General features: G+C 38.2%; 3 protein-coding genes and 4 pseudogenes across 5 annotated transcripts; 5 read left to right on the forward strand and 2 right to left on the reverse strand.

Moving 5' to 3' along the window:
- Nucleotides 1–308: 308 nt before the first annotated feature.
- On the forward strand, nucleotides 309–12,739 carry LOC110692765 (flavonoid 3'-monooxygenase-like). 3 transcript variants are annotated; one of them, XM_021869828.1, is made up of 6 exons: nucleotides 309–518; nucleotides 2,101–2,490; nucleotides 3,018–3,110; nucleotides 3,268–3,529; nucleotides 9,529–11,515; nucleotides 11,984–12,739. In XM_021869828.1, the coding sequence occupies exons 5-6, from the start codon at nucleotides 10,595–10,597 to the stop codon at nucleotides 12,605–12,607; spliced, it is 1,545 nt and encodes a 514-aa protein (XP_021725520.1). In that variant the 5' UTR covers nucleotides 309–518; nucleotides 2,101–2,490; nucleotides 3,018–3,110; nucleotides 3,268–3,529; nucleotides 9,529–10,594; the 3' UTR covers nucleotides 12,608–12,739. The 3 variants fall into 3 exon arrangements, with proteins under 3 accessions (XP_021725520.1, XP_021725521.1, XP_021725522.1); XM_021869829.1 differs by having other exon boundaries at nucleotides 2,415–2,490; XM_021869830.1 differs by lacking the exon at nucleotides 2,101–2,490.
- Nucleotides 12,740–12,876: 137 nt separating this feature from the next.
- On the forward strand, nucleotides 12,877–15,610 carry LOC110692762 (flavonoid 3'-monooxygenase-like). The gene is made up of 2 exons (XM_021869826.1): nucleotides 12,877–14,526; nucleotides 14,743–15,610. Exons 1-2 carry the CDS (start codon nucleotides 13,585–13,587, stop codon nucleotides 15,388–15,390), a joined length of 1,590 nt encoding a protein of 529 aa, XP_021725518.1. The 5' UTR covers nucleotides 12,877–13,584; the 3' UTR covers nucleotides 15,391–15,610.
- Nucleotides 15,611–15,944: 334 nt separating this feature from the next.
- Nucleotides 15,945–19,060, forward strand: LOC110692761 (annotated as a pseudogene).
- A 113-nt stretch (nucleotides 19,061–19,173) lies between these two features.
- Nucleotides 19,174–21,820, forward strand: LOC110692764 (annotated as a pseudogene).
- A 58-nt stretch (nucleotides 21,821–21,878) lies between these two features.
- LOC110692763 lies at nucleotides 21,879–24,203 on the forward strand (annotated as a pseudogene).
- Nucleotides 24,204–25,002: 799 nt separating this feature from the next.
- LOC110692766 lies at nucleotides 25,003–35,436 on the reverse strand (annotated as a pseudogene).
- A 943-nt stretch (nucleotides 35,437–36,379) lies between these two features.
- On the reverse strand, nucleotides 36,380–53,213 carry LOC110692767 (frataxin, mitochondrial-like). Its single transcript, XM_021869831.1, has 5 exons — nucleotides 52,836–53,213; nucleotides 52,375–52,447; nucleotides 38,830–38,877; nucleotides 38,639–38,733; nucleotides 36,380–36,646 (listed from the first exon to the last, which is right to left on the reverse strand). Exons 1-5 carry the CDS (start codon nucleotides 53,090–53,092, stop codon nucleotides 36,517–36,519), a joined length of 603 nt encoding a protein of 200 aa, XP_021725523.1. The 5' UTR covers nucleotides 53,093–53,213; the 3' UTR covers nucleotides 36,380–36,516.
- Nucleotides 53,214–60,455: the final 7,242 nt, after the last annotated feature.

The following is a 60,455-nucleotide window of genomic DNA, read 5'->3' on the forward strand; positions in this document are numbered from 1 at the left end:
GCTAAATTAAAGAGAGTTTGCAAAGTGCCAGAATGCCATTGTGCCAGGAAGGAAGATTATTGCAAAGTGCTTAACTAAAGTACTTGCCATTATTATTATTAGTTTCTATATTTTTCATAATCATGTTTATACACTTCATGTGGACCTCTAATTTCTATCCTAACTCAATGGCCTTAGAATTTGGCCATCTGTGCTACAACTCATACAAAAAAAAAAAAAAAAAAAACTACGTGTTTTGACAACCAAAAATGTAAAGCTATATGCCAATTTAGTATGCAATTAGTTCGTGGTGGGTTTTAAGTCAAATAGCAAAAAGGCATTTCCGTTTCTGGCGGCAGCTAATGTACTTATGTACGTTTTTTTTTTATGTGTGTTGATTTTTGACACTATTTATACAGTTTTTACAGTACGGAGTAATTTTTTATTTCCTGGTTTGTCTGACTTTTGCAAATCGCCGACCAAATATCACGACAAGTCTAACCACCGCGAAACCCTAATTTTCCGGCGATCTCCATCATGTAATCTTCTTCCTCTTTCTTTCTCCTAATTTTACGCCTAGGTTTTTCAATTATTTGTTGATAAGTCGAATTAATTCATGTATAACATATAAGCTGCGTTTTCGTTTTGATTTAAGGAATTGATGTTGGTTACTGGCTGAAATTCATCCAATATGTTTGTGATTTTCTCAAGTTTTATTTGTGAAAATTGTATATGTCAAAATTTATAAAAAATTAGGGCTTTTTGAGGTATTATATGTTTTTTTTTTGGTGAACACGAGGGGCAAGTCCCAAAAGTTGAGGTATTATATGTGAAAATTGGCAATTGTATGTTTGTATGATTTTGCTTTTTAAAAAGTTGTATTGCGCGCTTAATTTATTATTGGTATAGAGAGAGTCGTAAAAGGTGACTAATATAACGGGATTTGCTTTTGGTGTTTGATATCACTCTACTTTATTCAAATATACTAGTTGACATCCACATTGCGCCGTCTATTTAATTGGCATACATTGTATGATAATATATGATAAATTAGTAAGAGTTTGTACTTGTCAAAGAGTGGAAAACTATGAAATTGTTAGGTTTGGCGAAATTTGTAAGAAGTTGGGAAATTCTACTTTTGGACCATGAGACACATTAGTTGCTCTAAGTTGCTCAATTTGTCTTAAGTTGGGAATTGATTGTGGAATACAACAACAATGTCAAAGCCTTAGTAGTTAGTACCACCAAAGGTTCTATCTTCCATGTAAGATCCTCTTCTTTCATTTATTGGGAGTGGAATAAGTACAATAAGGAGAGAGAGGGGGGGGGGGTAGTGTTGAACTGTTGACAACTTGATAGAGGTTTATGAGTAAGTATTTTTTCTAGGGACAATGTAGGTTAAACTATATGATCATTGTTCCAAATCATGGATTACATTTGACTTGAGCTGTCGTAGTTAAAACTGTGTTGATTACTTTGTCCAAGTGTGTATAATTTATATCATTGCCATTTCTTTACAAAGGTCTTTATAATAGTACGTCTTTTTGTTGTTTATATGATGATATACTGATTGAATGTAGTTGTCAAAACTGAAAAGGTTTGGCCTTGAAAGCTAAATGTCTTGTTATTTTGAATACTTGGAGTATATGCTTGATTTGTCTTTTTGTGTTCTGTTATTCGTCAATGTTACTCGTGAAAACTCATTTGTATAGGATTGTGGGTTGTTTACTTACTTCATTGCTATTAGCGTCTTGTTAATCCCATTTAGGCTTCAAAGGGGTTTTGAAGTACCAGCTTGTGGTGGTTTAGAGCAGTACCAGTACATATTTATTTGTTGTACTTGAGATGTGAACATTTTTGGAGCCATAAAACTGCCCTTTTCTACTATCAATTGTAGCAAAGGGTTGTTGCCCTGCAATCCTTTCCTTAAATTTGTTTTATGATTCCGAATCTCTTCGCAAGGTCAAATTTCAGATTTTGTTGTCTCAGTTTAGAGCATTCCAATTTTTAATGTATATCTTACTTCAATTCTCATTTCTGTTATAAGATAGGAAGTGTTCTGGTGAGGAAAATTGATCAACTATAGAGATTTTATTTACTTATCTTATAATTGAATTTCAGCTTAAACTTCTTGGAAGCTTAGCTTTTACCATTTATACATAAATCATAAATGGTTTGTGAGAAGCCTGCTTTTTGGGAACCTTGTTCCTGTGAGACTATGACAAAGCAGAAGGTTAGGGCAGTTACAGTCAATGTTCAGTGTAGGAATCTGCTGAATAAAGTTTCTTTTGATCAAGATAAAAACAAAAGATTTATCCCCCCTGCAAATATGTATCTGATGGTGTTAGGGCATGATATAACATTATTCTCCCCAAAGAATCAGAAATCTTTTATGAATCCCAAAGTAGCTGAAGTAGTCTATGCCCATTATGCAGCAGAGTAGCTCATCTGCTAGTATGGTGCTCCTTCAAATGCTTCCTCCAGGCTCTAGTCAGATGTATGGTAGCACTGGTACGTCTCAATAGTTGCTATATTTTTTTATCCATTAGTCTTCATCTAGAGGATAATGCCCATAAGAAAATGTTGCATGATCTTAAATTGCTGACTAAAAGGTTGCAGCATTCCTTCTTCACATTTTAATTTCTTTTAGTCCTTTCAAATAACCTAAATCTTTGTTTTATTAGTAAATGCTGAGCGCAATCAATCAATTATAGTTTGTAGGGTAGATTATAGAGCTCCAAGTTATGAGGATCATTGAACTTCACATCTGGAAAGAACAAAAGGTCAAATCTATGACTGTTTAGTGAAATTTAGGGATGATTAAAGACAGGTTTGTCCAAGGTACTCTTGTTATTAACATTTGTATCTTTATTGTCTTACACACACTGTGAATCAAGTTTAAATGATGGAAATATTTATTAGTTGTCTGATTGCTATTTTGTACAATATGTTTTCTTTTTTGAATATTTGATTTTGTGCAAGCTGAGGTCGCTGCCCAAGTGGTTTGATGTAATCTAATTCGTCTTTTTCACCCACAGAATGAGCAAAAGAACTCTTTGGATCTTCAGTTCTTCTTCAAATATGGCTAAAGGTTATGTCAAACAAGCTTTGCTGCAAAATATCTCTTTTGGGTAAAATTTTTTACACTTGTTCTATTGATGATGTCTTAATAGCATTATGTGGCATGTAATAAAATTGTCTGTTTGGTCTATATGATTGTATATTTGACTGAGATTAGTTATATATGGGGTAGTAGAAGATTAACTTTGACATTTGAATTTAATTCAGGTGATCATGTTAATGGTGCACCAATGTGTCTCTGAAGCTGCAAATTTAAACGCTCTTCATATTTCAGGAGGCAAGGCTACAAGTCTTTGACTTCAAAAATATGTTGCTCAGGAAAGGTTCTATGGATTGAATTCATCTTGCTTCAATGCTTATAAAGAAGCTGGGCTGTGCTAAGCTTTTTTTGGATGTCCTTTTCTTCAAGGATAGAAGGCTTACAAATTAAGAGGTTGTTCTACCTCAGAGATTTATGGAGCTCGTTGATGTAAGCTTCTTACTTCCTAATATTTTTTTCGCTCCAAGGTTCGTTGTTACGGTGCATTTTTAAATTCAATTTTTTGTGTTCAGCCTCTGTAGAATGTCAATACATACAATTGAAGAAGTTTAAGTTGTGACATGTCTGTTATTGTGTATTTGACCATAAACCAATTTAAGATGGGATAGAGGCCATAGGGCCAACGAGTATGGATGATTTACATACCCTTACCTGTATAATTTCAAAGAAATGTTTATACATGATCCTTAAGTGACCTACTTCTATTACACCAATGTATCTGAAAGCTGTTTAAACTTGAGCTGAGCTAAGCTGTACAGTACAATCAAGCTCCAAACATTCGTTATTCATCAATTTAAAAAATCAATAACCTTCCTGCAACCTAATCAATCCAAATTAAAGCACCAAACATTCGTAACCTATCTATGTCAAAAATCAGTAATTTTCTTGCAACCTGTAAGTTGTTAGGCACATATTTGGTAGGAATCACAGGACATGTGATTTGGTTGTCAGCTTACTATTGCAGATTTGCAGTGTATGAAATTAAATTAATATCATTGCTTTTTTTGGAATGATTAGCTGCTGCATCTAATTTAACCATTGCAGAGGAAATCTCCATGATTTCAGAAATTTGGGTTCCTACACTATTGATCCTCCTCATTGTGTTATTGTTGATATTCTTCCCCACCAGCAAATAAAACCATAGACAACCACCTCCTCTCAGTAGATCCAGAACTCCAAAACTACTTAACCACCTTGGCCCAAACCTACTATATTCTCTCTCCGGCTTAGAATGAAGCTTTGTGTGGTAATCTCCTTGTCGGCTCTAGCTAAGGAGGTTCTTAAAGACCATGACACCATATTCACCAACCATGATGTGTGCATTGCTGTTAGAGTGGCCACGTACAGAGGCCAAAGCATCGTGTCGTCTCCCTATGGTTGCATGGCGGCTGTTGTGGAAGGTTTGTGTGAGAGATGCTCAGTGCCACTGCACTTGATGCCATTTGTCACAGTCACGCAAGAGCTTCGACCAACCCGCATAGGCACGCAAGACCTACGAGATCTCACTTGCATACACTCGCTTTAAGGGAAACGAGCCAAGTGACGATAAAAGCAACTCACACTCATGTTTAAAGCTTGTGAAGTTATAAGGAATAACCCCATGTGCTTAGACCTTAGTGTTAGCGAGTGCTTAGCCAACTAGGCCTTGGGCTTGTCGCTAGCACGCAAGCGCGCGCTAAAAGAACCTTTGAGTATTTTGATGGGCAAAACTCCATAACTATCTATCGTATTGATTGATGGGACTTATTAGGACCCTAATGGATCATACATGGCCTAAGGGCCAAGGTTTAAGTGAAAGGGTTGGGTCCGAGAGCCCATTATTGTGTTACTGTCAGCTGGTGGCTAACCTAAGGGTGGCCCTATGGCTAGGAGGCTTGGGCATAGTCTTGGACATAGGATGGTCTATGGGGACTATAGCACATGAGGATGGCTTAGTTGAACACTTAATAGGACAAACTGACTCGGTGGTCTTAACCAAGGCGTATGTGGGTGGACCAACCTAGCCTATGGCTAAATACGATGCATGCTAGCCTAACAAAGCGTGGCTTGATATGGGAATGTGCTTGGGATCATGTCAGGAAGTCTATACAGTCTATACTATGGTGGAGACTACAAAGGCTTCCCCATGGAGGAGCAAGCTCGACCTAGCCAACGATGACTATGGTTCCTATGGTGGAACCATGGACTTATGTGGCCATGGGTTAGTCACTAAGGAAGAGCTTTGGCAAAATGTTGTGGTCTTACCACAGATACCTTTAGTGGACCATAATAGTAGGGATTCCTTGATGGTTAACTTAATCATTGTGGATAGCATATGGTTGCCTTGATTCAAGGGTGGGTTGTGTTATGGAGATAGTGGGCGGTTATGGTCATCACCCACACTTCACCACTCTCCCTAAAATTTCAAGACGGTTATGCTGAGGTGGCACGTGACAAATTATAGCTCCTAAAATATAGGTCCATGTCGTTAGTTGGTTGACTAACCGTTACGTTACCTTGACTAGAATCTTGTCCAAAGTCAGTTTGGAACATGGTTAACCCATTTGCTACAACAATTCCTATAAAATTGGAGCACCAAAGTAGTGGAGCGTTGCCTAGAACGTGGGCAACTATTCGGAGGGAAGAATGGCACGTCATAAGGTAGTTACGCCACTTACTTAGTGCCCCTAGAAAATAGAAGCACTAAGGGAAAATGGGTATGCCATATAAGCATAATTGATGCATGCCTTCTAAAATGTAGGAGCATGACATAGTAGGACGGTTATGGGATCATGCATGACAAGTTCAGATGCATCTAAGTAACCATGCAAGTAGTGGGCAGATACTAGATCATTGGGTGTAGTGGGTAGTTATCCTAACTGATTAGGATGTAGTCAGTGCCTATAAATAGGTTAAGGCATTCATCTGCAGAATTCTTGGAGCTCTAAAGAGAGATTCCAGAGACAACATGAGTGACAGCATGAGTTGGACACAGTAGTTGGCAGAGATAGCATAGTGAAGGAGCATCACATCTATAACTACCTTACCTACAAGTTGTCATGAAAGAAGCACTTTGTTTGAACCCTGTACTACCCTGTTGTCGAAGGCTACACCATCCCCAAGGGTTCCCAAGTCTTCATCAATGCATGAGCTATTCATTGAGATCCTTCAATATGGCCTAACTCATTAAACTTTGACCCAAAAAGGTTTGTGAATGCTAAGTTTGACTTTGGGAATGACTACAATTACTTTCCCTTTAGCTGAGGCATACAGATTAAGATGGTCATATTTTCACTAGCCTCTCTGTTACATTCCTTTGATTTGAAGTTGTTGGAGGGGGAACAGTTAAATCTTCTGGCAAAGTTCGGGATAGTCTTGAGTAAGAGAAAGCATCTCATGGTGATCCCTAAGCTTATCTAGTCCATCTCTATATGAATAAGTAAGCTCTGTGCATTATTCTCAGTTGTGAGATTTTATCATATAATTTTATATACAAAAAAAGTGTTTTGTTAATGCATAACATTTTGAGTAAATAAGAGGAATGGTTTATTACAATTAACGGTATATTGTAGTTTTATCATTTTTATCAACTTATAGTTTTACAAATATGACAAGGTGTCACGAGAGGTGCTTTGGTGGGTAATGTTGAAAAAAGGTATCCCATGAAGGTACTGTGACCAGTTTAAGGTTATGTATCGGGATGTGTCAACAAATGTGAGGACATGTGAAGGGTTGACAAAAGATTTTCCTATTACACTTGGATTGCATTAAGGGTCTGCATTAACCCCTTTCCTTTTTGCAATGGTTCTAGATGAAGTAACTAGACCAATTCAAGATGAATTACCATGGTGTATGCTGTTTGCGAATGATATCGTTTTGATGGATGTAACTAAAGATGAAGTTAATGCCAAGTTGGAGCAATGGAGGCAAAGATTGGAATCTAGAGGGTTTAACCGAAGTCGGAGTAAGACTGAATATTTGGTATGTATGGAAGGGCTTGACCATGAGTGAATGCTTTAAATATCTTGGGTCAATCATCCAGAAAAATGGTGACATTAATTAAGACGTGACCCACGGGATTAAGTCGGGGTGGCTTAAGTGGAGAGTGGCCACGTGAGTGTTATGTGACCGAAGTATTCCCTTACAGTTGAAGGGAAAATTCTACAGGACTGCCACAAGACAAGTGTTGCTCTATGGTCCAGAATATTGGGCTTCTAAGAAGGAGCACATTAAAAAGATGGAGGTTACAGAAATGCGAATGTTAAGGTGGATGTGCGGGAACACTCTAAGAGATAGAATCATAAATGAGGTTATCCGCAAGAAGGTAGGAGTGGCAGGCATTGCAGACAAATTAAGGGAATACCGTCTGCATTGGTTTGGGCATGTAAGACGAAGACCCGAGGGTGCACCGGTATGAAGAGTGGAAGGGTGGGACCATGGAGGGGTTAAACGAAGGAGAGGGAGACCGAAAATGACTTGGTTGGAAGGAGTTAGTATATGAAGTTTTTGGATTTGCATGAGGATGAGGCATTGGATTGTAAGGGATGGAGGAGGAGGATCTTTGTCGATGATTACATGGAATAATCAAGTTTGGTTCATGTAGGCGACCCTAGTTATGGGATTAAGGCTTTGATTGATTGATGTTTCTACGTCTTCTTTAACGATCTTTGTATCAAGCTATTTTGGAAAATTTGGCAACTGATGAGAGGTTAGTTCAGCTTCTGCTGTTCAGATTGACCAAGCACTAAACGTTTGTTATTTATGCATATCATTATATCATAGTTCAATAAGTTTCTTGCAACCTGGTTAATCCGCCAAAATCTATTTTTATTTATAGTGTGATACTAGTTTTGTTTATGCAGGGAGTCTTTTGATAGCAAAGTAAACTTATCTATTTTGGTCTCCTTGTAAGTTAAGAATATATCAGATTATCAGTAAACTATGTTGGGTTGAAATTGTACAGGAATGCAGAACATTACAGCTTTCATAACTTATGAATTATGGACTCTTGCTGCCATGAAATAGTTTACAGTGGCAGGATATTGGTGAGAGTCGTGAAACAGAAGATTACTGGAGTAGTGACTTGTGACTGTAGGATAAGAGAAGGATAATATTAGGAGAGTTCATTTAGGAACTTCTGCATTTACTATTTTAATCAGTGTGCTTCTATGAGTGTGACTGTTGATTAGTTCTGTTTCTCTAGTTTACAGTGGCAGGATATTGGTGAGACAGAAGATTACTGGTGTAGTGACTGTGACTGTAGGATAAGAGAAGGATAATTTTAGGAGAGTTCATCTAGGAACTTCTGTATTTACTATTTTAATCTGTGTGCTTTTATGAGTGTGACTGTTGATTAGTTGTCCATTCTTTCTGTTTCTCTGAGTTCTTCATTTCAATTTTCAGGAAGAATTCGATCAGTTTTTTTAGTTGGTAAACTTGGGTAATGCATCTTGAAGGAATGTAGCTGTGATGGCATGAATTTAAAGTTTCCAGTGTTTTAAACTAGCAATTGATGTTGTGGACCTTATGACAGACTGATATTCATCAATTCCTTACATTGATTTCATGGAGTTAATTTTGATATTTGTATTAACTTTGCAAATGTACTGAATTATTAATAATCAGTGATTAAGCATGAATAGAAAGTTTTTATGATGGGAATATATGTTAGTCTTTTGTGCATATGTGAGTTTTAGCATGCTGCCCAAGTTTGTTGATTTGAAGGTTTTCCTTTTTCACCAACAAAATGAAGCAAAAAAAACTCTCAGGAATGGGATCACTACCAAAGAGATTGCAGAAGATATGTAGAACAAGCTTATATCTTCTTTATCTTGTTCTATTGTTGATGTCTCAATGGATAACGTGGCATGTGGAAATTGTTTATATTTTAATTGGTCTGGCTGACTGTAAATTTGATTCAGATCAGCTAAGTAGCAAGGATTTAGAAGCAACTTTGCTGTAGATATGAATTTTACTCAGATGATCAAGTAAATGGTGCATGAAAGGTTGCAAAATATAATGCTTTAATGAAAATCATTCTCTTGGTATAAGTAGTAAGTCTACAAATCTTTGATTGCGTGCCTAATAAGCTTTGAATTGGAACTGTGATTGTGTTCACCCATTGCTGATATGCTTTCTAAGAAGCAAGACTGTCTTTTTTTCCTGGATGCAACATGCAAGGCTTACATTTTGAAGAGCTGGTATTACCTAGGTTTATGGATTTCTGAACATTGTTGATGCAAGCATCTTATTGTCCAATTCTTTTTTTCCAACCTTTTTGTTACGTTTTTTTTCAAGGTTAAATTTATGTGCAATTTCAGATGTGAAGTTTTATCAAAGTCCAGGGGCATTTTGTGACATATTTGCTATAGGTTTAAAGCATGTTGATGAACATTACTTTTGTATGTGTTTTTAGAGTTAACATCAATATGATTGGTTGTGTGAACCAGATGATGAAAGTTATGCCAATGACTTTTCTTCACTCATTCAAAACCATGCATGGTTTATGATTTCGGATGCGTAAGATGTGAAGCAGCAACTACCACATACGTATATGGAACTTTCTGTTGGGGGTTTCAGCAAGTATATATTTGCCGCTTACCTAGCTGTGGCTAGTTGAGTCCTTGGGAGGTAATTTTAAACTTTTTGTCTTCTTTTTTTCTTGATAAACCATAAACCCACTGAGAATCATTATTGCAAAACCCTTAATAAATAGCAATGCATAAAATTGCTGAAGCATACGCTTTGACTTGAATCACTTGTTGTACATTTGACCATAATCCAACTTAAGTTTATTGGATAGAGCCAACGAGGGTGACCAAGTTTATGTATTAATTACAAGTTTACGAGCCAACTAGTTGAAGTCTTATAGGTAAATTATAAATACCACTACAGTAACAAAGAGGTAGTTTCTATGTGACCATTGATTGACCTAAGCCTACTACTGAATAATTTGACAGCAGATTTTAGAGGTTATTTCAGAATCAGCAGGCACCAAACATTTTTTATCAGAGAATTTTGTTTGTTTTATATTTTCTGCAATTTAGTTTGAGGTCCAATTTGCTTGACATTTTGGCAAAGGCTTTAAATTTATCCACTCAACTCCCAAGACGTCATGTACAGATTTGGCTGTCAGCTACTGCACTTAATGCGATGTGCACCAGAATATTTAATTAGATACTCTCTGTTTCTGTTTATTTATACATTTATTTTATGTTTTTATGTATCCATTAATAATTTTTTAACTATTTATTTACCCGTCATTGATTTAATCTATTTTTCAAACACGCTTCTTTTGTCCCACAATATTTACACATTTTTACTCAGTTCCACTTTCACCTATATGTTTCTTACATCCACTTAATTTTTCCCGAAACAAAAGTCTACATAAATAAAAGTGGACAGAGTAATATATTTATTTATTCAGACTGATTAGCTGCTTATTTTATTTTATTGTACTATTATTGATCCAACCATTTTAGAGGTTGCCTCAAAAAAAGAAAGAAAAAAGCCACCATGATTTCAGAAACCTGGATAATTCTACTACTGACCCTCCTCACTGTGTTTTTGGCTATAATCTTCTTCACCAGAAAACAGAACCACCACCAACCACCACTCCCCCCAGGCCCATTGGGCCTTCCCATACTAGGGAACCTCCTCTCACTAGACCCAGAACTCCACACTTACTTTGCTTCATTGGCCCAAACCCACGGCCCAATTTTCTCTCTCCGGCTTGGGACGAAGCTCGGTATTGTCATCTCCTCTCCTGCTCTGGCTAAGGAGGTGCTTAAAGATCATGACGTCATCTTTTCCAACCGTGATGTACCCATTGCTGGAAAATTGGCCACGTATGGCGGCCACAACATAGTTTGGTCTCCCTACGGCCCCACGTGGCGGCTGCTGCGTAAAGTCACTGTGAGAGAGATGCTTGGTGCTTCTACACTTGATGCTCTGTATGGCATCCGTCGGCAGGAAACCCGGCAGATGATCCGGGGATTGTCGGAGAAAGCGGGGACGAAAACGGCGGTTAATCTAGGAGAGGAGGTGTTCTTGGTGGTGATCAGGGTGGTGACAGGGATGTTGTGGGGTGGTGCCATGGGGATTGAAGAGAGAGAAAAGGTTGAGTCGGAGTTTAGAGTGGCGGTGACCGAGTTTGTAAGGTTGTTGGGTGCACCGAATATATCAGACTTTTTTCCGAGTTTGGCATTGTTCGATTTGCAGGGTATAGAGAAAAGTATGAGGAAGTGTGCTAAGTGGTTGGATGAAATTTTTGAGAATGTGATTGATCAACGGCTGAGAAATAATAGGGAGGGAGATGGCGGGAGGAAGAAAGAGAAGGATTTTCTGGAGGTTTTGTTGCAATTAAAGGATGATTATGAGGGTGAAGGCAATGATAAGGTGTCATTTTCCATGACCCATCTTAAATCTTTGCTCATGGTATGCTTCTTTACTGTAATACTCTTAATTACAGTTGAAAATTATAACTGATAATTTTGCATATTTACTGCATCAAGATATGATTTTGCCTTGTGATTGACACTCTTAGTAGGACCATACTGATTGAACTTTGGTTTGGGTACATGAATTAGACTGAACTTAATCTGAAGCTTGTGTAGGCCTCAGTTATCTTAAGCTTATTATGTAATCGCTGTAGATTTGGGTATTAGTGAAGTTAAACCTGATTATGGTTGACTCTGAAAGTTGTAGGCTACTATATTTTAAAACACAACAATGTTTCCGTAATTGAAATTTGAAGACAAGTAATTGTGATGGAAATATAGGTCCTCCCCTGTTTAGAGTCTTGCTCATCTCCAGTGTCTGTTCTTTATTGTTCCACCATTATAAAACAATACATTTCATTCTGTTTATATATATATATTAATTATTATGTATTTTTATGAGCAGGATATGGTGGTGGGAGGAACTGACACAACTTCAAACACAGTTGAACTTGCAATGGCAGAAATAATGAACAAACCAGAGGTGCTGAAAAAGATCCAGCAAGAGCTGGACACAGTGGTTGGAACAGACAGCATGGTGGAGGAGCATCACATCTATAAACTACCTTACCTGCAAGCTGTCATGAAAGAAGTACTCCGTTTGCATCCTGTACTTCCCTTGCTAGTTCCTCATTCCCCGAGTGAGTCCTGCATTGTTGGAGGCTATACGATCCCCAAGGGTTCCCGAGTTTTCATCAATATATGGGCTATCCATCGAGACCCTACAATATGGACTGACCCATCAAAATTTGACCCAGAAAGGTTCTTAAGTGCTAAAGTTGACTTCCGTGGAAGTGATGACTTCAATTTCTTACCTTTTAGCTCAGGCAGAAGGATTTGCGCTGGGATAGGAATGGCTGAGAAGATGGTGCTGTTTTCACTGGCCTCACTGCTACATTCTTTTAACTGGAAACTGCCCGAGGGAGAACAACTGAATATTCAGGAGAAATTTGGGATCGTCATGTCCCTGAGAAAGCCTCTCATAGCAATCCCTGAGTGTAGATTATCTAGTCCATCTCTGTATGAATAAGTAAGCTCTATGCATTATTCTGCTCTTCTGTATGTTGCTTTGCATTTCAGGTTATATTTTAATCATGTAATTGTTGATGCACAGTAAAAAAATATTCTTAATGCATATAATTTCGTGTTTATAAGCTTTTAACATTGCATTCCTATATATTACCTACAGCATTGTGTTTCATTAGCTTATATAAATTATTTCCTCCCTATGATTATCCAAGATGTTTGCCTTTTCCATTATGACAATTTTTGTAAGGCAGTTATAATAAGCATTTATAAGCGTTTTTGTTACATTGATGAATGACTAATACTCACATCAGATTCTATAGCTTTTGTCAACCAAAAAAAAAAAAAAAAAAAAAAAAAAAAAAAAACCTTGCCATTTTAGAAATTTGACTGCCTTTATATTCAAGTACCAAATATTAAGTACATAATCAAATTTCATCCATGAATTATCTCTAAATCTGTTTCTTGAAAGCAAGTGATATTATCATTTACTTTGTAGCAAATCAGCACTATACATGTACTTTTAATTTTGATGCTAGAATTAGTGTTTAATTTTATCTGCAAATCATGGTAATTGAGCAAGAAAGAAAGTAATTATCAGCTTAATGTTATTTTTTCATACCTGAACATAATTCAATCATTCACCACCACATATGAAATGCAGGTGGACCCTTGTTGAGCTTACAGTGGATGATATTTTGACATTTGTCTTGATACTGGATATATCATCTGCACCTTATTTGTTATTTGACTAATTTCTACCTATTGCATCAGTACCATGTATCTGTGATACTACCTTTTATTTGCAACTTTTGAATATTTTATACCTCACAAATAATACTCAAATGTTGCAAATTATTAACTGAGATAGTCTTATTTTGCCGCCTATTTATTGTAAACTATACATGTACTGTCATCATTAAATATCAGTTAGGCCTAACCACTTCAATCTTTTCTCTTCATCTTCTCACAAAAACTAGCATGTTGTTGCCTGAAGCAACCAGTGTGTGGTCATGGTGGTGGAGTTCTAGCAATAAGGAAGGCGAAACTTTGCGAAACATCTTGACCATCCTTGCTCCCTTGTTCATTATTTTCTGGTTCATTTTCGCTGCCAGGAAGCAAAACAAGGAGAATCCTCCTTTGCCTCCTGGACCGCGTGGCCTGCCTTTAGTTGGATACCTCCCTTTTCTGGATTCCAATCTCCATCATTGCTTTCACAAGTTAGCCAGTTTATATGGTCCAATATTCAGATTCCGGCTTGGAAGTAATGAATGCATTGTGGTCTCCTCACCGTCTCTAGTCAAGGAGGTGGTTAGGGACCATGATGTCGTGTTTGCTAACCGAGCACCCCTTATTGCTGCTAAAAGTCTTTTGTTTGGGTCGATGGATATTGCCTTTTCCGATTATGGTGTTGAATGGAGAAAGATGAGAAGAATATTTGCCACTGAGATGCTTAGTAATGCTCGTCTTGATGCCAGTTATTATCTAAGGAAACAGCATGTGAAGAAAATGATAAATGAAACCTATGAAAAAGCTGGTCAGTTGGTTGATATAGGTGACCTAGCATTCTTAACTCTTGTTGGTTCTGTTATGAGTATGGTATGGGGGGATACATTGAAAGGGAATGAGGGGTCTGTCATTGACTCTGAATTTCGAGCTGTCGTAAATGAACAGCTAGAACTTCTAGGGGCACCAAATATTTCAGATTTTTTCCCTTTGCTTGCTAGGTTTGATTTGCAGGGAATAGAGCGCAAAATGAGGATAATCTCAAAACGGAATGAAGAGATTTATGATAAAGCCATACATCACTATGCTGGAGCAAGTATTCAGCGGAAGGATTTCCTAGGGCATCTCATGCAGCTTACCAAATTTGAGGATCATGCAACATCACTAACCTTGCCTCAAGTTAAGGCCATGCTCCTTGTAAGTGTAATATTCCCTTTTTATTTATTAATATTATTTTTTTTTTTTTTTTGCTGATTTTTCAATTATATACTTCCTCTGGTCTTTTTAGTTGATACATTTTTGCACTATTCACAAACTACACTTGGTATAAATTAGGATGTTGTAGCTTGTGTGTGCAAATAATATAAGTTTATTACTTTTCTGTATATTTATCTGCAAATTGGTATCTTTTAGGATGTTGTGGTTGGGGGAACAGATACAACAGTTGCTATGGTTGAGTGGGCTATGGCGGAGATATTGCGACACCCAGAAGTAATGAGGAATGTCCAAGAAGAACTAACTGAAATTGTGGGATTAAATAAAACAGTTGAAGAGGTTCATTTGCCTGAGTTAAAGTATCTGAATGCAGTTGCAAAGGAGACACTTCGTTTGCACCCACCTCTCCCTCTCCTCGTTCCTCATTGTCCAAGTGAGCCTTCTACTATAGGAGGGTATCACATACCAAAGGGTGCTCGTGTCTTCCTCAACTTATACACTATTCAGAGGGATCCCCTTATTTGGGAAGATCCATTACTGTTTAAGGCTGAGCGGTTTTTAAGTGGGTCTGCTGCTGAGAAAATGGACTACTTGGGCAACCATTTTCAGTATCTTCCATTTGGGTCGGGAAGGAGAATGTGTCCCGGAATTCCACTTGCAGAGAGGACATCAATGCTTGTTTTGGCTTCAATGCTGCATGCTTTCCAGTGGAAGTTACCAAATGGCGCAGTGGAGGTTGATTTATCAGAGAAATTTGGAATTGTTGTGAAAAAATCAAAACCTTTGATTGCTGTGCCGAGTCCTAGAATCTCCAACTTAGGTCTCTATTCGAAGAATGATAAATAATATTCGAATACTGTCACAATAAAAGAAATGTACAGTTGTTAATACACATCTTTGCAACAGGTTTCCTTATTAATTTTTTCCCCTGTTACTCCAGTTAATTAGTTGGCATTGACGTATAATAGATAACCAAGAGAAGATGATAATGTGTAATTACATCATGTAATTTGATGTCTATAATGTAGTTGCTTGTCTTATGAATCAGAATTTTCACATTTTTCAATTGTCAGATACATATGCTGCCAGAAAAAATCTTTAGTTTCAACACAACCAATTAAACATGATGACTATTACTCATAGGATCAAAGACACTTCTTGTCAGGTTTGATCACTTGGCTCAAACGAGTTGAATTTAGACTGGATGGAGTATAAACTGTGGTACTTTGTGCTAGCTTCAGTGAATTATTTTTCCTGTGACTATCAAATATGCTTTCTCTATAATCTCAGCAAGAGCACTTACAGTATATCATCGTTTCTGATCATGTTCCATTCTTTCATGTGCAACATTGCAACTCTTTCCGTTCTAGAACTGTAGAAATGAGCAGATTGTTAACTTTAAGCTGCGAATTCCTTTTTCAGTACATGCTAATCATGGGTTGAAGAAGGAGGTATAAGTTCATAATTCGTACTTTCATGTTTTATTTTGTTTTTTGTTTGAGATGGATCATTTAATCTACCCAATAATGTTTGGTTATGACTTTTCCTTAGGCTAGTGCCTGTACGAGCCTCGTGCGGCCTTCAATCCAGAACTTCTTATTTGTTGCAAGCCTAGAATATATGCATTATATCATTTCTCAAAATCATATGAAATGTTGTCCCTTTCTTCATATCTTCAAGCATTAACCACCACATATGAAATGCTGTCCTTTTCTAAAGCTGTCAATGACAATTATTTGTCTTGTTGAGACTTCCTGCTGCAAGTTAGCCAATCATCAGGATATTTTGAGGTTCTGAGCACCACATATGAGATGTAGGTGGACCCTTTGTAGATCTTGCAGTGAAAGGTACATATTTTGTTAAGCCTTTCTGCATTGCTAGAGAATGAGCATTCTGTCATTTGCTTCATTTCGGAATTGCTTCATTATTTTTTCTGAAGTTCCTGAACACAATTCAGTCACATAGTCCAGTACGGCCATATATTCCTTAAGCTTAACCGATGCCTGCCTATGCAATTCAATACCTTCATTTCCACATACCTAACATGTCACAGGAAGCAACCAGTATGTGGTCATGGTGGTGGAGCACCAGCAATAAAGCTGATGAAACTTCCCGAAATATCTTGACCATCCTAGTCCCCTCGTTGATTATATTTTGGTTTGTTTTCAATGCCAAGAAGCGAAACAAGAAGCCTCCTCTACCTCCTGGACCTTATGGCTTACCTTTTGTTGGATATCTCCCTTTTCTGGGCTCCAATCTCCACCACAGCTTTAATCATTTGGCCAGTTTGTATGGTCCAATCTTCAAAGTCAAGCTTGGAACTAAAGAATGCATCGTGGTGACCTCCCCATCTATAGTAAAAGAGGTGGTCAGGGATCAGGATGTCATTTTTGCTAATAGAGGAGATCCCACTGTTGCTGCAAGGAGTGTTTTGTTTGGGACAATGGATATTGGGTTCTCAGATTATGGATTTGAATGGAGAAAGATGAGGAAGATTTTCGTCAGTCAAATGATGAGTCGTGCTAGTCTTGATGCTAGTTATCATCTCAGGAAGCAGCAGGTGAAAAAAATGATCTATGATATAGTAATGCTGGTCAGCTGGTTGATATAGGTGAAATAGCTTTTTTTACCCTTCTCAGCTCAGTTATGAGCATGATCTGGGGGGATACACTGAATGGAGAGGATGGTTCTGTGATTAATGCTGAATTTCGAGCTGTCATAGATGAAGATGTGGAACTCTTAGGGGCACTAAATATCTCAGATTTTTTTCCTTTGCTGGCATGGTTTGATATACAGGGGGTAGAGCGTAGAATGAAAATGATCTCTCACCGCCTTGAAGATATACTTGATTCAGCCATAAATCGTCACAGTACAGGAAATCCAAAATTGCAGAAGGATTTTCTGGGGCACCTCTTGCAGCTTACCAAACTTGATGATCCTGCGACATCACTAACCTTGCCACAAGTTAAGGCCATACTCATGGTATATGTCATTACCAACTATATATAATCTTTCAATTTTCTCGTCCTTGTTAACAATATACTTATTTAAATTTCATTGTTACATTTTTAAGGACATTGTGATTGGGGGCACAGATACAACAGCTGCTATGGTTGAATGGGCTATGGCAGAGATGCTGCAGCATCCACGAGTAGTGAGGAAATTCCAAGAAGAATTAACCGAGGTTGTGGGATTGAATAATACAGTTGAAGAGGTGCATTTACCAAAGTTGAAGTATCTAAATGCAGTTGTGAAGGAAACACTTCGTATGCACCCATCTTCTCCTCTGCTCATTCCCCATTGTCCGAGCAAAGATACTAGCGTAGGGGGATATATGGTACCAAAGGGTGCTCGCATATTCCTAAATGTATATGCTATTCAGAGAGACCCAAAGCTTTGGGAAGATCCATTACTGTTCCAACCAGAACGTTTTTTAAGCACATCTTCTGCAAGTGTAGACTACTTGGGCAGTCACTTTCAGTTTCTTCCATTCGGGTCTGGCAGGAGAATATGTCCTGGTATTCCACTTGCAGAGAGGATGTCAGTGCTTGTGTTAGCTTCACTGATGAATGCTTTTGAATGGAAGTTACCAACTGATACAACGGAGGTTGATTTCTCTGAGAAATTTGGACTTGTTGTGAAAAAATCAGAACCTTTGATTGCTGTGCCAGTTATCAGGCTTTCCAGCTTGGAGCTATATTCATACAATGATTAGCATTTTCCAGAGCCTATATACCTAGTTTTAACACAATAATGTTGATTCCATCATGTAATTTGATGATTATAATATAGACTATATAGCTACTTATCTAGAGCCTATAAAGCTAGATATTATGCAGTAATATTAATTCCATCATGTAATTTGATGATTATAATGTATAGTTACTTATCTTTCTTGTATCAGGATTATCACATATTTCAATTCTCAGAAGATATATATGAAACAAAAACACCATCCACTTCGGCTGACAATCTCTAGTTTCAGCCTTCCCTCTGTTAATAACTCAGTCAATCGATAGCGATGACTCAGACTAAAGGGAAAAAGGGTACTGCTTTACAGGTTTGATAACTCACCTCACTGCAAATCTTTTATTGTGTGATTATCTGCCTTTGTTAACCATATTAATTCTGTTTGGCAATCTATTAGAGAACGCGTCTGAACACCATTACTTATCTGGTCGGTCTGGTGATTGATTTTTTTTTTGTTTGACAGTTTTGTCTCAGATTCTTTTTATTGTATGGGGCCTATGAGTCTTTCAAGCTGTAATAAGGGCAATTTAAGCTAGAAAGAGATTTGATCTTGTGGTACTAAATGAACTGACTTAGCAAAGATGTATGATTAGTGTCTTGCAAGATGAGGCTTAATTATGCTTTCTGTTTGCCTTATAAGAAAAGGCATTCTTGCAACCCATATATTCCTCCCCCCCTAAAAAAAATCTATTTGTTGCAGCTTGTTTACTCTGTTACTTTATCTTTTTTGTCATTACCCTCCTCCATGATTAGGATCTTCCTAGATGAAGTTTGTTTTTTGTGGCTGTTTCAAGGGTGGTTTTCTTCCCACCACAAACTACTAGTTGCTATGAAAATTTTGTTCTTTTTATACAAAAATGTCGGCTTTCTTTTCACAGAAAAAGAAACGTACACTTAATAAAAATGTTTGCAGCAAATTTGGTAATGATCTTTCCTTTTAGGCTAGAGTCTGTGTGAACTTTATGCTGCGGCTGTAAATCCAGAACTTATATGTTGCAATCCTAGAATAGATGGTATAATATCATTATATTCAATGATTAGGATCTTCCTAGAATAGATGGCATAATATCATTATCTTCAAGCATTAACCACCACATGTGAAATGCTGGTGGACCCTTATTAGAGCTTTCATTGACTAATACGAAGTACTGATTTTGTTGACACTTTCTGCTGGCTGCTGCAGTCTCTTCTTTGTCGTGTATCATTTCAGGAAATTTGAGGTCCTGATTACATAGCATTCTTCAGGGATTGAATTTTGAGGTCCTGAGTACAAAGCACACTCTCATATATACCTTTAGTTTATGAAGTTTGTCTATGAATTTCTCTTGCTTCATTTTCACATACTAACATGTCGCAGGCAGAATCTAGTCTGTGGTCATTTAGGTGGAATACTAGCAATGAAACTGATGAAGCATTTCAAAATATGTTAACCATCATAATCCCTTTGTTCTTTATTACTTGGTTCATTTTCTTCATCAAATGGCAAAATAAGAAGAGATTTCCTCTGCCTCCTGGACCGCGTGGCTTGCCTTTAGTCGGATATCTGCCTTTCCTGGACTCGAATCTCCACCAGAGCTTTATAAACTTAGCCAGTATATATGGTCCTATCTTCAAAGTCCAGCTTGGAATGAAAGACTGCATTGTGATCACCTCACCTTCTCTTGTAAAAGAGGTGGTAAGGGATCATGATGTCATTTTTGCTAATCGGGGAGATCCCACTGTTGCTGTCGAGAGTTTTATGCTCGGAACTGATGATATTGCCTTCTCCAATTATGGGCATGAATGGCGAAAGATGAGGAAGCTATTTTGTCAGTGAGATGATGAATAATACGCAGCTCAATGCTAGTTCTTATTTTAGGAAGCGGCATGTGAAGAAAATGATGTTTGAAAGTTATAGACAGACTGGTCATGTTGTTGATGTTGGTGAATTAATTTTTTTGACCATTGTCAACTCACTGATGAGCATGATGTGGGGCGATACACTGAAAGGGGGCGAGGTTAATGCTGAGTTTCGAGCTCTCATAACTGAACTAATGGAACACATGGGGGCACCAAATATTTCTGACATGTTTCCTTTCCTTGCTAGGTTTGATTTACAGGGAATAGAGCGTAGAATGAAGATAATCTCTAGTTACTGTGAAAGTATATTTGATTCGGCCATAAATCATCACGCTAATGAAGAAACTAATAAGCAGAAGGATTTCCTGGGGCACCTCTTGCAGCTAACCAAATTTGATCATCCTACATCACTAACCCTGCCTCAAGTTAAGGCCATGCTTATGGTATTTACCATCTCAAGCTATTTATTTTTTAAAAAATTTCTCGTCCTGTTTTGTATGTTTATATATCTTTACATTATTATTTTGTAGGACACTCTGATTGGGGGAACTGATACAACCGCTTCTATGGTTGAGTGGGCTATGGCAGAGGTGTTGCAACATGTAGAAGTAATGAGGAAAGTCCAAGAAGAATTGACTGAGATTGTGGGATTAAATAGTACAGTTGAAGAGGTTCATTTGCCCAAGTTGAAGTATCTAAATGCAGTTGTGAAAGAGACACTTCGCTTGCACCCACCTCTTGCTCTCCTTGTTCCTCATAGTCCAAGTGAGCCTTCTACTATAGGAGGGTATAGCATACCAAAGGGTGTGCGCGTCTTCCTACATGTATACGCTATTCAGAGCTGAGGGATCCAAATTTTTGGGAAGATCCATTGCTGTTTAAACCTGAGCGATTTTTAAGTGGGTCTGCTGCTGAGAAAATGGACTACTTAGGCAACTATTTTCAGTATCTTCCATTTGGGTCTGGACGGAGAATGTGTGCTGGCGTTTCACTTGCAGAGAGGACAGCAATGCTAGTATTGGCTTCACTGCTTCACGCTTTCCAGTGGAAGTTACCTAATGGCTCAGTGGAGGTTGATACATCTGAAAGATTTGGAATCGTCGTGAAAAAAGCAAAGCCTTTGCTTGCATTCCCAAGTCCTAGACTCTCTAGCTTGGAGCTTTATTCACTTGAATATTAGCTTCTTAAAGAAACTATAAGGTATAGATAAGTAGAATTCTCATGCAATAATGAATAAATTGGTCGGTAATGTGATAGTTGTATCATAGTTACTTTTTTCCGCTTGAATCAAAAAAGTTTGTACATCATTTAGCATGTGTCTCAATAGCAAATGGTGTTACATTTTTATCACATATTTTTCACTTGGTTCCTTGGCATTTTTTGATAGCTGTAAGAGTATATTATAACTCTCCGGTCAAGCTAGAAAAATAACTGTTATTTATGATCTAATCTTGGGCGACTGTTTCTGACAATAATTTTTTAAACTACAACGTTTTCTGCTATATTTTTATTTATCTAATGCAGTCCTGTCTATAGAGAATGTAATTATCTGTTAACTTTCATAGGATGGAACACATTGAGGCTTGATTTTGATTAGTTAAGCATACTTGAAAGAAAAAAAATGCTGCATCTATATTACAGCAGTAATAACTAATAATACTCCTTCCATCCTGTACCAGGAGACAAAAGCAGCCTATTAGTTTATGATTCATACTTATTTCATGTATTATTTTGTTTTCAGGTTGAGACCAGATCATATAATCCATCCAATAACCTCTGGTAACGATTTTTCCTTAGGCTAGTGCCTATACGAGCTTCTTGCACCCGTAAATCCTGATCTACTTATGTGTTGAGAATATAGAATATCTAGCTTTATATCATTTCTCAGCAACTTATAGTATCTTCAAGCATTACCCACCACATATGAATATATGATGTGTTGGTGGACCATTTCTAGAGCTTTCAATGACATTTACAGAGTACTTATTTTGTTGAGACTTCCTGCTGCAAATTAGCTGGTTATTTTTATCATATTTGCTATGTGCAGTTCTAATTTCTTTCAGAAATTTTTGTGGTCCTAAAAAAATGCACAGTCCCATATATATCTCTAGCGTTTAGCTTAAGGAGTTTCATTCCAGCACCTTAATTCCTTTCTACAAATATCTCTTGCTTCATTTTCACATACTATGTCGAAAGCAGAAACCAATCTGTGGCCATTTTGGTTGAATTCTAGCAATAGAACCAATGAAAATTGGCTAAATATCTTCACCATCATAGTCCCTTTGTTCTTTGTTTCTTGGTTCATTTTCTCCATCAAGAGGCAGAGTAAGAAGAAACTTCCTCAGCCTCCTGGACCGCGTGGCTTGCCTTTAGTCGGATATCTGCCTTTCCTGGACTCGAATCTCCACCATAGCTTCATAAACTTAGCCAGTATATATGGTCCTATCTTCAAAGTCCAGCTTGGAATGAAAGACTGCAGTGTAGTCACCTCACCTTCTCTAATAAAAGAGGTGCTAAGGGACAAAGATGTCATCTTTGCTAATCGCGGAGATCCCATTGTTGTTGCAAGGAGTATATACTTTGGGAGTATGGATATTGGATTCTCCGATTATGGACGTGAATGGAGAAAGATGAGGAAGATTTTTGTTGGAGAGATGATGAGTAATGCTCGCCTTGATGCGAGTTTTGATCTCAGGAAGCAGCATGTGAAGAAAATGATGTATGAAATTTATAGAAAGGCTGGTCAGCAAGTTGATATAGGTGAATTAACTTTTGTAACCATTGTTAGTTCAGTAATGAGCATGATATGGGGAGATAAACTAACAAGGGATGAGGGTATTGCTTGTAATTTCTGAATTTCGCGCTCTGACGAATGAACTACTGGAACTAATAGCAGCACCAAATATTTCAGACCTATTTCCTTTCCTTGCTAGGTTTGATTTACAGGGAATAGAGCGCAGAGTGAAGATGATCTCTAGTCGCTGTGAAGCTATGTTTGATTCAGCGATAAATCATCACAATATGGGAGACACTAATAAGCAGAAGGATTTCCTGGGGCATCTCTTGCAGCTAACCAAAATTGAAGATCCTGCAACATCACTAACCTTGCCTCAAGTTAAGGCCATGCTTATGGTATTAACTATCTCAAGCTTCTATTTATTTTCTTTCAAATGTTCTGTTTGTTTTTATATATCTTTACATGATTTTGTAGGACACTCTGATTGGGGGGTCCGATACAACTGTTGCTATGGTTGAGTGGACTATGGCAGAGGTGTTGCAACATGCGCAAGTAATGAGAAAAGTCCAAGAAGAATTGGCTGAGATTGTGGGATTAGATAGTACAGTTGAAGAGGTTCATTTGCCCAAGTTGAAGTATCTAAATGCAGTTGCGAAAGAATCTCTTCGCTTGCACCCACCTGTCCCTCTCCTCGTTCCTCATTGTGCTAGCGAGCCTTCTACTATAGGAGGGTATAGCATACCTAAGGGTGTGCGCGTCTTCCTACATGTATACTCTATTCAGAGGGATCCCCATATTTGGGAAGATCCATTACTGTTTAAACCTGAGCGGTTTTTAAGTGGGTCTGCTACTGAGAAACTGGACTATTTGGGCAACCAATTTCAGTATCTTCCATTTGGGTCTGGAAGGCGAATGTGTCCTGGCGTTTCACTTGCAGAGAGGACAGCTATGCTTGTATTGGCTTCACTGCTGCATGCTTTCCAGTGGAAGTTACCTTATGGCTCAGTGAATATTGATACATCTGAAAGATTTGGACTTGTTGTGAAAAAAGCGAAACCATTGCTTGCAATCCCGAGCCTCAGACTCTCTAGCTTGGAGCTTTATTCTTGTAAAGATTAGCATTTTGAATAAACTACAAAGCATAGTGAAGAAAAAAGTCTTATACAATAATGAATAATTCTGTAGGCAATGTGATGTTTTGTATTTTAGTAACCTTTTTCATTTGAATCACAGTGTGCACAACATTTAGCCTGAGTCTCAATAACAAACAATATTTACAGTTATTTGATTGTTATATTGTATTTACTTTATATTTGTGGAGAAGATTACTTGCTTTTTAATTAGGTGCAATCATTTTTTTTTACTAAATAAGTTTATCTGGCATGCTTAAACAAGTAATTAATTTTAGCAGAAACCAATGGCTCAGATACAGTAAGAAGGCAATGAAATCTGAATGTTTCTTTCAAAATCATATATATGTGTGGCTTCTTAGCCACCCATTTACGAGAAAAAAATTGTTTTGTGAGTCACCATCTTTGCTAGTCAGTATTCAGCTTGCCCTGCTATTTGAGTCTGGTTGTTAGTTTATTTGTATTTTTCCTGCTGTCCAGACATTATTTTTTACTGCCTGCAATTGTAATCAGAAGCAGGCCAGGCAGCAGATAAATCTTGTGATCGTGATTGATGATCGATAGATATATGAGTGAATTTTGTTATATGATGATAACTTTGGGTTCTTTTTGACATTGACTGGGTGTATACTCTTCCTCACCATATATTTTTCCTGTAAACTGCTTAAGAACTCGTGTCAGATGTAACACTGCATTTTGGACCTAAATAATGAAAAAAAATTCATTACATAACCGAGTCTTACACTTTGAACACAAATCTCTCCGGCACAAGTACCTGAGTATGAGCACCTAGGATTATTGAAGTTTAACTTAGATTTTCATCTGATCTGCCTTATATGCCTCTTTATTCAGAATCAAGAATCAACAGCCTACAGAATCCTGTCTGCATGGCTGTTATTTACAATATTTTCTATAACAGTATAACATAATTCATCATAAATTTAGTGAGTTCTTCCTGTATTGTTCAGAAACCGCAGTGCTTCATATGACTGACAAACATCATAAAAATGTTGGCCTCTCATTTTCAAAGATCTATTTAAACACTGGTAGTTTAAGGTTAATCTAATTATTTGTGTTTGTGAAATTGGGCACTGGTAATGCATTTCTCAATCTGATGTGAAGATTAAAAACTTGTTTCTGAAACTTGCACATTGAGATGCTTAGCTCAGTGTTGGAACCAAAAGGAAAATATAAACAAACCAAAAGACTAGCAGGGAAGCGTATTTTACATGTTGCATGATTATACAACATATAACATACAGGCTCAGGAATAATGGCCTTTCAAGAAGTTGAAGAAGTTGCTTGGCAAACTGGAAGATCCTTTTCAAAGTTCGGCGGGATTCCAAGGATGGGATTTCTTTCAAAAAAATTGACAGGCTTTAAAGAAAAGCTTGAAGAGACTGTTGGCATGATTGGGAAGTCTTCTTGACACGGTATATGATGGAACCCTAAGGTGTACCACAGCACAATATCCTTGTTTTCTATTTCCCTATCCCTGCAAAATAAAATGCCATCCTTTCTAAGACTCTAAAAACAGTACATTGTAGATAAACTTGCACATTTACTCCATTTACAAAGGCTGACAGATTATTACCTTTCAGACCAGGTAGCAAGGGTGTCTTCGCCATGGCTTTGGTAAACAAACAACCCACCAGCCCACTCTTCGCTTCTGTTATATGGAGTGACCCATATTTGGTTGTTGGTAAATGCTCCTCTCCTTTGGGGTGGATCGTCAAGATCAAGTAGGCTAGCCGCGGTGCCAGCAGAGACTACTTTATACCCAACAGGGTTCCCTACTCGGGTCTTTTTACTTGGATTAACCGCATGAAATTCAGATGGGTCATAAAGCTTAAGCTTGATTTGTGCATCTTTCTCAGTCTTGGCAATACTCCTTGTGGCTTTCAAGTAGCTCTTCCTATGTGACTCTTCAGGGGAGGTTTGTTGCCTCTGTAAGTTCACTTTTACAAACGAATTATCCGATCCATCTACATCCATGTCAAGATAGAATGTGATGTAATGGTCATGGATAACACCAATGACATTTTCAGATAATAATGTCCCATAAAGGCTTTCTTGATCCGAGACTTGATCCAAGTTCGTGTATGGTGTGCCTTTGACCATCAATATGCCACTTAATCCTACCTGCAATAAACATTTGCATCATACTAAAATATGATCACTTCAACTTAATCTATTCTACCATGACTTGCTAGTACTTTGATTAACTTAGTATACATATGCTCCAAAAATTTGATGTGTAAATTTAACTAGTAACGTGACAACTGTCCAAACAGAAAGAATGCAGGGATGCTATAAGATGCAAAAATACAAACCTTAATGTTGATTAGTCCATCATTTTGAAATTCCCAGTCCACAATATAATAATAGTTTGCTACTGATGCTGCCATTCGAACAACTAAGGTCACCTTTGGCCTTGCCTCACAGATCTGCATGAAATCATGTAAGCAGACGATATAAGATCATAATGTGATCTTCGCGCCTTCAAGTTTATGGCCACTTGGTAAAATGATTTATTTACTATGAGACTATGAGTACATAACAACTTAAGACTTTAAAGACACAAAATAAGCAACATGTTTCACTGTTAGTGCTTAACATTTTATCATTATGTACAAACATAACCTTATATTTCGTAGATTTCTAACATGAAAGTTACCTCCATGCCTGTAATCGGACTTTCAGAATGACGCCACCCAATATCACCAGCATAACTCTCAAACACACAAACCATATTTGATCTAACATATGGCCTTCCATCACCAGCAGCAAACACACCATCCATATAATATGCATTCCTTGGACAATCATTGAGCGGGTCAAGAGGCATCGCGGTTAACCCAAACCCGTATTCACCCGCATCCATATAAGTCTTAAAATACCATGCATCACTAGGATATAAGGGACAAACAACTCTGAAGTCATCCCTTTGTACATGACATTTCTTAACTCCCCTGTATCCGGGTCTCGGAACATGGCCCGTGATACAATCACCCCGGCTCGTGGGTCGGGTTTAAGGTGAAATTCCCAATTAGCCCATTTGATCATGTGTCCATTCTCTACAGTAAAGCTTGGGCCTTTGGGCTGCTCAATGGATATTGGGTTGATGGGCTTGATTTTATGGTGGATGTTCTTTTGGGCCGAAAAGCGGTACTCTGTGTTGGCTGCTTGAGGAATGGGTATGTCCCTTCCATTATCAGAAATTTCCAAGACTTGATTAGAGTCCATATCAACAATTACAGTAAGCCCTTCAATGGGCCTCATGTAGAAATTAGTAGTCTCTTCCAAGGAATAGCATTGAATCTTAATCAACCTCCTCTTTTCTTCTTTCTTACCATACCATCCTGCAACAAAGATTAAAATCATTCCGATGTCCCTTTTATGAAAGTTGTACATGTTGCAATTCTAGTACTATTGATATCATGGCCACCATATCATATACTCGCTTTGTCTAGAATCAATAATCACACACTTTATTTTGTTTTATCACGTCTCAAACAGATTGTCACCTTTTTATAGTCGCCATTTTATGGACTAATGGAGTAGAGTAAATTTACATAGCAACTTTAATCCCATTTTTTGTATACTTATTCATTAGTTAAATGAATTCCCTCTCATCTAAAGTACGATTTTTTTTCCTTTTGCTTGTACATACATAAGGAATAAGATATGGATTGTATTAAAATTATACAATAAGATCGTATTATAATTAGAGCTGTCAAATGTTGACCCGACCCGAAATACCGAATCAAACCGGATTATTAACCAACCCATCTGAACTCGAAAAAATAGTGACCCAAACCTGACCTGAAATCAACCATAGACCCGAGTTGACCCAAGTATGTGAGGCCCGAACCCGAACATGAACTGACTTGGAGATGACCCGACCCGAATGTAACCCGTAAATTATTGACCTGAACCGAACTTGACTTGAACCAAAATTGACCCAAACCCGTTTTAACCCGTCAAAACCCGAATTTAACCCGACTTGTTACTAACCTGACCTGAATTCAACCCGACCCGAATTTAACCCAACCTGTTACAAACCCGAGCTAAAATCAACCCGACTTGCTATTGACCTGACCCAAATTCAACACGACTTGTTATTGACTCGACCCGAATTTTACCAGACCTATTACTAACCAGACCCCAAAATTCAACCCAATTTTTTACTAACCGGACTCGAAATCAACACGACTTGTTATTAACCCGACCTAAATTCAACCCAAATTGTTCCTGACCTGATTTCAAATCACCTTAAATGCAATTTAGACCACCTTATAGGTTATGACCCGACTCAAGCAAGACCCAACCTAAACCCGACCCACATAGGTTATGGAATTAATCCGAATAGACCCGAGTTGACAGCTCTACCCGAAACCTTTAAAATTTCTCAAAAAGCGTGGATATTAGCCTTCAATTTTGGAAATTTTTGATCTTTTTTCACCCGAAAATAAAAATTGCCAAAATATTTACCATGATCCCATACCATCCGGGAGTCCAATTGGTTGGGTGGAACCATCCAATTTGCCTTTAAACGACCAATTTACCGATTTACAACTTGCACCGATTTCATTAACTCAAGTTCACTGCAAACATTTATGAAAACATATAATGATCATATATGGATCAAAACGACATTATATGACCCCGAGATGTATCCCCTAAAATCTCAATGCTTTTCGACACAAGGCCCCGGCCGAAACATTCGAAATTTCTCAAAAAGCGTGGATATTAGCCTTCAATTTTGGAATTTTTTGACTTTTTTTGCCCGTATATAAAAATTGCCAAAATGTTTACCATGGTCCCAAATACCCTCGGGGAGTCTAATTAGGCGGGTGTTACCATCCAATTTGCCTTTAAACGACCAATTTACCGGTTTACAACTTACACCAATATTATTAATTCAAGCCTACCACGAACATTTATGACAACAAATAATGATCATATATGGTTCCATACGACATTATATGACCCCGAGATGTATTTCCTAGAATTTCAAGACTTTTCGACACCGGGCCCCGAAAACTTCTAAAATTATCAAAAAGCGTGGATAATAGCCTTCAATTTTTGAATTTTTTGACTTTTTTCGCTCGAAAATAAAAATTGCCGAAATGTTTACCATGGTCTCTAATATCATTCGGGAGTTTAATTAGGTGGGTGAAATCATCCAATTAGCCTTTAAACGGTCAATTTACCATTTACAACTTGAACCGATTTCATTAACTCAAGCCTACCACAAACATTTATGACAACATATAATGATCATATATGGTTTCAAATGGCATTATATGACCCCGAGATGTATCCCCTAAATATTAAATGCTTTACGACACCGGGCCCCGAAATCTCTAAAATTTCTCAAAAAGCGTGGATATTAGCCTTCAATTTTGGAATCTTTTTGATTTTCTTTGCCCGAAAATAAAATTTGCCGAAATGTTTACCATGGTCCCTAATACCCTCTGGGAGTACAATTGGGTGGGTGGAACCATCCTGTTTGCCTTTAAACAACCAATTTACCGATTTACAACTTGTATCAATTTAATTAACTCAAGTCTACTACGAACATTTATGATAACAGATAATGATCATATATGGTTCCAAACGGCATCATATGACCTAGGGATTTATTCCCTAAAATCTCAAAAAATTTCGACACATGACCTTGAAACATCCCAAATTTCTCAAAAAGCATGGATATTAACCTTTAATTTTGGAATTTTTTTACTTTTTTTTCGCCTAGAAATTAAAAATTGCCGAAATTTTTACCATGGTCCTTAATACCCGCCGGGAGTCCAATTAGGTAGGTGGAATCATCCAATTTGCCTTTAAACGACCAATTTACCGGTTTACAACTTGCACCAATTTCATTAACTCAAGCCTACCACGAACATTTATAACAACAAATAATGATCATATATGGTTCCAAACGGTATTATATGACCCCGATATATAACCCCTAGAATTTCAACACTTTTTGACACCGGGCTCCGAAACCTCCAAAATTTCTCAAAAAGTGTGGATATTAGCCTTCAATTTTGGAATTTTTTGTCTCTTTTTTGCCCGGAAATAAAAATTGTCGAAATGTTAACCATGGTCCCTAATATCTTTTGGGAGTCCAATTGGTTGGGTGGAAGTGGAACTAGGGATGTCAGTGGGGCGGGTCAAGTAGGAGACCCGCCCCAATGGGGCGAGGATGGGTCTCGGTTTGGCGGGTGGTGGGGCGGGGATGGGGAAAAAAACCATACCCGCCATGGGTGATGGGGCGGGGGTGGATTTTAAGTTGTACCCGCCCCGCCCCGCCCCACCCGCCCCCACTTCGTACCCGCCCCATCCCCATCTCATACTCACATCTATATATCTTTTAAAGCAAAATTACATACTTTTATTCTATTTATAAAATAATTACATGAAATACAATATTAATTATAATACTTTGTACGACACTTATATTATAACACAAAAATGTGTATAGAATGTTTTATTTTATAATTCGTGTTAATTATGTAAGATTGTGTATTTGAGATACGGATATTAGGTGGATCTTGGGTGGGGATTAGGCGGGTCTTTGGTGGGGATTAGGTGGGGATGGATATCCAAGTGGGGGGTGGGGGCGGGGATGGTTTTGGAGTTGTACCCGGTGGGGCGGGGATGGGGATGAAAATTGGACCTGCCGCGGGAATGGGGATGGGGATGAAAATATTAGGTGGGGATGGTGATGGGAAGGCCAACATCCGCCCCGCCCCGCCCCATTGACATCCCTAGGTGGAACCATCCAATTCGCCTTTAAACGGCCAACTTAACGATTTATAACTTGCACCGGTTTTATCAATTCAAGCCTACCACGAACATTTATGACAACATATAATGATTAAATATGGTTCCAAATGGCATTATAGGACTCCGAGATATATCCTTAAAATCTCAAGCTTTTTTGACACCGGGCCCCAAAACCTCCAAAATATCTCAAAAGGCGTGGATATTAGCGTTTAAGTTTGGAATTTTTTGACTTTTTTTTGACCGGAAATAAAAATTGTTGAAATGTTTACCATGGTCCCTAATACCTTCTGGGAGACTAATTGGGTGGGTGAAACCATCTAATTTGCCTTTAAACGGCCAATTTACCAATTTACAACTTGTACCGATTTCATTAATTCAAGCCTACCACGAACATTTATGACAACATATAATGATCGTAAATGGTTCCAAACGAAATTATATGACCCCGAGATATATCTCCTAAAATCTCAAGTCTTTTCGACACCTGGCCAGAAACCCCAAAAATTTCTCAAAAAGCGTGGATATTAGGCTTTAACTTTGGAAATTTTTGACTTTTTTCGCGCGAAAATTAAAAATTGCCGAAATATTTACCATGATCCCTAATACCCACCGAGAGTCCAATTGGGTGGGTGGAACCATTCAATTTTCCTTTAAACGGCCAATTTACCGGTTTAATTACAACTTGCATTGATTTCATTAACTCAAGCCTACCATGAATATTTATGACAACATATAATGATCATATGCAGTTCCAAACAACATTTTATGACCCCCAAAATGTATCCTCTAATTCTTAAGGCTTTTCGACACCGGGCTCGGCCCTAAACATCCATAATTACTCAAAAAGCATGGATATTAGCCTTCAATTTTGGAATTTTTTGACTTTTTTTTCGCCCGGAAATAAAAAATTTCCAAAATGTTTACCATGGTCCCTAATACCCTTCGGGCGTACAATTGGCTCGGTGGAACTATCTAATTTGCATTTAAACGACCAATTTATCGGTTTACAACTTGCACTTATTTCATTAATGCAAGCCTACCACGAACCTTTATGACAACATATAATGGTCATATATGGTTCCAAACTTCATTATATGACCTCGATATGTATTACCTACAATTTCAATACTTTTCGACACCGGGCTCCGAAACCTCCAAAATTTCGCAAAATGCGTGGATGGATATTGGACCTCAATTTTGGAATTTTTTAACTTTTTTTCGCCCGAAAATAAAAGTTGCCGAAATGTTTACCATGGTCACTAATACGCTCCTAGAGTCCAATTGGGTGGGTGGAACCATCCAATTTGCCTTTAACGGCCAATTTACCGATTTACAACTTGCACCAATTTCATCAACTCAAGCCTACCACAAACATTTATGACAACATATAATGATCATATATGTTTCCAAACGGCATTATATGAACCCGAGATGTAATACCTAAAATCTCAAGGTTTTTCGACACCGTACCCAACCTCAAAAATTTCTCAAAAAGCGTGGATATTAGCCTTCAATTTTGGAATTTTTTTTGCTTTTCTTTGCCCGCAAAATAAAAATTGCCGAAATGTTTACCATGGTCCCTATTAACCTCTGGGAGTCCAATTGGGTGGGTGGAACCATCCTATTTGCATTTAAACGTCCAATTTACCGGTTTACAACTTGCACTATTTCATTAATTCAAGCCTACCACGAACATTTATGACAACATATAATAGTCATTTATGGTTTCAAACGTCATTTTATGACCTCGAGATGTATCAAATAAAATCTCATTTCTTTTCGACACCTGGCCCCAAAACCTTTGAAATTTCTCAAAAACCGTAGATATTAGCCTTTAATTTAAGAATTTTTTTGACCTTTTTTTGCCCGGAAATAAAAGTTGCCTAAATGTTTACCATGTCCCTAATACCCTCCGGGAATCCAATTGGGTTGGTGGAACCATCCAATTTGCCTTAAAACAGCCAATTTAATTACCGGTTTACAACTTGCAAGGATTTCATTAACTCAAGCCTACTACGAACATTTATGACAACATATAATGATCATATATGGTTCCAAACGACATTATATGACCCCGAGATATATCCTATAAAATATTAATACTTTTCTACACCTGGCCCCGAAACCTCCAAAATTTCTCAAAAAGCGTGTATATTAGCCTTCAATTTTCAATTTTTTTGATTTTTTTTCGCCGAAAAATAAAAATTGCCGAAATGTTTACCATGGTCCCCAATACCCTCCGAGAGTCCAATTAGGTGGGTGGAACCATCCAATTTGCCTTTAAACGACCAATTTACCGGTATACAACTTGTACCAATTTCATTAATTCAAGCCTACCACGAACATTTATGACAACAAATAATGATCATATATGGTTTCATACGACAATATATGACCCCGAGATGTATTCCCTAGAATTTCAAGACTTTTCGACACCGGGCCCCAAAAGCTCAAAAATTTCTAAAAAGTGTGGATATTCGCCTTTGAATTTTGGATTTTTTTCACTTTTTTCACCCGAAAATAAAAATTGCCGAAATGTTTACCATGGTCCCTAATACCCTCCGGGAGTCCAGTTGGGTGTGTGGAACCATTCAATTTGCTTTTAAACGGCCAATTTACCGGTTTACAACTTGCAACGATTTACCAGTTTACAACGGCCAATTTAATTAACTTGCACCGAACCCGACTTGAAATGAAATTGACTCAAACCCGTTTAATCTTTCAAAACCCGAATTTAACCCGACTTGTTACTAACCTGACCTGAATTCAACCCGACCCGTATTTAACCCAACCTGTTACACAATCGACCCGAAATCAACCCGACTTGTTATTGACCTGACCCAAATTCAACCCGACTTGTTATTGACCCGACCCAAAATTTACCATACTTATTACTTACCCAACCAAAAAATTAAATTCAACCCAATCTGTTACTAACCCGACTCAAAATTAACACGACTTGTTATTGACTTGACCTAAATTCAACCCAAATTGTTCCTGACCCGATTTCAAATCACCTTAAATGCAATTTAGACCACCTTATTATTAAGAAAGGAGCATCATCCTCAAATTTAAGAGTTAAATATAGTATATATTTGTTGTATGGTCAAAGTAGATAATTATCTTCCTAAATTATAAACTATAATTCCCTAATATATTGCCATATATATTATAGTCAAAGGAAATAATTAGCTTGATAAAAATGATAATTATCTATTTATAATTAGTTGAACCCGAATATGACCTGACTTGGAAATGACCCGACCTGATTGTAACCTGCAAATATTGACTTGAAAATAACCTAACTTGAATCCGAGAATGACCCGACTTGGAAATGACCCAACCTGATTATAACCCGCAAATTATTGACTTGAACCCGAGAATGACCCGACTTGAAAATGACCCGACCTGATTATAGTCCGCAAATTATTGACTTGAACCAAACCTGACTCAAACCCGAGAATGACCCGACCTGATTCTAACACGCAAATTATTGACTTGAACCGAACCCGACTCAATCCCGACAATTATCCTAACCCGTTTTAACCCGAATTAAACCCGACCCAAATCCGATATGAAGTATGACCAGACATTACCCGACTCAAGCATGACCCAATCCAAACCCGACACATATAGGTTATGGAATTAATCTGAATTGACCTGACCAGAGTTGACCCGACCCAAACCCGACCCGTTTAGCGAATTGACATCTCTATAATATTAAAATGTATGCATAATAACGCATAGATAATCTTGTACTAAAAACTGTTAAAGAAAAGTGAAGATTATTACAAGAGACTATAAAGAATTAAGAAGGATAATACCAGTAGAAATGGGCAAGCAAGCCAAGTCCTTCAGATCAACCCCACGCGCCACCACCGTCCGATTAAACTCCTTACTCCCGAACGGTGTTAACGTCGCCGTATTCATGTCTTCAATAGTCATAGTCGGGTAGCCAGACCTTTCACCAACATCAACAAACTCAACCCGACCCAAACCCAAGTCAACAATCATCACGTGTGTCCCTCCATCCACTCGTGCTATAACAGAAGCCTTTCTAGGAGGAAGAGAATCCCCTTCCTTCCATCTCATGACAAGTGGCTTCGGCGGCTCCTCTAAGACAACTGAGTGAAGTGCGTAGCTCTTAGCTGCCTTAAAGAGCGCATGTGAGATGACAATGGATCGGACACGGTTCATCTCCTGGACCGTAAGTGGGTCCAGGGGATGTCGTGCCATGTCCGACACATGGACATGGCGAGTGAGCTTACGTGGTGGCGGCTGAAGCTCTAGTTCAGCAGCCGCCTTGTTAACATAATGGAAATTCTTAGACGAAGGAAGGTCGGAATTTCTAACAAATATGAAAATAAAAAGAATGAAAGTTACAAGTAGAAGTGAAAGCAAACGTAGGAACTTTTTTCCTTCCATTGTTTTTAGGTGATATTTGAGTAGGAAGAGTGAGTGAAGTGGGTGAAAAGAGTGATATATAAGAGTAATAATACTAGTAAGGAAGGACACATGTTTAAGCAAGAATCTAAGGTTGTTTTTATTGTTGCCGTAGTATAATAGGATACCACTAAGATTCAAAATAACGACATTATAAAAATACAAAAAAATAAATGAAAAATAAAATGAAAATATAATCCATTGTTCGTATTCTATGATTGAAGATAAAGAAGGGAGGAAATATTTGGATTCCAAAAGATTCCTTTGTTGTGATGTGGGACGTCAGAAGTGTTAATCCAATAGATGGATTACTCGTTTAATGAAATAAATCATAGGTTATAACATAATTATCAAAGAAACAGAAGTAACACAAACCAAATTTAATACTGAAGTAGATAAGTTACCTTCATTACGTATTATGCTATTACTAATTTACACCTTTGACATATTATTCTATTACTAATGTACACCTTTGAAATGATCATACTCGTATTATATACTTCGTATCACACATTAGATATTAATACGAAGTACTCCATAATATTAATGATGATCTAGTTTGATCCCAATACAGTATTTTGTAATTGTTGAAAGTAAGAAGATGAGTATTTTTTGTGCTGTTTTAGTAACCACAATAAAAATATGTCTCATTTTCTTCCAATTGGCAGCCCTACATAGAATTTCGTGGCCAAACGTAGTATACAAAATACAAAAAACATTGGATTTCTCACTTCGTTTACGCCAAGAAATTTAAAACTAGATATTAATTTTAAAAATTTAAGACATAGAATCATTACATCATTTACATGAGAGTGGCTGGTTGCAGATTTTCATTAAAATTTGGCAAGTGCACATTAGTTTTATCCAAAAATTAATACAAGTGAAAAATAAAAAACGCACAGGAATTTAGGAGGAAAGAAAGGACCATGTAAATTAAAAGTTTTTGTTTCCTTGTGTGAAGCTTTTTAAAAAATAGGGTAAGAAGAAAGAATATGCCAAAGAACCTGAAATTAATAATTACTCCGTACTCAATAACTATGTCGAAATAAAAGAGAGATAAAACTTATTATATATTTTAAGCAATGCATAATTTTTTTATTCATTTTTTGAAGATCTCCATATAAGAAAAATAAACAAATAAAAGATATAAAAAAAATATATATATATTCCCTTAGGTAGACCTATCTCTTGTGGTATACCTAGTTGCGTAACAAAGTTCCTCGTAAAAAGGTGGTGTCTCATTCCACGGACAAAACACAAATATATGAAAAAAGCTTAAAAGAGGTTGACAGATTCACCACACAGCTGCTTCAGCTCGACCTCTAAAATTCCCAGCAAACTTGCTTTATTTCGACGATAAATCCAGGCTTGAGTGCTGGGATCCCAGTCAAATCTTGAAGGACCACTGAAACATAATATTCAAAAGGTCTGTTTAGGGAAGATTAAAAAGCTTGGGTGTTTTAAGAAGTTAGAACAAACAGTTGGAAGAAAAAGGAAATTTATGCACATAGATATGTGTGGATGCTAGACTCCGAATAAAAAAAAAATTAACTAAGCTAATTTCACCAAAAAAAAATCCTACTCAGTATCTGTTAGTTGTAAACTTTTAGTGAGGATATTGTGGAAAATCCAATTATGTTCTACTAGCATTTTTGGAAATGGGGCAACATTTTCAGGACATTGCTGCATGGTTTTTGTGAATTTTATTTCATGCAGTGGGAGTGACATTAATAACAGTTAAAACACATGATGCAGAAAGTATGGGACTAATCAAATAGTGTAAGAGAGGATATCATCATTCTCCCGCAACACAAACAAGTGCAGAGAATATTGGAAGTATGGGGAACTGCTTTCACATGGCACAGTGTGCTCAGCGTGAAGTATAACTTCTATGGACATAAGCATCACTCATCAAACTACAAAATACAAATACTACCTCCAGATCATATTATATGCAACTTTGGATTTTTTTTATATCTCACAAATAATACCCCAAAGTTGCATATAATACGATCCGGAGGTAGTACATAACTATGGAGATATGTGAGCAGAAAGCTGCTTGCAATGCCTAGCATTGAGAAATGAAGACAAAGATACATTTATGTGGATAGAATAACAAAATAGCCTCTAATTACTTTAAGAATTGAGAACTATATAGGACATTTAATGCCTAATCTGCCCAAACCCATGATAATAATAATCAGAAAACTATTGAAGCTATTAGTCTATACTCAAATATTCATGTATATTATTCGGTTAAATGTATTAGAGCCCATACAGAACATTAATGACTGATAAGATGAGAGAACTTACAGATGCTGCAGGAATTTCCTAAACAGATAACCTTTACCAATTCCTTTTGTAGTGGGAAGGGGATTTAAAAATTCAATTGTTTGGGGTATTCTTTCCTGTCTGATTTGCATCTCCCTCCCCTTCCACCTCCCAAAACAATCCTTATCACAGGAATCAGTGAGAATGCTCATTAATGATTCGATATGGTTCTGATGGTCATTCTTTCAATTGTTGCTGCATTATCACAATCATTTTCGTGTAACATTATCCTCATACACCAACTTTATCAGTTGAGAGACTATACAGGCATGATTGGGTCCATCTCAAGGGCAACTGACAAGCTTTGAAGGGCAATCATTCTGGGTAGTAATTTTCTAAGGAAATAAGATGGCATCTAAATAGGCTGGCAGAGGCTTTGGAAAAAAAAAAACAAAAAAAACAAAAAAACTCATAGGGGGTATTCAAAGAAAATGGGCTGATCTTTATTTGTGTCAAAAGTCATAACGTGTCAACTAAAATAAAAGAGGAAGCACATATAACCTATCCATCTCGAATAGATGGGTCTAGAAGGTGAATTTGGACAGGTATTGTTAAAAGTGTTGACAATAAAACTAAGAGGGTTGCAGACAACTAAACGTAAATTGTTGAAGGTGAATCATAAACTGTAGTAAGAGCCTATCTTGTTTAAACAGTTCAAGTAAAAAATCACCTACTGAGCCATGTGATGCAAAACCCAGAGACAGAAGTACCAAAAAAAAAAAAAAAAAAAAGACAAACTACCATGGAAAAAGGGCAATAGTTTAAATCAGACTTTCACAAACGAACAACACTTAATCTCAATTAGTCAATTGTACTTGGGTATAGACTATGAAACTACTCCCACTATTTCAAAATTTAATTATCCATTCTTTTAGTTTCAATTTAAATCGTAATTATTATGTCAATTAAAAGCCACTTTATAATACCAGCACAATATTTAATGTCAGCTAATTATACCAGTGTAACATTAATTTAGTAGTATTCAAGATATGCGTGCAGCTGTTATCATACCTAGTAATACAAAAGAGGGAGTAAATGTAAGCAAGAATACTATTTTCTTAATTACCTGACTGGAGAAGACAACCAGATCTGTCTGTTCGGCGTCTGTTTATTCACCACGTAAGTGCCCAGATCCCCTAGTTTCATGGTGAGAACTTCATTCTGCAATTAAAATTTCTTTTAACATAACACTCCATATGGGATTTGTAGGCATGCTAGGGTGCAATACAAAATTTATAGGAGCAAAACAATTCTTACCCCATAATCTACATCAAACCCATCAACATCAACACTATCACCATATTCCTGCCAAGCATGAAAGCCATGTCAATAATCAAATATACCTAGATAAACCAAAGACTTGAATATATAATCTAAAAACCAATCAATGCAAACCCAAACACATAAGCATCACAGGGTGCACACACAACACAGGCCCTGGCATACTTTTTTGAATAAACCAAAGCTTACAGGAAAACATATATTTCATATAAGACCAAGTAGCAGTAAGTGCAAGAACAGGGGACAAATTGTACTTGCAGCAGCAGAAAACAGATTATATACCAGCCCAGTTCCATGAATTTCCCTGACTGAGAAACTCTCAAATCCTTCTGCTGTCTCAGCCCACAGAAAATCTAGATAAATATCCTATCCTACAGCCAAACACTTATAGCAGTTCCCCAGAAAATTCACACATTCTGTTCTAACCACTAACATCACAAAATATCCACAAAAGCATTTTGTCACAATATATTTCTTCTCCTTTGCCCTTCCAAATCCCACAAAGAATACTTGAAACAGATAAGTCTGTGAGATACCTGGTACTCCCCAAGCAAAGCAAAAAGCCTCTACCAAACATTACTAACCATCTCACAATGTAGGAATATGTGTGAGCACATCTCAATCTTGGTACAACACAGCATGCACATATCCAGCGAAATAGCCATCCTGTGGTCATTTTCTTTAGAGCATTTAATTCTCCCCAGCACAAAAGTCCACACAAATGCTCTTGCCTTCAAAGAAACTTTTAAATTCAAATAAATCTATGGACCAGGAATAAGCAGACCAGAAGATTTGCAAGAAAAGGTGCCCATTGTATCCCATATCAGTATATCACTTTCTATTTCCTCTGGCTTTGACAGTTGTGTGACACACTGACACCCTCAAAAAGAAAAGTGAGCTAATCTAATTCTCTATCGCAAGGATGCCTTTGTAAACAAAAATTCCAAACATTAATAGCACAAAGAAGATGGGTGTTCCCTTCTCCAAACATCCTCCCAAGAAGATCATGAAATAAAAAATAAAAACAAAAAGGGAAATAATAAGGTCTTATTCACAAGTGTAGACAGGAGAAACAGTTAGACAACAAAGACAATGTCAGGAGAATTTACAGTCAACAGAGAAAATCATACATTTACAGAAAATATGATCAATTACACCAACTACAATTCATCCTTTCTGTAGAATAACGCACAGAAACCTGAATCTGTCATGGAGAGTAACTGATAGAAAATATTGAAAAAGGTATACCCATGGGTCTCTCCCCACCTCCCCTTATGTTTGGCTAAACAAGGGTAGTATTGTGTCTTGGGTGCTAAAAATTTCCAAGTATGAGGGAGGGCCAAGGCACATGCTATGACTCAAGGGAGGTCTCCTAAGCAAATCAAAGTTTATGAGAGGAGGCGCAAATCAGACAAAGGGCAGGTACTCCATGAGCTGTCACAAGAAGACAAACAAGAAGATTTTCCACGGAATGTTGAGGCAACAGGGCGGCAATTACCTGGAGGAGAAGAAGACAAAACTTGTAATGATTAGGTCACTGATTTAGGAGAGAATGCTGAGTATATAAAGCAGAGGAATGTAAGAGAGTAGGGCATGTTGAATGAAGTATTTTGTAGCCGTAAAATAGCAGTAGAGTAGCCTCCAAGGTAGAACCTTTCTCCATTGTAGTTTCAGCTTTTAATCAATCAAAGATTCCAGCTTTACTCTCTTATTACCCTTGTTTATCTGTTAGCTTAGTGTTGAACTTGGCAGTCTATAGCAGCACAATGCCTAAATGTGGCCATGTAGGATGCTGATGCGGCTGCCGCTGCCAATGAGCATGCCCACGCCCTTGCGGTGCTGATGCTGATGCTGCTGCTGCTACTGCTGCCCAGCCAAGGCATAGGCACTGCTGTGCTGCCCAAGCCAAGGTACGCCTAGGCATGAGGGTAAGGCGCTGCTGTCCAAGTGATTGCACACCCATGTCCTAGGTATGGGGCATGGGGATGAGGAAAAATAAACTCATCCCTAAGAAACACCTATTATGGCAAGTGGCCAAAGCAAGGCAATGCAAGGCTTAGTTAAGGTAAGGCAACATAAGCCAAGGCAACGCAAGACCAAGCCGATGTAAGTTGGTAACAAAGCCAAGACAAAGCATCTTAAGACATAACAACGAAGGATAGGCCAAGGCATGAAAAAGATGGTTTCGGGCACCAAGTAAGCCTTTCGAGGCCCTTTGGAAACCTCAAGAAGCACCTGGTGGCATATTCTTGTTGGATCCAAAAATGTTCTCCGAAGGCCAAATACGAAGGCTATAATACATGAAATCGGATCATTTTTTTGAGATTTTGGGACTCAGTATCAAAAATTCAAGGGATGGTAGGGAATGCATCCAAAAGTCATATAAAGTTGTTTGGACCCATATACGGTCATTAGTAGATCACATAAAGGCCCATGAGGGAGGCATATATAGATAAATAGCTAAATTGATAGTTTAAAGACAAAGCAGACATTTTCAACCGCCCAAATTGCCTTGGGGGATCATTTCCGGGTCCGAAGAAGTCGAAAATTTCCTAAAACTGAAGACTAATCCACGCTTTCGAACCAAATTTGAAAATAAAATAAAATAAAATAAAAATTGAAGTGAAGTGAACATGTAGGGAGTCCCTTGTGGTCATTTTAATATTTGTCAAATGGAATTAATTTGAAAGATATGCCAACATAAAGCTCCAACTATGAAAAAAATTTGGAGGAAAATCCATTGGATCTCAACAAAATAGAGACGATGTATGCAGATATCAATTTATATGAAAATTTCACTAAACATAGAGTAGAATCATTGCTTGTGGAGAGCAACTTTCAAAAGAAAATCAACCAATTTTCTCAAGATGTAAACCATAAAACTATAACATATTTGACAGAGAGAAGGAATATCGATATTTTAGTCAAAAAAATCCCTTACACATTATATCTGAATCTCAACAGAATGGCCATTAGCTCTGCTACACTGATGATTCTAAATGTCCAGTAAAATATAGGGCCAATATAGTTAGTTAGGATACTACAACAAGATATTGTATGATAGGATATAAGGGCAAAAGACTCCACTCTAACGGTCGGGCCACATGAAGCAAAGTACGGTCAATGCTCTAATCAAGAAGTAAATGATAAGAGGGTACCACTTCTGATAAACAATAGTCTTATAAAAATTATAATCCAAATACCAGCGCACTGCAGAACCAATGGGGTCAATACACCTTTTCAGATCATGCCCAAGTTAGAAATATTTTGCTACGTATTAATATTATCGATATTCATTTTTCCATTTTAAAAGGAAGAAGTCAATCAGTGCTACCAAGTCAAAATATGTTGATACGCTTTTAAGTTTCACACTTTCACCCTATATCAAAATCACCAATGTTTATAAAAAATAAAATTAAAAAAATAAAAACTTTTTTCCTATTTCTTTCAACTTCTTTTCTTCAAATATTTCATTTTAAAAAAAAAAAATTTAAAAAACACTCACTCACACACACACTCACCAACCACTAACCACCCACCCACCCACACGCGCGCGCGCACACACACACACACATAAGAGCAGAAAATGTCACAAAAGCTGAGGAAGCAACAGTTCAATGTAAAAATAGAAAATTCACTAAATCTCTGAAGAACATAGAATTTCTAGCCACCCATACCACATAATTCTCTAAAAACCATAGCTCCAAAGAAACTCCCCATACTCCTCTGAATCAAACATACCTTGTCTTAAAGGTCCTAAACAGCAATTATTTAAGTCCATATTTTTCCACTAATCTCAAAATGTCATGCCTCAAAAGCAATAACATAATAAAAACAAATCCCTGCATGCCACCACATTTTTGTTTTACCCCAAGTCCTCAAGTGATATATCCTGTCTCAAGGTGAGCAACAATTCATTATGTGGGATTCACCCAAGACTGCTGGTCAAGCAGAAGAAATTAACTCCCTAGATGTCAGACTTCCGGATTGAAAAAAAAAAAAAGGACTGGAGGAGTTTTAATGTGGGCCATCATGATTAAGTTTTGGCAAGAGTTGCAAGTGAAGATTCGGTTAAAAAAAATCTTAATCTGAAAAATATCTCATAGTAACAATCCATAAAGCCACAATTATAACATACTCAACAAAATAAAGTAGTTCCCCAACCTCCCCTACAATTTTTTTTTTTTTAATTTACTTCAATATTCTTATAGTTTGTATAAGCTTCAAAAACCTTTTGAGTTTCAGAATGGACTCCAAGACCCAAACATTCCATATAATGCCATTAAAAATTATATCCTTCAAGTCTTTGACACTAGGATCATACCACACACACATCAATTAGGTTAGCTAAATTATACCCCTAACTCTATCTCCTTCAAGACTTCAACACTCCTTTTTCCCCTAAAGCATTTCCTCTACATTCATACATATGTTCTTTCTGTTCTCACACTCTCTTACCTCGTTCCCATTTAATTCTTCTTTCTCAATCTCCACTCTACTTTGCGTTCAATAATAAGATTTTGTCAATCACTTCAAAATTTGCATACCAATCTGAATGTACCACACCAAATTGCCAATAGCAACTCAGATTGACAAAAAGTCTCTGGCAACTAAATCATATCATGATTTTCTCCTAAAGCATCATAACTGCTAAAACAAATACGAGTACAAAGTACTACTCCGTATGTAAAAAAAATCAAAACCCATAAGGAATCATACAGTGTTGCACACAGTTACTAACAGTGCATTGCTCGTACATATAGCATAATCATACTATGTAGCGCCTAATTGAGCACTGCATACTAAAAAAGTTATTATTTTATTATTTTTACCGCTATTGCTCTTCTTACTGTAGACAATAATAAAGCAACTATGTCAACGACATAATAAAGACCGCCCCTCACATTCTATTTAGCAAAATAAAACCTACGTAACCATATTGCCATCCCTATTCAAGGGAAATTCTAACTTCTGATAAATTTCACAAGATAGTAACCTACAAGAAGTCTTCAGTAATCAAACTAGTAAGGAACAGGTGTCAAATCAAACACTAAGATAAAATCATTTATAGCTTAGCAATATGCATTTATGCCAATCAATAGCTGTGAATCAAACACCCTAATGGCTGTTCAATCAAAAGGCGTGATAGTACAGCATGGTAAAATAGTGAGCTAAATAAAGGAATCCATTTTCTCTTCCATGGTCATATACGGTAGTAGAGCTAGAGAACAACCAGCTGATAACAGCAAAAGTTGTCTTCAGAAAAATTAAAAACTCTCATACTCAGTTTCTGGCAAATTTAAAACAAAAACCATTTGAAGCACACATACCTTCAGTGTTTCAACAGGTAACAAAGATAATACATAACATGTCAAGGACTGATTTTTCGCACACAATTATATGTAATTTTAGTGACTTAATTTAGAGGAAGGCTTGTATACTTGATTGATTAATTCGGGAAACTAGCTGATTACAAAAGATAGTCAATGGCTTGAGGCCATACGTCTCATGGGTAGCTTGAGGCTACTACTCTCAAGTGTTTCCTCACTATTTTCTCGATGCCTGCTACTCTCTTACAAACTAGTTTAAATACTCAAGCTCTTCTCTCAATTACAAGCCCTAATATTAATTAAGATTGTCATCTAGTAAAAAGCAAAATAGACATAACACAAAAGTGTCCCTCTTCCATGGCTAGAACTCCTTGTCTTCTTTCCCGATTCGGCTTGCCACCCAAATGCTCTGTTCTTCATGTCCCCTTTCCTGTTTCAGCTTTGTTGTTGACTTTGTTTGCTCCCCTTTCTTTACCGTTGGAATTGAAGCAAAGTCCACTCAGCTTGGGCCTCCTTTGATAGACCCGAATTGGTGTTTGGGCCATCCTAGCTGACTGGACTGATTGCACATGTGGGTCTATAACAATACCCGCCGCCTCGAGATTCACCTTGTCCTCAAGGTGGAAGTCGGGAAACCTCTGTGCAATCAACGTAGCCTCCTCCCAAGTCACTTCAAACTCCGGCAGTCCTGCCCATTTAACCAGCACCTCGACACTGTCTTTAGTTCTCCGAACTTCCAATATACCCTCTAGTTCCACCATTAATTCCAAATTTGAAGTCAGCTGACTTGGCACCGTGGGATTGACTGGCGCAGACCCGACAGCCCGTTTGAGCTGCGATATGTGAAACACCGGATGTATTCGACATTCCGGAGGTAGCTCTAGCTTGTAAGCCACCCTCCCCACTCTTTGGACTACTTTGTACGGCCCATAAAACCTTGCCCCGAGCTTCTCATATGGCCGTCTAGCCAATGAACGCTGACGGTACGGCTGAAGTTTGAGGAAAACCTCATCCCCAATTTCAAACTAATCATCCCTCTGCTTCCGATCCGCGTATTCTTTCATGGTCTGCTAGACCTTAATTAAATTCACCTTAAGCTCATCCAACATCACATCTCGCTCTTGCAGCCACTCCTCCAATTTATCCACCGGAGTTTGGCCACTTCCAATTCGCCACAACTTCGGGGGATCGCGGTCGTAGACCACCTTAAAGGGCGTGAGTTTGGTCGAAGTATGCGGTGAGGTGTTATACGCGTACTCCGCCCAAGGCAGCCACCCTGCCCAAGATTTTGGTCGATCGGCGATGAAGCACCGTAAGTAGGTATCTAGCCCTTTGTTCACAATCTCCGTTTGACCGTCGGATTGAGGGTGATATGAAGTACTTCTCTTGAGGTGGGTGCCTTGAAAGCGAAAAAGTTCCTTCCAGAAATTACTCATAAACACCTTGTCGCGGTCGGAAACGATGGTAGATGGGAAACCATGGAGCTTCACTATATCTCGAACAAAATAATCCGCAATCCGCAACCTTGAGAGCGTTGAACGGATGTTTGAGCCCGATGAAGTGGCTATACTTCGACAGCCGATCCACAACCACCATCACCGTATCTATCCCCTTCGAAACCGGCAGCCCCTCCACAAAGTCCATCGATATGTTCTCCTAAATCGCCGTCGGGATCGGGAGGGGTTGCAGCAACCCAAGAGGACTCCTTTGCTCTGCCTTGTTGCGCTGACAAATCATACACCTCCGAACATAATCGCCGACTTGGCGGCGCATTCCCACCCAGAACCAATCGGCGGCGAGTCTAATGTATGTCTTGACTTCGCCGTCGTGTCCACCCGTTGGGGTGTCATGGTACTCTTGAAGGAGAACTGGTATGAATTGAGAATTCTTGGGTATAACAATCCGCCCCTTATACATTACACGTGCCCCATCTAAGTGAAACCCAACTAATCCTTCTTTTCCCTCTTCTAGGCCCACCTTCAGTTTGCCCAACCATTTATCCTCGAGAAGCTCCTTTTCCAAATCAGCCCAGTCTACCCTTTGTGAGTGAATTAAAGCCCCAAATTGGACCTTGGCTTGATCCATTCGGGAAAGTGCATCCGCCACCCGATTTGATGCCCCAAGACGGTATTGAATCTCGAAGTCGAATCCCACCAATTTCCGCATCCATTTTTGATACTCTACGCCCACTTCCCTTTGTTGAGTGATAAACCGTAGGCTTTGTTGATCGGTTCTTACCACAAAATGTCGGCCCAATAATAATGTTTCCACCTCACAATATCCAAACATGTGGCCATCAACTCTTTCTCATAAATTGATTTCTCACGAGCTCTTGTACCTAGCAACTTGCTATAGAAAGCAATCGGTCTACCACCTTGCATCATCACCGCCCCAACTCCAAACCCGGAAGCGTCGGTTTCCACCACAAACTCCTTCCCAAAGTCCGGCATGGCTAGTACGGGTGCCGAAGTCATTGCCTTCTTAAGAGTTTCAAAGGCTAAGGTGGCCTCTTCCGACCACCCAAAGCAATCCTTCTTCAATTGTGATGTGAGTGGAGCCGCAATTTGAGCATATCTCGCTACAAACTTCCTATAATACCCGGTCAACCCGATAAATCCCCTTAGGTTCTTCCGCACTTCCCACCTAAGGATAGCGTCAACCTTCTCACGGTCCATAGCTACTCCCCCTCTTGATATCACATGGCCCAAGTAGGCCACCTCCAACTTCCCAAACTCACACTTTTTGAGGTTGGCGTAGAGCTCATGCTCGGCCAACGTCCTCAAAACTATCTCAACATGCCTCCTATGCTCCTCCTCACTCCTACTATAGATGAGAATATCATCAAAGAAGACTAGGACAAACTTCCTCAAATGTGGCCTAAATACATCATTCATCAACGATTGAAAAGTGGCGGGAGCGTTTGTTAACCCAAATGGCATCACCAAAAATTCGTAGTGACCCTCATGAGTTCTAAACGCGGTTTTATGAACATCGTCGGGCTTAACTCGAATTTGTTGGTATCCCGATTTTAAATCGAGCTTCGAAAAAATCATGGCGCCATGGAGCTCATCTAGCAACTCATCTATCACCGGAATCTTGTCCGGCACCGTTTCCTTGTTTAAGGCCCGGTAATCGACGCAAAAACACCAAGATCCATCCTTCTTCTTCACTAGTAGCACTGGGCTACTAAATGGGCTCGTAGAGGGCCGAATTATCCCAGCCTCTAGCATCTCCTTAATAAGCCTTTCTATTTCATCTTTCTTGAGGATACCTATAAGGCCTTACACTTATAGGATTGTTGTTCTTCTTAAGAATAATTCCATGTTCGTGCCCACGGTTAGGGGGAAGCCCATTTGGCATATGGAACACGGGCCCAAACTCATCCAGTAAGCTCTTCAAATATTCAGGGAGGTCTTCTTCCACCAATTCATTCTTTCCTGCTTCCACCATCTCACTCATCTCAGCTTCAATTCGATTCACTTCAACCAGCAGCCCACCTCGACTCTTACACAAGGTTCCAAGCATCGCCTTCAACGACACCTTGCTGCTCTCCAATGATGGGTCCCCCACTAACATCACCAGAGCTCCTCCGGCGACGGTGAAACGCATAATAGCGTCTTCCAATTTGTAGTCACCGCATCGAGCTTCTCCAACCACTGAACGCCAAGAACGACGTCCGCGTTTCCCAACCCCAAGGGCAGAAAATCCTCAACAATGGTCACGCCACCACTGAGCTTCAGTTTCACTCCTCGGCACACTTCCCTGCCTTTGACCGTCTCCCCATTACCCTAAGAGACGTCAAACTCCCCTCCTTCATCAAGCAGCACTCCACTTTCTTCGATGACCCTATGAGAGATGAAATTGTGGGTGGCGCCGGGATCCACCATCACCACCAAAGACGCGCCGTGTACCACCCCCTTTAATTTCATCGTCTAGGGGTTAGAAATCCCCACCACCGAACACAAAGTGACTCCTACCGCCACCTCCTCTTCCTCGAGCTCGGTTTCTTCCTCCTCCCCCAACTCCATCGGTTCTCTGGCCACCATAAGGATGCTCAGCTCCTTCCGTTTGCAACGGTGGCCGACGCCCCACCTCTCATCACAACGGAAACAGAGGCCCTTGGCCCTCCGTTCTTGATACTCTACTTCTGTGAGCCTTCGTGTTTCTGCCAGACTTAGAAGTGTGGCTGGAATTGGGCCGGCCCACACTAACTTGAGACTCTGCTGGTTTGGACCAAGTTTTGGTTAGGCCCAAATTACTGGGCAAGCCATATGTCTGAATGAGCCCACCCCCTCTACTTCCTGACCCACTCGGATTCGAAGCCCCCAACCCCGACCCAGGCTTCCACGACCCGACTATCTTCTTCCCCCCACTAATTCGGTTCCTCTCCTCGATCCGACCCGCCAGTTCCATGGCATGCTCCAAGGTCGCCGGATCCAAGAGTCGGAGCTCCGCCCGAATTTCCTCCTTGAGGCCGTTTATAAACTGCCCTTTCATCAAATTTTCGGGAACGTCATCCAAGGGAAAAGCCAATTCAATGAATTTCCGCCGATAATCCTCCACCGTCGACGTCTGCCCCACCGCCAACCATTGCTCATGTAGCGTGCCGGCGTGGGTGGATCGAAATTCCTTCAACAACCTACACCTCAGGTCCGCCAATGATTGAACTGTCGTCGACGTTGCTCCCAATGGTACCATTGGAGCGCCGGTCCCTCCATAGCCACCACCGAAGCGGTCACCCGTTCCTCCTCCGCCACCTGATAATAGTCGAAATACATCTTGGCCCGCATCACCCAGTTGTCGGGGTCCTTTCCTTCGAAGACCGGCATTTCCATCTTTTTATGTCTCCATTTTACACCGTTGCCACCCCCTTTATCCTGCCACCCCCGCGGGTCTTGCCTCCTCCAATCCGGCATTCCGAAACCCCCGGCCGGTGTGTTCACATCATTCTCACCGTGGTTGTGGCTGTTCTCAACGTGCACCACCTCTATGAAATTGTTGGTTTGAGGTGGGTTAGTTTTGGGCTATGTCGCGGCGGCCAGGCGGCGCGTATCTCCTCGCGTAGCTTCTCGTGCTCCTTCGCTACTATCGTTGCCTGCAAGTCCTGGTCGTTACGAAATCGGTCAAAACGACCTTCAATCCGCAGCCGGTTTTCTTCCTGTCTCTTCTGCTCCGCTTCAAAGAGGGTCGCAAAATTCTCGGTGATGGCCTTTTGAGTTTCATCCATGGCCTTGCCCACGGCCTCTGCCTACGGCGCGCCCAATGGACACGTCCTAGTCAGTGAGCTTATCTTCAATTGACTGCAGCCGTGACTCAACCACTTCTAGCCTTTCGTCTGCCGCGCCGGCGCGCTGACTAAGTGACGGCCCCCCTGCCATGACCGTGCCTACTCTGATACCAAGTTGTCAAGGACTGATTTTTCGCACACAATTATATGTAATTTTAGTGACTTAATTTAGAGGAAGGCTTGTATACTTGATTGATTAATTCGGGAAACTAGCTGATTACAAAAGATAGTCAATGGCTTGAGGCCATAAGTCTCATGGGTAGCTTGAGGCTACTACTCTCAAGTGTTTCCTCACTATTTTCTCGATGCCTGCTACTCTCTTACAAACTAGTTTAAATACTCAAGCTCTTCTCTCAATTACAAGCCCTAATATTAATTAAGATTGTCATCTAGTAAAAAGCAAAATAGACATAACAAAAAAGTGTCCCTCTTCCATGGCTAGAACTCCTTGTCTTCTTTCCCGATTCGGCTTGCCACCCAAATGCTCTGTTCTTCATGTCCCCTTTCCTGTTTCAGCTTTGTTGTTGACTTTGTTTGCTCCCCTTTCTTTACCGTTGGAATTGAAGTAAAGTCCACTCAGCTTGGGCCTCCTTTGATAGACCCGAATTGGTGTTTGGGCCATCCTAGCTGACTGGACTGATTGCACATGTGGGTCTATAACATTACACACCTCAAGGTGATGCCTCATAGGATTCTCTTAACACACCTGGGGACAAAAGGGGATTGCAAAGCTGCATCTGCATCCTTAGGTACTTCAAGCCAGACAAGAGATTCACAAATCTTTATCAGAATGAAACACCATCCTGCACCACATTGTCTAGCCTAGTGATTGAAAAATTACAATCAGCCTTTGATATAGCAACACTTGGGAGACAAGGAGCTGGAAGCCTAGAAGGTAACATAAAAATTTCTAAACACCAGTTATACAAAACAAGTTATACTATGGACTTATGGAGACTAGTACTTTCTCTCAAGCATACTTATTGCATCAATTTATTGCCAAGTTCACTGTACTAAAATCCTTAACTTTCATAAGAATTCCACACGGGAAAGTACAAATGTCTGTATAATCCTATATCCCTAATGACCACTTCAGCTTTACAAGCTTACATTTAAGCTTTCCTTGTGATTATCAAAATAAGAAGTTGACAACTAATTCTAAATTGGCCTAAACTCCATATAAAGGATAAACTAATATCTAAATCTTCCCATACCAGCTAGGAGCTGAGTTCAAAAATTAACCCAAAAGTCCATTCCACAGGGTCAGACATTAAATTTGGAGATCATAACCAATCAACCACCAAGTAACAAATTTCATTAATTCATTCTAACAACATTGAAAGTGTGATAGAGCCTCGCGTATTTGGTCTATGGTCAGTATCAGTACTTTTTTTACTAGAGATACACAAGGGGACTTAAGGAACTCTTCTCTCAAGGATAGGTTTGACCTTTGCATTTACACGAATTAATCAACTACTGTACTAAAAACTCTATCCATTCCTATACATATATATTCACATTTTTGCTTGTAGTACAAAATAAATTTCACAATCCTAAGTTAACTCTATCATTAAAATACTTTCTTCCTACCTCTTCCATCCCATCAATACTTTCTCGATCCCATACTCTATTTTACTCAAAGCATACACTGTTCTTAGCCTTTGTTATTTCATCTAAAAATAAAATTTTACGTACTCCATATCTCACCACCCACCTCAAAACAGATATAATAATCCTCAGTAGTATTTTGCAGAAATGAAAAGCTATGAACTCCTATACATAAATAGCACCCTAGCTTCTAGAAATTGGAGCACCTCAAGGCTTAGGCTCAAGCTCAAGCACTTTACAAATAGAGCTTCAGCACAGCTACAGGAATAACAAAAGCTAACACAATCATAACCATTTGAAGGTCAGCAGAAACAGTCTCTATTGTGAACTACTTGCAGCTTTAGCAGTCAAATTGTAGGTTCAATAATTTTCAGGACAGATAACCGATGAACCTTGATGCTGTTGACCAAGAATATATCCCCTATGACTATCCTTTACTCCAAAAATTGCAGATAAAAAACAAAAAATATACACAACCAACTCAATTATGCCAAAACATTAATTGTGCAGTTTCTGTACAAGTTCAACAACCTATTCTATTCAGGCTATGATCTCAAAGCAGCTTTTGACACGTCCATAAGCAACTTTCATACATATGTAGAATTTCCAAATGTCTCTATTGTTCTCCATCTCAATTCCATAACTGGCATGAACCCAAATTACAGCCCACTATAATTGGCAGATCATCAATTGATTTTACTAGTCATTAACTCTCTTTACTTCTTTTCTCAAGTCCTTTAGAAACAAATATCCTGATCTCACAACATGCTATGTCAGGATATCTTCGTGTGTTTTTGCTGTCAAACACAACTTGTTATTTTAAGCTTTCCCTAAACTAAAAAATCACAGAATGCGTACACTACAACTCAACTACCTAAAAACACCAGAAATATCAAAATAATGTATATATCAGGGGCCTCAAGCATCTATAGAGCCTGCTTCAACTGGGTACAGTACAAACCTAATGCAAACCTTTGGAATAAAATAAAGTATCTACAGTGGGAAAATTTAATGGACCAAAAAGGGCACATGCTCTTGCAATAGAAAGACAGACCTTAACTGAGATTGAAGTTACATAACACAAAAGAACACCTCAAATCTCCACCAATCAAGAAAAGGATGAGCCAGCCATATCAACTACACTAAATCTTCATTAAAATATGGTTCATTTGTTAAGTTCAGTACAAGAGAAAACACATAACTTGTATACAGCTACCAACACTCCCACTTGCCATACAACCATTGCAATGCGTTTAATATCTTAACTGACGATTGGCATGAAATCCATTGTATTACCTCGAGTTTCTCGAGCAGATGATGAATGGTGGAATCCGCTAGCCGATGAAACTCGTCTTCCTGAAGCACAGAACTGTTTTCACATCAATTATTATCACAATTGCATCGATATACACTAGTATCACAAACAGCATCAGTGACTAGCAATAAGGAATTTGCATTGTTCATAAGCTGCTTATTCATCTAATCAAACAAAAATTCTTTAACAATAAAAGAAAGCAAATAATTTCTAATTATATAAACAATATGTATACTTTCAATTCCAACAATAGAGTTTCAAATTCAAACTAGCCCAAATCAATGTTCTAAATTAGCAACTTCCTAATTCACATACAATCGAAAAACAATCCCCAATTCAATTATTTACAGTTCCAAACTAATCAACTAAATTTGGCCCCAAAAAACCCTAAACTCTAAAAACTACTCGTACAACATACTGAGAGAAAGTTGAGAGTGAGTACCTATAATCGACGGGAACGGGAACTTGAGATTCGTCGACAACATTGGTAGAGAAAGTTCTAGAATTGCAAAGAGAAGCAGCATAAAAAGAACGCAGTGAAGAAGAAGAAGATGATGATGGAAGTGGTGATTCCAGAAGATTACAGAGGGTTCTAGAAGGAAGGAAATTGGTGGATGTGAAAGACGCCATTTTTGGATGGCATTGTAGTGAAGAGAGAGAAAGACGAGTGAGAGAGACAGCTTGCCGGAGTTTCCGCATGTTTTCCGGTAAAGGCGTTTAGAATGCGGTGAGGAAAAGCACACAAAGAATACAGGGGAAATACAAAACTATAAGATATTTTTAGTGAAAATACTACGAAGTAATTGGTAATTGTATCAAGGATTAAAAATAAAAAATAAAAAATGTATCAAGGATTTGTTCATGAAACAAGTATTATCAAGGATTGAATATATTATTTAAAATGGTTTCAAACAAAAAGAATACATTCTTTAAAATGGTATTGGTACAATCACTAATTCCATCATATGGAATAATATATTAATGTTGTCCTATATCTCTAATTTGATTATGAATTTATAATATTGTTAAGGTTTCATATTTCATTTTTAAAAAAAAAAAAAATTAATAGAAATGAGAACTATACTATTCAAAACAGTGGACTAAGGGTCTGTTCTCATACGTTTATTTTCAGTTCAGTTCATTTCAGTTCAGCTCCTAATTTCCTTCTCTAATAAAATATTCATTTCAGTTCAGTTCAGTTCAGCTCAGCTGAGTTCAGTTTAGTTAAATTCAGCTGAGTTCAGTCAATGAGAACAGGCCTAAGTTATGTAAAATTAAGTAACCATAGTTTATATCTACCTTTCATATATAATTAATTTAGGGAGGTAATATATATAATAGTATTTGAATATACTTCGTGTATATTAATTGGTGTAATATTTTAAATTAAAATCATCTCCGTACTAATTAGAGCTGTCAAAGTTGACCCGACTCGAAATACCGACACAAACTCGAATTAACCGAACCATCTGAACTCGAAAAAATGGTGACCCAAACCCGAGCTGAACCAACCTGAAACCTACCCTAGACCGGAGTTAACCCGTGTATGTGAGACCCGAACCCGAACATGAATTGACCTGGAGATGACCCGACCCGAATGTAACCCGTAAATTATTGACCTAAACCAAACCCGAATGGAACCGATATTGACCCAAACCTATTTTAACCCGTCAAAATCTGAATTTAACTCGACTTGTTACTAACCTGACCTAATTCAACCCGACCCGTTCCTAACCCGACCCGGCCCAGCCTATTACAAACCTGACCCAAAATCAACCCGACTTGTTATTTACCTGACCCAAATTCAACCCGACTTGTTATTGAACCGACCCGAATTTTACCAGACCTATTACTAACCCGACCAAAAAACTCAATCTGATCTGTTACTAACCCGACTCGAAATCAACACGACTTGTTATTGACCCAACCTAAATTCAACCCAAATTGTTCCTGACCTAATTTCAAATCACTTTAAATTCAATTTAGACCACCTTATTATTGTTGATCAAAGCATTTTGTCTAGGGAGACCAAGTCGGTCCAGGCCAGCAAAAGAAAGGAGCATCATCCTCAAATTTAAGAGTTAAATATAGTATATATTTGTTGTATGGTCAAAGGAGATAATAATCTTCCTAATTATAGACTATAGTTCTCTAGTATATTTCCATATATATTATAGTCAAAGGAAATAATTAGCTTGATAAAAACGGTAATTATCTATTTATAGTTACTTGAACTCGAATATGACCTAACTTGGAAATGACCAGATTGTATCTGCAAATTATTGATTTGAACATAACCCGACTTGAATCCAAGAATGACCCGACTTGGAAATGACCCAAACTAATTATAACCCGCAAATTATTAACTTGAACCGAACCCGGCGCAAACCCGAGAATGACCCCACTTGATTCTAACCCGCAAATTATTGACTTGAATCGAACCCGACTTGAACTCGAGAATTACCCTAACCCGAATTAAACCCGACCTATTGTTCACCCGAATCAAATGTAACCCGACCTGTTATTAACCTGCCCTAAACCCGATAAGATGTATGACCCTACGTGACCGACTCAAGCATGACCCAACCCAAAACCGACCCACATAGGTTATAGAATTAATCCGAATTGACCTGACCCACTCTTACCGACCCAAACCCGATCCGTTTATCCAAATTGACAACTCTACCCGAAACCTCCAAAATTTCTCAAAAATAAAAATTGCCGAAATGTTTACCATGGTCCCTAATATCCTTCAGGAGTCCAATTGGCTGGGTGGAACCATCTAATTTGCCTTTAAACGACCAATTTACCAGTTTACAACTTGCACCGATTTCATTAACTCAAGCCTACCACGAACATTTATGACAACATATATAATCATATATGATTCCAAACAACATTATATGACCCTGAAATGTATCCCCTGAAATCTCAATGCTTTTCTACTCCAGGTCCCGAAACATTCGAAATTTCTCAAAAAACATGGATATTAGCCTTCAATTTGAAATTTTTTTACTTTTTTTCGCCCGGATATAAAAATTGCCAAACTGTTTCCCATGGTCCCTAATTCCCTCCGGGAGTCCCATTGGGTGGGTGGAACCATCCAATTTGCCTTTAATTGGCAAATTTACCGATTTACAACTTCCACCGATTTCATTAACTCAAGCCTACTACATTTATGAAAACATATAATGACCATATATGGTTCCAAACAGAATTATATGACCCCTAGATGTATTCTCTATAATTTCAAGACATTTCGACACCGAGCCCTGAAACCTTCAAAATTTCGCAAAATGCGTGGATATTAGTTTTCAATTTTGGATTTTTTTGACTTTTTTTCGCTCGGAAATAAAAATTGCTAAAATGTTTACCATGGTCCCTAATACCCTCCGGGAGTCCAATTGGGTGGGTGGAACCATCCAATTTGCTTTTAAACGACCAATTTACCGATTTACAACTCTCACCGATTTCATTAATTCAAGTCTACCACGAACATCTATGACAACATATAATTATCATATATGGTTCCAAACGACATTATAAGACCCCGAGATGTATCCCTCTAAAATCTCAAGGCTTTTCGACAATGGGCCTTGAAACCTCCAAAATTTCTCAAAAAACATGAAAATTAGCCTTTAAAATTGGAATTTTTTGACTTTTTTTTCGTTTGGAAAAAAAAAATTGACAAAATTTTTACCATGGTCCCTAATACCCTCCGGGCCTCCGGGAGTCCCATTGGGTGGGTGGAACCATCCAATTTTCCTTTAAACAACAAATTTACCGATTTACAATTTGCACCGATTTCATTAACTCAAGCCTACCATGAACATTTATGACAACATATAATGATCATATATGGTTCCAAACGGCATTATCTGAGCCCGAGATGTATTCCATTGAATTTCAAGACATTTCAACACCGAGCCCCGAAACCTTCAAAATTTCGCAAAATGCGTGGATATTAGTCTTCAATTTTGGAATTTTTTGACTTTTTTTCGCTCGGAAATAAAAATTGCCAAAATGTTTACTATGGTCCCTAATATCCTCCGGGAGTCCAATTGAATGGGTAGAACTATCCAATTTGCCTTTAAACGGCCAATTTACCGGTTTACAACTTGCACTGATTTCATTAAATCAAGCCTACCACGAACATTTATGAAATTATATAATGATCATATATGGTTCTAAACGGCATTATATGACCTCGAGATGTATCCCCTTGAATTTCAAGACTTTTCGATGCCGGATCTCGAAACCTCCAAAATTTCGCAAAATGTGTGGATATTAGACTTCAATTTTGGAATTTTTTGACTTTTTTTTCGCCCAGAAATAAAAATTGTCGTAATGTTTACAATGGTCCCTAATATCCTTCGGGAAGTCCACATCTAAAATATACTAGGAACAACAAAGTGTAATACCCTAAAATTTTCTAATTTAGGTTTCGGAGACGAAGCTTGTTTTAAGGAGGGTAGATTGTAATACCCGTAAATTTTGTATCTTATAAAGTATAAAAATCAGATAATATTTCATATCTTTTATTTTATATCATATTATTTGATAGAGGTTTAAAACCCTATTTTAATTAAAATAGGATTCTATATTTTTAAGGGTATATAACCTATTATAACCCTATTAAATTTTTGATGCAAAAAATATTCTGTAGCTGTTTTAATTTTATTCCTATCTTTTTCTTCTTTCTCTTTACTCCACTCCACTTTGTTCGTAGGTTTATAGCCTGTTATTAATCTTAGCTTTAACATAAGTATATATCTTCATGATCATATATTAGTCAAACCACTTTTTATTCCAAAGCTTTGAGTCATGCGTATAGTTTTGATCAACAATAGCAAGTTCGGAGCTCATGTGTAATTGCGACATTTCCCCCTTATATTACATTTATTTATTTTCGAAAGGTAATCACACTTTATCAATTTAGAGATGTTTGATTAATTTGATTGTATTATTTATTATGTATAATCACACTAAATTTTAGAGATGTTTGTATTATATTTCGTATTATTATTAAGTGTGATATAATTTATTAATGGTACCCCTTGTATATATGATTAATTATTATGATATTGTATAATTTGATTTGATTTGAATATCATATTACTTTTGTTGTATATAATTGATTGTACAATTATTTCTAGAGTTTTAATGTTGTTGTTATAGGGAGTATTGTTTTCTTGAGGTTTTAGGGTTGTTAATGCAGAGTATTATTTTTGGGTGGAGATTTGATTAATTTTGGGTACTAGTTTGATTTCCCTAAGAGTTGAGATATTTCTAAATTGAATTGTTATGTTATTTGGGGACATGTGCCAATATTGAGATATTATAAATTAATTTGTGAATGGTTATTTGATCGATGTATGAGATCAAAAGGTTGAGAATTATTATTTTGTTTTGGTTTGAGGCTCGGCGTTATAGACCTTAGTCCTTGACATGTTGGTAATGAGATAATGATCATGAGTTAAGAATGAGGTACAATCTTTACTATTTGTTTTTTTTAATGGTCCCCTACAGTGGGAATTGGCCCGTATGTGGTCTGGTTCAAAGTGTTTTCTGGTTATTGGGAGTATTCAAGTTTTTATACTTGTTGGTTTTATTCGAATTACCCATGTCCAAGGCTATGTATAAAACAAAGAGCATGGCACACTATTGGTTGTGAGTTGAGTAAAGGATTATTATTCAAGGTTGAGTTGATAAAGGTTATTTTTCATAGTACAATGTGTAATGTAGTTTCGAACTACATTGTTTAATTGAGCTAGTATTGTCTATTATTCAATTATACTCTATACTCTGATATGTGATGATTACTCAGCTTTTTTTGCTGACGTGTGTGTTATTTTGTTTTGCTACTTGTGTTTGCGGCCATGTCTTTTTCTTATGGTGGCCCTGCGATGATCTATTTTGAAATTTGTCCTTAATGGTGAGCAGTCAAGATTTTCTAAGCAGGTTAATCAAGTGGTCGTAACTAAAGGAGCTCAAGTGTTTCGATTAGTGTGATGTCATGAGTTTATAAAGTTGTATAAATGCTCACCTAGTTTATTGAGTTGTAAATATTGGGATTTTGTAAGCCTTAACACTTGACATATTTTCAAGTGTGGCGGTAATACCTCTGATTTAGGCGTATGCTTCCGCAATTTTTTTTAAAGGTTGTTTATATTCCCTTTATTTATTGTTTATTAATAGCTAGTAAATCGGGGGTGTTAGGAGCAGTGCCCCAATAATTAAATAAGTACACTCTTAAAAAAACAAAAATCAGGAAAAAAACTAACTGGTGCAAAAAAAAAAAATCACAAAAAATCACACAAAAAACACAAACACGCTGAACTATCGCGTGCGATAGGGTGACTAGTGTATAAAAATAAGTACACTCTTAAAAAAAACAAAAATCCGGAGCAATGCCCGGGTATATATATTAGTAGACAACACTTCCGCCTGAAATTTTCGGAGACACAAATGGGTGTCTACAACTACAACTAGTGAAAGGCATGAACGAGGTTTATGAGTTTTTCCTAAAACTCATTGGCGACTCCTACTTGTTTCTTATAAAAAAGCAAGATGATAGAATCAATTATAATCAAGTATACAATGTTTCTTTTAATGAATGTTGTCTTGAAAGATGATGAAGCATGCACAGTGTTGAAACAAGATTTCATGATATAGGGCTCTTAAAGGGAAGGATGATTGATATGCTAATCGTAAAGCTAGTGGTGTCTACGAATAACAAACTAGAATAATCACAATTCAAACCAATTGGTAATTGCAATTCCTAAATCAATGGTCCGTATCATTAATGTGCCCCCTAATGCAATTAGAGGGACCACTCTGGCCTCTTATGACTATAAGAGACCCAGAGGTTGTGATTTTACCTTTGACCCTGTTAACCCAAACCCCTTCCCTAATCCCGGCACAAGACACCGCATGATCACTGAAAATATCCCTAGGAAAAAGCCTTGAACAAGCAAAGCACAACAAGGGTATTGAGTTAAACAAGTAATAGGCCCATTAATGGGCCTCATGAGATTATGGGTTGGCTGGGAAGACTGAGGCTGCCGCCACTGAGCCTCCTGAAACAGCTGAGAAAGCTGAGGCTCCCGCTGAGACTGAGAATGTCGACGAACCTCAGGAGATCGTCTGCCACGACTAGGCTCCCCCTCGTCCGAGCCTCTTGATGTGTCTATTTTATATAGTATTTTTCCCCCGTCCCTTGGTCGTAATTAGTAGTTTTTTTGGCTCTTTTAGGGCCACTTTTATTACTACTTTGTGTTCTCTAGTGTTTTCGTAGTTTTAGTTGTATTTTACAGGAAAGTGCACTCTTGGAGCATTTTCCCGGGCTTTATGGATCAACTACGGAAGCTAGAAGGACACGACCAATTTTGAAGCCCAGGATCGGTGAGAGCCGATGATTAAGGGCTTGGTAATTGGAATCCCGAGGCTTTGGACCGAGTATTCAAGACCCGAAGAGGAAATCCGGATTGGGCCGAGAAATCAAGCCCAATCGAAGTCCGAGCCTCAAAGTGAAGCAAGGGCCCGATCGGGCAACCTCTAGCACGATCGGGCGCGGCAAGGCATTGGTGTTGTGCGTGCTATAGCACGCCCAATCTTGCGAGCGTCTAGCACGATCGGGCGATGCTGCGGAGAAGGAATGCGAAGAAAAAGGTGGGCCCGATCGGGCGGCCCTTTGCCCGATCGGGCGCGTGTTTTTTATATAGTCTGATTAGTTTATTTTTAGTTTTGTTTGAGGAAACGTTTATATACGAGTTTTGTACGGAATTTGGATTATCTTCTTTCTTAGACTTTCTCTCTCTACTTAGGATTTTTCTCTCTCTTAACTTTTCTCTCAAACCTTGTTCTTGATTATTTCCATTAATACAGATTAGTTAGGTAACGATTTCTCTTCCCTTAATCTTAGCTATTTACTTTACTCCTTCCATCATGACTTGTTTTCTTGCTTTGATTAGTTTAGTTTTTATTATGTGTGAGTAGTTTTATTTCTAGGGTTTATGGGGATCCATAAATAGTATAAAGGGGTAATTTATTGTTGTTAATT

The sequence above is a fragment of the Chenopodium quinoa genome, unplaced genomic scaffold (assembly GCF_001683475.1).
Source record: "Chenopodium quinoa cultivar QQ74 unplaced genomic scaffold, ASM168347v1, whole genome shotgun sequence".
NCBI classification, from domain to species: domain Eukaryota; kingdom Viridiplantae; phylum Streptophyta; class Magnoliopsida; order Caryophyllales; family Amaranthaceae; genus Chenopodium; species Chenopodium quinoa.

Excerpts from the sequence above, each read along its gene's own strand:
- LOC110692762 (XM_021869826.1), top strand. The coding sequence starts at position 13,585 with ATGTTGTTGCCTGAAGCAACCAGTGTGTGGTCATGGTGGTGGAGTTCT. Across the intron at positions 14,527-14,742 it reads AAGTTAAGGCCATGCTCCTT|GATGTTGTGGTTGGGGGAAC; the intron begins GTAAGTGTAATA and ends GGTATCTTTTAG.
- LOC110692765 (XM_021869828.1), top strand. The coding sequence starts at position 10,595 with ATGATTTCAGAAACCTGGATAATTCTACTACTGACCCTCCTCACTGTG. Across the intron at positions 11,516-11,983 it reads ATCTTAAATCTTTGCTCATG|GATATGGTGGTGGGAGGAAC; the intron begins GTATGCTTCTTT and ends TTTTATGAGCAG.
- LOC110692767 (XM_021869831.1), bottom strand. The coding sequence starts at position 53,092 with ATGCGGAAACTCCGGCAAGCTGTCTCTCTCACTCGTCTTTCTCTCTCT. Across the intron at positions 52,448-52,835 it reads CCCGTTCCCGTCGATTATAG|TTCTGTGCTTCAGGAAGACG; the intron begins GTACTCACTCTC and ends ATGTGAAAACAG. Across the intron at positions 36,647-38,638 it reads TGGTTGTCTTCTCCAGTCAG|TGGTCCTTCAAGATTTGACT; the intron begins GTAATTAAGAAA and ends ATTATGTTTCAG.